At 40.6% G+C, this 72,089-nt stretch overlaps 3 protein-coding genes across 6 annotated transcripts; 1 reads left to right on the forward strand and 2 right to left on the reverse strand.

The window, feature by feature from the left end:
- The first annotated feature begins 1,053 nt into the window (after positions 1-1,053).
- LOC124148479 (atlastin-2-like) lies at positions 1,054-31,884 on the forward strand. Of its 3 annotated transcripts, none has more exons than XM_046519584.2 (13): positions 1,054-1,210; positions 12,909-13,123; positions 17,545-17,679; positions 18,596-18,700; positions 19,171-19,221; positions 20,946-21,008; positions 21,498-21,590; positions 22,069-22,207; positions 22,862-22,989; positions 24,114-24,170; positions 25,313-25,384; positions 26,036-26,467; positions 27,034-31,884. In XM_046519584.2, exons 1-13 carry the CDS (start codon positions 1,162-1,164, stop codon positions 27,118-27,120), a joined length of 1,626 nt encoding a protein of 541 aa, XP_046375540.1. In that variant the 5' UTR covers positions 1,054-1,161; the 3' UTR covers positions 27,121-31,884. The 3 variants fall into 3 exon arrangements, with proteins under 3 accessions (XP_046375540.1, XP_046375541.1, XP_046375542.1); XM_046519585.2 differs by having other exon boundaries at positions 1,068-1,210; positions 12,915-13,123; XM_046519586.2 differs by lacking the exon at positions 1,054-1,210 and adding an exon at positions 6,218-6,351.
- A 1,033-nt stretch (positions 31,885-32,917) lies between these two features.
- LOC124148478 (leucine-rich repeat-containing protein 74A-like) lies at positions 32,918-57,117 on the reverse strand. 2 transcript variants are annotated; one of them, XM_046519582.2, is made up of 13 exons: positions 56,957-57,117; positions 41,604-41,889; positions 41,255-41,446; positions 40,341-40,531; positions 40,116-40,223; positions 39,382-39,475; positions 39,103-39,152; positions 37,907-38,074; positions 37,072-37,266; positions 36,535-36,630; positions 35,416-35,688; positions 35,110-35,195; positions 32,918-34,226 (listed from the first exon to the last, which is right to left on the reverse strand). In XM_046519582.2, exons 2-13 carry the CDS (start codon positions 41,881-41,883, stop codon positions 34,034-34,036), a joined length of 1,926 nt encoding a protein of 641 aa, XP_046375538.1. In that variant the 5' UTR covers positions 41,884-41,889; positions 56,957-57,117; the 3' UTR covers positions 32,918-34,033. The 2 variants fall into 2 exon arrangements, with proteins under 2 accessions (XP_046375538.1, XP_046375539.1); XM_046519583.2 differs by lacking the exon at positions 56,957-57,117 and adding an exon at positions 49,280-49,499.
- A 6,020-nt stretch (positions 57,118-63,137) lies between these two features.
- On the reverse strand, positions 63,138-68,499 carry LOC124148480 (cyclic AMP-dependent transcription factor ATF-3-like). Its single transcript, XM_046519587.2, has 3 exons — positions 68,197-68,499; positions 64,869-64,976; positions 63,138-63,575 (listed from the first exon to the last, which is right to left on the reverse strand). The coding sequence occupies exons 1-3, from the start codon at positions 68,425-68,427 to the stop codon at positions 63,423-63,425; spliced, it is 492 nt and encodes a 163-aa protein (XP_046375543.1). The 5' UTR covers positions 68,428-68,499; the 3' UTR covers positions 63,138-63,422.
- Positions 68,500-72,089: the final 3,590 nt, after the last annotated feature.

The following is a 72,089-nucleotide window of genomic DNA, read 5'->3' on the forward strand; positions in this document are numbered from 1 at the left end:
GTTGCATTTTTACCATTTTATGTTTTTCATTATAATTATATTTCATACGATAGTGAAAACAACAAGTGGCGAGAGAAGATTCCAAATCTCTCTACATCTGCTTTATAATAATAATAGCAACAACAATACTTACACTAATACTATAAAATGTATAAGGGAGCACCCATTTGATTTGAATTTTGGGAGGGGGTGTTACATGAAACCTTTTCAGAAATATGCCAATAATAAATAGTTTGTTGGCAGTGGTAAAAGAAAATAAATAATTTCCTTTCTTGGAAAAAATGAAAACGTCAAAGTTTTTGAGTTAATAAATTTAGCGAAAATTAGATTATCCCCCCCCCCCCCCACACACACACACACACACACACCATACAAATCAAAGTTATTTACCGTCATTATCACCATCATCAAGACAAGGTACAGACTAACTTCAATTTATAAACTTACACAAGTCACCTAATGATGCATTGTCTCAACACCTCATAAAAAAGTTAAGTAATTACACTCTCTGCATAGTGCACGCTCATTCACTGAGCACCCCTGTCCGTTAATTGAAGATAATTGGGTTGCCACAGCAACAGACATCAAGGTAAATCACCAGCTAATCCGAACGGGTTAATCAGTAAATTAATACTGGTGCTCAATTAAATGAGCATTTATTCATTAATTTTAACTTTAACGTGGCTTACCGTTTTATTTATTATCGTTCCATATTTGGAACAGCAGCCGAATTATAGACTCTCTTGTATTATTTATTCTTGACGATCTTCACACTTTGAAGAGAAAAATACAGTTTATATTTGTAATTCAAAGACATCAGCATAAGATCTTCTTGGTGATTTTTACGACATGAAAATATAAGTTAGGAATACATTTGCATGTATCCAAATACATACCTGTAGTCCTGTACCGTGCATAGGGTTTTGCCTTGGTCATAAGAAGACCGTTTAAAGAACAATAATAATGATAATAGGTCGTCTCGAAAATATTATTGAAATAGTGCACAAGTGCCCGAGAAAGCTGACTTGACCTGAAATAGAGAGTGTCAATTTACACGATGTATGTATTGAATAAGGGAAGTAACTGGTAGAACTTCACAATTTTCCCATTTGTTCTTTCGTCATCAGAATATGCGCTTGTGACGTCATATTCAAATCTGCTATGGCGGAAAGCCGTAGAAGCAAAATGCCAACATACGATTCTCCACCTGGTAAGATGTCATTGACCGTTATTTGAGCTGTCTTGATCTTAGATTTTGATTAACCAGTCACATATTTGGCACTTTGGCCAAAGAACGCTGAATAGTCTTTTGTCAACAGTAATTCTGAAGGTGAACTCTGCACATATTTTCATCTACAGACTACACATCCACAATGTGCCAGCATGGAAGATATGATACTGTTGTTTTTTTTAAGCAGTGAGGAGAGTGTGTGGTTCATGTAAACGTCTTCTAGAAGCTAAGTCTTGTATATAAAGTGTCACCGCATCGTGCGTTAACCATTAATTAAGATACAGAATCATACATATGTAAGAATACGACGAACACTTGGAGATTGAGGATTCCAGATTGAGCTACCGACGTCTCGGAACATGAATAGTTTTCACCTGAGCTAGACTTGTGTGTTGGACCTATAGATGTTTTATCAAACAGGGTCGAGTAATCATGAACATTATTGTCATAGATCTAGATAAGGCCAAGAGACACTTTCACCATAAGCGTTACTCTTTTCATGACTGTTCAACATATTCATGCTGTGCAGAATAGGTTTAATTGTTTGTAGTTGGACAAACCAAAATTCAATAACACTCACAGTGTTTTGAACATGTTTATTTAACAAAGAGATCTGGTCATGGTAGACATGCATCATTTAGTAGAGAAAAGGACAACAGCCACATCATTGAAATTTGAATTCAGTGCTGCAGTTTATGAAATCTCTGTTTGTCAACATGGTCAACACAAGCATGACAAGGTTACAGTGAGGTGCATAACAATAGAGCTTTACACATCAAAGTGACCATATTATCGCTAGTTCTCAGTAGGGCTTTGATGACCTGATGTGGAGGATGAATACGCAAATGGAAATAGTTTTTCATGTTCAGGATATTTTCTCATTGAAAGTTTTATTTTATGATGTATGTTTATCTACATGTGTTGTCTCGTCCAGAATGAAACAGATGCAAAATTCACACTCGGAAATTATTTCATGCATTACTAAAAACAGAACCATCGACATACTGCCCCTTTAAGAGTCTTCTATATAATTTTATCACTAATATCAGTTTTGAATAGAAAAATTAATTAATTTTGCAACTGCTAGCCGTGTCCATGAGTCCAAGATGTTGGTAGACATTGCACTAATCATTGCTAATTGATATGTAGTGGAATTTGTCTCGGATATAGAGATTTAGCTTTTAGTCTGAATTTATTTACCAAATATCCCTAGAATCATATACCACTGGTATGTGTCAGGATATAAACTGATCCAATATAATGTCAACACCTTGAAGCAGGTTGAGTGAACCATCAATAAGGGAATATTATAGAAAACAAAGACATGTCAAAGATACACTTGTAATCAGTTGAAAACATTGCCACAACGTCCTTATATTTCTAGGCACGGCCATTACAAATATAAGTAATAAGTACTATTTAGATCTGTTTCCAGTGACATATAAAAAAACCAGATTAGTTTCATCTCCTCTGCTGGCTTTGTATCAGGTTCCATATTTGCTTGTCATCTGGTCCAAACAGCTGTATGATTAGTGTCATCCGTAAACTATTCATGTTTAATATTGCCTCTACAAAGGAGTGTTAGTATTGACTTGGGGGCAGGGGTGGCCCATTCAGCTAAGGGACCGCAATACAATGTGCATAGTTGCATCCTTGGGCACGCCAGAAACCTATATTTGTGGGTTTAAATCCTGTTTCGTCCCGATTATGTTTCTTGATTTGTCAACACCATGCTGTCTATACCCATGCTCATGCATTTTCTCAAAGTGGTAAATGTCTGAGACCTGCATCACATTGGGCTTTGACATGCTGTGATATACCATGTTCGACATAATAAGCGCCCAGGGCGCTCTCAAAATTAGAAATATGGGGGTCTTATAAGAATATTATTTTGGTGAAAAACAACAGATTCGAAAGATCGTAAATTTCGTGGTTTATGCTGACATTATTTCCCATAATTAAGGATGCATATAACTCACGTATTATACAGGAATAAATAAGTCTTGTGTACATTGATCAATCGGAAGGGGTGCTAATTGGGATTGTTCACCAGCCACTATATTGGCATATTGTGCTAATTAGAGTGAGGCGCTTGTTACGTCAAATACGGTAACTTGAATACTGCTCAAAGGGCCATTAATCCCAACACACTCACTAGTAATGAGTTGAAATGTTTATTAGGTGTTTCTGAAATTGAACAATAGCATTAAAGGAGGCTCATGTTTTTTCAAGACCTGCAAATTCAAAATAATGTTTTGTGATTGAAATATAAGATTTTTTTAATAAAATTGTGAGTAGTTTAGGTTTAGTTTATTGTTTAATAATCATGTCATAAATGTGTATTCCTAGAAAGCTGAAACTTTGTCTTGAGTTATGAGGACTTCTCAGAGAGGGACTATGCTTCACAATCTGGTCCCCCCCATCTTCTTTTGTGTTATAACTTTGTGATGAGCTTTATTAGCTGCAGAAATGGAACACCACTACAGTGGTTGACGTTATGGGGTTCCTCCTTGGGACAATTTCATTCTTTCAACTTTAGTGTGAATTATGTGTTATGAAAAGGACCCATTGCCGTTCATGCTTATTTTCAAACACTGCCACTAGCACTAACTACAAAGCATGATCAGTGTTTTTGCAAAATATTAAAAGAATGTATATTTTAGTTGTTAAGTATATGCTAAGGGACACACAGGTTTTTCTACAGTATTCTACAGTATATCAATGATGAATTTTCTGCACAATTTACACTGTTTAAATGGGGATGATGCACCATATTATTGGCATATTTGTACATTAATTAGAACCTACATTGCCCTGACGAGGGTGCATACAGATATGTAGGTCCACTGGACAATTGCAACAAGCATTGATGAGTTATTTTGCTGAGGTCATCTGACAGGCTATTTGTATGAACATACAGGAATTGTTGGAATTATTGAGGTGTGCATGATAAGATAGCAAGACTATTTCCCTAATGTTTTGTACCAGCCCTGTGACTTTTGCTACTAATTGAGGCATTGATCTAGGATTCCAAACAAAGTGCACTTGGCAGCCAAATTGGGAAGAATCATTATTTTGTTCAAAATTGTGATATTTTTGGTTCTTCTTTTCCTAAAATCAGAGGTATTTTAACATTGAACTAAGCACTAAAGGGCAAGTGAACTGAAAAACTGATTGCATTGGTTGCGAATATCAATTTTCCAAGATACATTTAGTTTAGGCCTGGGACAAGTCCAAATTTACTACCCAGGTACCCACACCCCTATTACCCAACCCTACCTGGGTACCTGCTGTAGGTCTCAAGAGATAGGTCCAAATGTCCGGCTGGGAATAGTTTGACCGTTGCCCTGGCAATATGTATTTAGATACACGAATAAAAACGATCTGGTCATGCATAAACTGAAGTTGACTGAAGTTTTATCTTTTTTTAAACATATAAAGTCAGAAGGAATGCAAACATTAGTCACTTATAGTGTAACCATAGAGTTCTAGATAAGCCCTAATTTACTCAATTTTCTTGAGAGAAAAATTCAAAATATTGGTGGAAAGTATGGTTAAGTGAAAGCGCTGAAATCACTTGCTCCATAATTGGCTTCCGAAACAAACCTATTTGGGGGCATGGCCTAAAGCATCAGAGCATGACAAATGTTTTCTTTGGCTAACATGTATAGTCTGGAAGGTAATTCAAGGTACAAACGTTTACTACAATATCTGAAAAACTATTGCACCTACTCCAGTCAAAGTTGGTATGAGATTATTAAACAGTCATACATAACTGCATATTACATTTAAGGACAATCGGTGCTTGAATAAAAAATCTGTCTATTTAGCTATCACTATATTTCATCATCAACCAGACCTGTTCGTCACGGGTGGAACGAGCATTCATTGAAACAGCTATCTGCATAATGCTACCCCTGCGTCACAGGGCCATATGACACAGTTGAACCAATCAACTCAACTTCGAAAGAGTGCGCGGGAATCATGCAGGCAGGAATACGGTGTTAGTGTTGAACGTATCAACGTGAATGATTCCCGTGCACCGTTTCGAACTTCCTGTTTTGGTACAATAGATCGCCTGCTATTCCACGTGATATATGCCTGTCAGAGATTAACGTTTAGTTTAACATATTGCATTGAATGTATTGTTATACATTATGTGAATTTACCTCTGAATTTAAGAAAACAAGAGCATTATGAAGTCAAAATTTTGAACAAAATAATGATATTTTTTTTCAAAATGTGGCTGCTAAGGGCACTTAGTTTGGAGTCCTAGATAAACTGTGTACTAGTGTTGGCAATTGGTTCAATTGATTAATGGTTGGAGAAACAGTCTAAGTGATCCACTTAATCATTGATCATGTAAATATAATGATTGAATGATCGATCGTGAAAAAGAGTGGAAAATTCATAAGCATTGTGTGTCCTACATGTAAATAACTATAAATAAAATAGCAAAACTCATGTGATATTTACTCAACTCTACAGCACAGAAACATCAACATGCCTTGAAAATGATGAAGCCTTACCTGCTTCGAGCCTTATGAGGCTTTTGTGTATTTATACATGTGATTCTCAGCTTGTTGTGTTCTGATTACATAACTCCCACAAATCAGTCATTTGATCATGTTGATATCATGTTTTATTTGATACTGAATTCAAATAATGGTTGTTAGTGTACATTAACACTCCAGTGGGTCATGTCGGCATGTTACGCAGTCATACCTTATGTCATGTCATGATTGATCGCTGAACATGTGTGACAACTATTAGTATATTACTGCCCAGTATGGTGCGAACGACATAACGTAATAAGTCAGATATGTCTCACTGCATTGATCTGCATGTCTATTATGTTAATTTAGTTTGTTGTGATAAGTTGACTTGGCTGAATATAATCTGTGACATGTCCAACATCACCCTGATGTTATCTGTTGACATGTGGGACAAAGTTCATTTAGACTAGCTCCTGTAACCAGCATCCTGTACTCACTGCAAGCACTGACTTGGAGCTCTACTTTGAGCAGTATTTACTGGTAGAATCAGACAGTAGGTTCTTGAAATTCTCCCTGCAGGGAGTTTGTGGGGAAATAATCTAATGGAGGTTGTTCACAGACAAGGTATGGTGTTGTGTTCCCTCTTGTTGAGATAATATCTAAAAGCACCATTTTCAGCTTGAGGCTGTCGTTTTAAAGCGTGGTATTCGCTAGTTGTTTTTTTATAAACATCCTGCATTTTTTTACTTACTGTGTGTTTGTCTTTACCATGTTTAGTCGTTAGAATAGTGCAGACTGGCACATGAAAATAAGGTTACATAATCTTCATTGAACCTTTCGTGGTTAAGTTTTGACTAGGATCAGTCAGTCCTCTGAAATGTTTGTGCTGCCTCATATTGCTGTGTGAAACGTAACTAAAACCAGATGTGTGTTGTGCTGTTTGTGAGTTTCCTGGAACAGTGTTGCAAACACACTTGACCTGAAGTCTGTTGTGCTATACTTCAAGCACACAACACAGCTCTTGGCTAGCTGTCAGAGTAGGATTCAGATAGGAGCATGATCGATAAGGTCAAAGGTGAGTTTAAATATGTCATGCGCATGCATTTAGGCCTAAGGTCAGTTGTATATCAGTCAGCAATGGTCAGTGATACCATTATCTGAGCTGATGTCACTGTAAACACTAAACAGGTTTCTGTAATTGGTATGAACAGGCAATGAAGTCAGTTAAAGAGTATCTAGAATCATGGAATAAACATGGCAGATGAACCTGATTGACCAGATTTAACATGAAAAAGAGAAAGTTTCTAAGGACATTAAAAACAACCTTAGTTACTTTCTCTAATTCATTCGGGTCTTACTCTGTTTAAAACCACGAATTCTGATTCATAAGGATCTTTGTGTATGATATTGTCCATATGTTGCCCCTAGGATATTATTGTTTTATGTATCATCATCAATGGTACATTTATGACCATGATTGATATTATTAAGGCTAGAGTAGATATTTTTGTAATGTATAAGTACTTCTTCATGACTGCCTGGTGTAGAATTCCAGTGAGCAGGCTTGTGTTGTCAGATAGAAATCTAACACTGCTCCAGACAAAGGATATTTTATGAAATTGATTCCGAACATAATGCCATAATATCAGAACAGAATGATTAAGTATGGCCATAATACAAGTTGTTGTCCAATATTCATTGTTATTGATTTAATTTTGATAGATGGATTACTCTTTAATAATAATAACAATAATGATCATCATCATCATTATAATTATAATGTGTAGGGCTCCATATCACATATCAACTAATGTGTCATCAATCTCATCATACACATGATATTTGACATAGGATTCATAAACAGTCCCTATGTGAGCTTATAGTACTTAATAAACCAATGTAAAAATCTACTATACAACATTCAGCTTTGATTGACTCATATGATTGATGAACATCTGTTGGTATTGCTGTAGAAGAAACAAACTCATTTTCTTCATAGATCCGGGGCGGTCGGGTAGCCGAGTGGTTAATGCGTTCGGTAATCACGCCGAAGACCCGGGTTTGTTTCCCAACATGGGTGCAGTGTGAAGCCCATTTCAGGTGTCCTCCCCCCCCCCCCCCCCCCCCCGTCGTGATATTGCTGGAATATTGCTAAAAGCGGCGTAAAACCATAATCACTCACTCACTCACTCTTCATAGATCCACTCATTCCTCGTAGTGTTCCAGGGGCACGGGTGGCCCAGTCGTCTAAGGCGCCGCGATTCGCTGTGCAGAGTTGCGTCCCTTGGGCACGCCAGAAACCTATGATTGTGGGTTCGAATCCCGGTTCGCCCCAATTATGTTTCTAGGTTTGTCAGCACCATACCCGTGCTCGTGGGTTTCACCGAAGTGGTAAACGTCTGAGACCTGCATCACTTCGGGCTTTCCTCCCACATTAAGCTGACACGCCGTGATATAACTGGAATACTGTTAAAAGCGGCGTTAAACCCAACTCACTCACTCACTCGTAGTGTTCCAACTGATTGAAATAATTGAAGATTGTTGGAAAGTCAAACCGACCAAGTAATCGAACACAATTTTACATAATAGAACACAAACAGAACACAAACAATTTCCCCCCTCTCAAATCTTGAGATAGTTGTGTTTAATTCGCTGCTTATTACTTGGAGAAAAGAGTGAGGTCAGACTCCATTATACAAAAGGGGATGAAGTAGGTATTTGTTTATCTTAGGTGTGATTTAGTTTTGCTGAATAATTTCGATGATTTATGGTTTGTGATGATCTAATGATCAATCATGATTTTACAACCAAATCCCAACACCAATCACTCCTTGCCATTCTTACAGAAATAGATTTAGAAAATGTATTAACAGCGATTTAGAGTTTGAGTAATTTCTACTCATCCCATATATTGAAATTGGTTAGGAAGGACTAGCTAGATCCAGTTTTTAACCCTTGTAATGTACACATTGTATTGAAGGTCATGTTGCTTAGCAACTAGATGGGGAGTTTTTCACCTTCCCCATGGGCAAGTGCAGACACCCTCACATGTTTACATAATCCTACACCTAGTTGTTTATTTCCCATTTTCCCTTTCTCTTTCCCCTTCAAACGTTCATGTACATTGGTTCTGTAGTGAGTTCTGAAGGCAGGACTGAGTATCAAAGGCTATTACCTATGGAGGCTGCTCTTAGTGAAATACAGTTATAACTATGATAACATGAATTGGGAATTTTTTATTTCAAATTTGGGATTTATTACTGATATTTGCTGCAGACTTTGGCCTAAATATCGGCCTCTGAGCATGTTGACATTAAACCCTGGCTTCTTTAGGTTCAAGAAGTAAATAGACAATCTCTGTCCAGAATTCTGTGTTTTCGACAGGGATCCATATTGTTGATTATGTAAAGGTTGATTCTTTCCCCACACATCACATAATTCCTGGAATTGTTTATCTTGGCAGGATAATGAAAGCATGCCTTGCTCTCGTGGAAGATGCTTTCTCTTGAGCAAAGTCAGATATACTTGACAAGGTGGTTTTATTTTAAGATCTATGTGATGATTCAGATGATGTGATTGTGAATCGTGTGGGAAGTAACTAAGCCCTTGATCACAATTCTGTTGATGGGAGATGATTATCAGCCAGCCAAGAATGCATCTACATACAAAGATTCACACCGATGGAGCAAGTGACCCATTTACCTGTGAATATGATGGGCCAGAACTACGAAGCATGGAGACCCATATTATATTAAAATCAGTTTATACTAGTCCATACTAATCAGGTGGTCAGGCTCTGTGAATTGGTTGATTTTGTGTCAGCGTGTACTCTGACCGCTCGGAGCTCACAATAACAATTACTGGATTGTCTGGTTCAAACTTGAATATTTTTAGCCTGGAATCCTATGACAGGAATATTGCTGAGTACAGTGTTATACAACAAACAAACCTTCAGGACAACACTGCAGTGGGTGCTTATTATGCTGCTTATGTATATAAAGTGACATGACTCCAGAGCTCCAGATAAGCTTTTGGTGTTGTGGGTATTTTACCCATGCATTTTAAAATCATTGGGTATCAGTAATTCTATCTGCGTATTCGAATTTCTGTTACCCACTAGTTTTTACACATGTGGGTATTTAAGTTAAATATTTCAAAACACTATTCATCTAGTCCCTGCAAACTGGTGTCGTGTGGGTTCGAGAGCTTTATAGGACTCAAAAATACCACGATACTTCCACAAGAAAGTGTGATGGCAAATGATCATGATCTGACTGTCATCGTGGAGTTTGGCAAGGTTGACGGAATGCCAACTTATAATTTCAAAATAAGTTGCTCATTTGCTAATCGAATACGCAGGGTTACTTCACAATATTTTGATGATACGCACAAGTTTTATTTTTGTAGCGTATCTGTAATGTTCGTTGCGTATTTGATGCGCTTGGATTATATTTTACTGCGTATTTCTGCATTTCTGATGCGTATTTCACGCAGATACGCAGCTTATCTGGAGCTCTGTGACTCATTACCTTGATTTGTTAAATTGGGTATTTGTTAGTTTGGATCACAAGTCCAGGCATTTATCTGGGATTCCAAACAAAGTGGACGTGGCAGGCAATTTGGGAGAAAAGTTTGCTCAATGTTATCGAAGTTATTTTCTTAAGATCAGATGTATTTTAACATAGCAATCTAACCTAAACACAATAATGTAAAATTAAGTATTGAAACCTCTTCCTCTTAGTTTTGGTCGACCAGTGAAGATCCCAATGCTTGCCGGGCCTTGAAGATCCGGGGTAGAATAGGTCTTCAGCAACCCATGCTTGCCGGGCCGTGAAGATCCGGGGTAGAATAGGTCTTCAGCAACCCATGCTTTCCCTAAAAGGCGACTGATCGGACAGGATCGGGAGGTCAGGCTCACTGACTTGGTTGATGCATGTCATCATATCCCAATTGCTCTGATAGATGCTCATGATGTAAATCAGTGGATTGTCTGGTCCAGACAAGATTATTTACAACCACCGTCATATAGCTGGAATATTGCTGAGTGCGATGTTAAACACCAGACAAACAAACAAACAAATCTTAGTTTGGGTCAGCGAAAGTCACTTCAACAAAGCATAAGATAAATCATGTAACTGTATGACATGACCTGGGACATTTTTAATTCCAATGTGGGAATATTTACTGACTTTTTGCTTCAGACTAAATGACAGATGTTTGGGAGTGGGGGATGGGTAGGACGGTGCAACTTTGTTTTACAGTTAGGTGAATTTAAAAAAATATCAGATTTCATTGATTTATCAATACCAGTACTAATCTAGAAGTACAAAGGTTTTTTGATATGCCAAATTTGTTTTTGGACCAACTACAAAAAACAATAAAATAGTAATAATATAAACATCATGCTGTGAACATATAGAAATGTCTGAACTCTGAAGTGCATAAGGCTGTCAGAGAAAGGTATTGATTTCAATTGTGTTGAAGATTGTACATGCATAATTGCATAAGAGATTGGAAAGTCATGTTATGGGTTGCTGGAGGTGGTATTGAATGCAGCTGCATAAACAACACTTTCAGGGTGACATACTAAAATCAATACAATATCTGCATACCTGCCTTTCTGCAGGTGGAAACTCACTGCGGAGGCGACGGGTATTGTTCACAGGTAACAAAGTGTGGAAATTATATGTGTTGCTATTTTATGCATTAGCAACTCAATGTCCTTGATGGGACATGCATTAATGCAGCATTATTGATGAAAGAGAGGCAGCCGAGCCAAGGTGATTAATGATGCTTCTTGTGTTATAAATATATATAATTGGTACGTTTTTCGGCAGGATGAAGCTAACGGATGATAACGATGTCCGTTGGGGTCATATGCGGGTAGAGATGCAAATATCAAAGGTCAAGTAGGGACTTCATTCAGTGTTTACAAACAAACATGGCGTTGCCCTTGTCAGCAAAATTAACCATTGGGAATCTGGAGAAACTACTGGGATAATTGCTATCAATATCATAGGATATTCTAATATATCGAAAATCAGTGTCTAACTATGACGTAGCGGCACTTCGTAATGTTGTGACAGGACAGGCAGACTCAACAAATGTGACGTCTCATAGACTAGGGTTAGAGTAGCTTCCCTTTGACAAAGGGCATGTATATATATATATATAAATGCACACATTCCAGAAAAACTGCAATGTTTAGGTAATGTTAGTGAGAGAAGAAATGTGGGAAGAAATTTTTCGACCACAGAATTGAAGAATGACATTATATGATAAAGAGGTTATCAAGTTTGTGTGTTTGGGATGGTAAATATCCTTATTAGGAATAAACACTATGTATTTGGCTCGCCAAGGCTCGCCAAATACAATGGGTTTTTTCTAATACAGGATATTTACCACCCCCAAACACACTCGTGTGATGATAACCTCTATTTATGTAAATGTTTTGGATGCAAATAGAATGTAAATGAGGACATATGATTTGCTCTGGGTGACATTTTAAATTTTACATCTAAAGGTATTCAGAAAATAAGTTTTCAAATCATGGGCACATCATATACAACTTCTAGAAAGAAAATAACTGGATACTAAACTTTAAAGCTTTACTAGCCCTGGTGAAGATAAAATGCCCTTGTAATGTTATAACAACGGACAAATTTGTACTCACCAGCAGGACTTTGAAGTAGCCATTGGCTAGCGGGCTAGTGTTAATTTCTACCACTGGCTTTAAGGTTTTTTTACATGGCGTCGCTCATTGTCAGGTTCTGAGGCATGGTTATGTACAGGCCTGGAAGTTTATGGTTTGGAAGTATTTTTACAAATCCTACCACATCTATCTTTGGTGCGGTCTATCAAAGGTCAAGGTCATCTTTGAGGATATTGTGAAAAAATGTCTTATCATTTATTGCCAGTTACTGTTGCACTTTAGCCTTACAATCCTTGACTTATGAAGTTACCGTCATTAAGTCTGGAAGTTATGTTTTTTGACTGGAAGTGCATGGTGGTACATAAAGACTTAAGCTTTGGTGAAATGGCAGTGACAAGGCTGCTTCTGTTTCTGAAAGTGAATGCAAACAGGTCTACTTGGCTAAGCACCTTGAAGGACAATAGGAAAGGTATGTTGAAGTAAACCATATGGAAGTCTTGTGTGCTGAGACTGTTCTGCACTGTTTCAGTTTCAGCAAATGGGGCTCCTCTGAAGGGCCACCCTGTGCAGATTGTTGTTGCCTCGGACGACCACACGTTCGAGCTTGATGAAGAGAAGCTTGAGAGTATCCTCCTGAATCCTTCCATTCGAGACAAGAAGGCGGTTGTCGTGTCAGTTGCAGGCGCTTTTCGCAAGGGAAAATCTTTTCTCCTCGACTTCTTCCTGCGCTACCTCAGTGCTGATGTGAGTATGGTTAGATTTATGTTATGCCACTGACCTAAAAGGACTGGGGCATTTAGTTATACAGGGCTCGAAGTTGCGCATGATTTGGTCGCATTTGCGAGTGAACTTTGAGAAATGCAACAAAATATTTTAAAACATAAGGAAAAATCTTTCAACACCGTAGGCAACACAGGCCAAGAAGCCTCAAGCCAAGCCGCAATCACATCAAAATAATATATAATTCTATGGACCTACCTGTCATATCATTCATTTATTAAATCTCTAGCATTTCACAATGTATGAAATACGTATTCCATTTCAATTTATCCTTTTCTATCACTAATTAAAAAAATATTCGCCATTTCACACAATGTTACACACTCTTCAAGTTTGACAGCCGGTCCACATCGGCCATGTCAAAGGGCAAAATAAATATGTTTCAAGCAAATCTTTAGTTATACTATACAGAGTACTAAATAAAACCAACAAAAAGATATCTAAAAGTTGTCAAACTTGAATCTAAGTTATTGTATTCATCTTTTCATGTGATCGCGTGTAATGTAAGTCAAATGACATCTCAGCTTTCATCGCCTCGAATTCTCGTTTTGGACATGATGTTTAATGCCAAAATATATGCATGAAAATATTCTTTGTCACAGCTTGTAACCTAGCACAATACATCCATGAAGTTCCATATTTTTAATATGGATCACGATTTCCTGCTTAAAACGTTCAGAATAACACGATTTAACAAAAACATTTCGTCAAGATCTGAAATTCATCATACACAAGGACAGTACCATTGCTGATTTTTGATTGGCTGCCTTAGGTCACATACTCAAATTTGACCAAACACAAACCTTGTAGCAGATTTCGGCAAGAAAGCGTCATTAGAAACCAATTCTTATCCAATATATATTTGTATGTTATAGCAACGAAAATACTCCGGGCGAGGTTACTGTCATGTAGATAAAAAGATAAGCTTTCTAATGGTATGTCACATGGCAGTCTTCGACGTACGAGTTATTCATACGAAGCTTCAAAAACGGAGGTATTTCTTCATGTTACTTAGCAGACAGCTGCTGTTATCGGGAAAAGGATAAGGTATATGCTATTTTTTATTCTTTTTAAAATATTTTAACGATATGTTAACAATGAAAATAAAAAAGAAATAGGTAAGTGTATTTTATGAAATCTTATATTTGCTGCAAATCGTCACTTTTCACAATTTTCACTTCCTTGGTCCATAATCTGGACGTTATGAATGTGTAAGCTTACATTATTATTTTTTATTTCAATGAACTTAATTAAATGCATTATTTAAGTTATGTAATATACATAGCTTCCATATGTTTGAACAGTAGGATAAGACCTTTTAAATGGTGTATAACATGTAGTAGTAAGATGTTTTACAAGCAGATATTTTCCTTGATAATGTTGGCTTGAGCCTACATTTATCACACAAGAAAGAGTCTCTGAGAACTTTCAAATGACATGTATCAGTGACAAGTTAAATAAAGTCAGTTCCACTGGCATTTTGATTTTTTCAATTTTTCAAGACTTTGTTTCAGGTTAAACTCAGGTTGAAATTGATTTATTCATATCTACTCATCAGGCATACACCATTGTGTACAAATTTATGATCGAAGTAAAGTATCTTTTTAAAGTGATTATCCATGATCATGTCATCTTTTCATATTTGACAATTCTCAAAATAAAGATCTATTTGAGAGCCAGCTAATATATAAATGCTCAAAATTTAACACTGTTACAATTGCAACATTGTGTTCAAATTTGATGTCTTTTACTGTAATCAATTATAATAAATTACAAACAACTTCAAATAAGCATTATCTTTTATTTATCACGATTGTAATACTAATAGGTAAAGTTGCTTGGCCACTTGCGATACATTTTGGCTCCTGATTAAAAATATTTACTTAGCTATCAACAAGTAAGTCAAAAAGTGAACTTCGAGCCCTGTTATACCAAGGAATTCTGTCCTTTTTTGTGTGATCTATATAACTTGAAAACTACTACATGGATTCTTTTTATACCTATATTTGGGGGTGCAGTGCAAAGTTTAATTTCAATACTTGTATTTTCTGAAAGTAAATACTTAGAATTAATTTACTTAAACATTTATGTGACCTATTAACTTAAAAATTATAACATGGATTCTTTTTTCAAATTTATAAGTTGATAAGAAAATATTGTTTTTCTTCATGTTTTGAACTAAAAAATGTTGGAGTCACTGCCAGGGGTATTAGTGGGCCCTGCTCACTTTTTGTCTTGCTTCATCATGTGATTCTCTGTTTGTCACCGCCATACACATTATGTAATGGGTGTGGCTTTCATCCCTACAAGGTTTCCTTCCATATTATCCTGATTAAACTGACAAAAAATAACAGAAAGTAGAATTGTTTTCAAAGTAGTGTTAACCCAAGGTCACTTACTCACTTCCTTGTTTCATTCAATACAAATGTTGTGTGCAGAACGTGTGTAACTTGTAAAGGTTACAGATGACAAAGGACCAGGGCCCTTTTCATGAACTAAATATCCGAATGTTTTCATGTGTGTTCATTAACAATGATAAGATTGAGAATTATGATTTGTTCCTTTCAATGTTTGTATCTGTGGGCAAAACAGTGGTAAGGCCATTTAGTGTCAAAAGGGCTGTTTTATGACTTTTAAGTATTATACTAAATTTATCTTTTGCGATAGAACCTTTCCTCCTCAGCTCTTGAATCTGGTTTAGTTTGACCTAGACTTGCTTGGGCTGTAGTTAAAAATAATTTAAAACACATAAATCCCATAGTTGTTGTGAAGGACAGCTATTCACCTTGTATGATTACGTTCATGTTCAAAATTTGAAAAACAACGTTTGTGGGTATTGTATAATTTTATTTTATAAATATTTGGCAGATATCCAGTGTTAATATTTTTCTCTGCATTCTATTACACTGATGGTCCAGTTGTCGTGGCGACATGTTCTTTCATATTTTGATGAAACAGCTATGTGCATGTCCGTGTCACAGCTGTTGTGATCATGTTACACAGCTGTGCTGGAGACTATTACCTATTACTTCTCTATTCACAATATTGATAAACATTATGTTTTTTGTTTTTTTGTGCAGGTGTTATTGTGCATTTAGTGCCTGGGATTGAGTGTGCGAATGTTCTGCATGTTCTGGGAATCAAATGCTCAATAAAGACATTCTTTTTCTAGATGTATTATTAAGAAACAAAAGATAAAAAGTTCGTTGTCATCATGATACTTTATTTCAGATGTTTGTCATTTACAATCATAAATAAATTTGTGAGATATTACCGGTACATTGGTAAATTGAGGTTCATTCTTTCCATGATACATATCACAATATCACTTTTTCGTACTCATGATATCGAGTGATTTCAAATTGGGATTTTTATGTGCTTAATGTTATATACTTGCCAAATGCCTTCACTGTCCAGGAGCGAGCATTCGGGGCCCCAAGATGGCTGTGTTTTTATTGAATGAGTAAACATTATGTTGTACTAGCATCTTGTTTGTTTCATTTATGAATTGCTTCTGAATTAAAAATTTAGAATTATACACTATATCATGATACGTATCGCAATATGGCTTTGTGCATTGCGAAATATTGTGATACACTTTAAGCCTCCAATACCCATCCCTAATCATGAATGTTTCTTTTTGTATGGTTAAAAATTGTGAACAGCGCTGACTGTTTCCATAGTTTTCATATTTGCTTGCATGTAATAGAACTAGATGTGTATTGATACAGCTATGCATAGTTGCTGCAGAGATTGAACTCCAGGCAAAAAGAATTTGGATTGTTTTTATGACAAAAATAAATGTTATGTCTTGAATTTGTTGAAGAATTTGGTGTAGTTGTGTAAATGTTACTGATAATAGAATTCCATCTTATGGCCCAGAAAGTTTAGCTACAGTAGTATTCGATTAATATCATGAGCATCGATCCACGCAATTGGGATCGATGACATGCATCAACCAAGTCAGCGAGCCTGACCACCCGATCCCGTTAGTCACCTTTTACGGCAAGCATGGGTTGCTGAAGACCTATTCTACCCCAGAATCTTCACGGGCCCCACACTATTTGGGGTTCATGGATTTTGAAAGTGCAAAATTTGGTCAGTAGATAAAACATAAAGATAAAATGCCCTATACAGAATTGAATTTTATTCACCTTAAAAGTTAGTGTCGGATCAGGAGATGAACAGTTTTTTGTTTTTTTTTAGATCTTGGTCTTGTTTGGCACTTTTTGAATAATATTAATCTAAAATCAGACGGCAATATTTCATTGTCATTTTTATGATCAAAGTGATCTTTACTGTCAACAGTATAATTTTCAATTTTTGCGGTCAGTGGACCCATTACCAAGCAAAAATAAATGTAAGGCCTGTTCTATGTTATCCAGTGTTCCCCGGACTGGCTGGGGGAAGAGGACTCCCCACTGGAGGGCTTCACGTGGCGGGGAGGATCTGAGCGGGATACCACCGGAATCCTGCTGTGGAGTGAACCTTTCATCTGCCGTATCCCAAATGGAGAAGAAGTGAGTTGCTCATAGCATTATCATACCAATTATTAGCTGTCTAAGATGATGTTGTGGAGCTTGTCCTGATGTCCAAATCAAATATTCAGTTTCTTGATATCTCCAAACAAACAGCCAATTTTGGCCCAAACAAATTCAAGTCAGATTCATACATAGGGGGTCAAGTATAAATCAGAACTCTGTCACTAAGAAGCAGGGCTCCTGAAAGGTGATGCATGAAAGCAGGACTTTAGTGCATGAAAGACAAGGGCATTAATGAATGAAAGCAGAGGGCATAAGTGCATGAAAGAAGAGGGCATAAGTGCATGAAAGCAGAGGGCATAAGTGCATGAAAGCAGAGGACATTAGTGCGTGAAAGAAGAGGGCATTAGTGCATGAAAGAAGAGGGCATTAATGAATGAAAGCAGAGGGCATTAGTGCGTGAAAGCAGAGGGCATTAGTGTGTGAAAGCAGAGGGCATTAGTGCATGAAAGCAGAGGGCATTAGTGTGTGAAAGCAGAGGGCATTAGTACGTGAAAGAAGAGGGCATTAGTGTGTGAAAGAAGAGGGCATTAATGAATGAAAGCAGAGGGCATTAGTGCATGAAAGCAGAGGGCATTAGTGCGTGAAAGAAGAGGGCATTAGTGCATGAAAGCAGAGGGCATTAGTGCGTGAAAGAAGAGGACATTAGTGCGTGAAAGCAGAGGGCATTAGTGCGTGAAAGAAGAGGACATTAGTGCGTGAAAGCAGAGGGCATTAGTGCATGAAAGAAGAGGGCATTAATGCGTGAAAGAACAGGGCATTAATGAATGAAAGCAGAGGGCATTAGTGCGTGAAAGAAGAGGGCATTAGTGCATGAAAGAAGACTTGTTGGTAACACAATGCATTGGTACATATCAAATTGTGGCGGGTACTGATCATATGTTATGATTTACAGGTGGCTGTCATCCTCATGGACACCCAGGGTGCATTTGACAGCGAGTCTACCGTGCGGGACTGTGCAACAGTGTTTGCACTCAGCACAATGATCAGTTCCGTGCAGGTAAGCTGTTTGTCTTTCGACCATGTTGATGGGAGCTCTGATGCTGGATCTCGTGGTTTACAAGATAAGCACTAAAGATGTTTGCCATCTTATTTTTGGTGTAATGTACATGGTCATGTATAGTTAAATATAGAAGCTAGCTATGTAGCTGAATATTACTGAAGTGACGTGAAACATTAACTCCTCACTAGGTGTAGAAAAAATGGGATTGTCATTAAATCCTATGTGTTCTTTATATAGGTCACTGTAACCTACTTTTCATGCTAAATAATAGTTTATAATATGGCCTGAATGTTGCTAAAAGCAGTGTTAAACAGCATTCACTGGCTCATCCAAGAGGAACTTTTCTCAGAATTAAGCATGGATAATTTATTTTATTTGTGAAGTTAGTTGTGTTCTGACAGGTTATGTGATTGTGGCTGGAGTTAGTTTACCTGACACTGTGCTGTTCAGTATGTGTCATGTTCCAGGTGTACAACCTAACACAGAACATACAAGAGGATGACCTTCAGCACCTACAGGTAACTACACACAACTAGCTACATCATGTATGTTAACAACTCATCAACAATGTGCAGGCTTGTGGATGAGACATACAAGAGGTGGATGACCAGTTCTGATCCTAACTGTGATGGACTCCGTGGAGTTGGCTGCTATGTTCAACTAGCTTTATCACCTCCATGGTCCACATACTTCTGCCAATGATCCTAGAGTGCCAGGATCCTACTGGTGTAGAAGGCTTTTTTCTTGGTGGTGTAAAAAGTCTTCCACAGCAGAAAGGGCATCATCATCATTTGTATGTTTGCCAGACAGTTCTTTCTTCAAGCTTGGGAAGAGGTAGAAATCCAATCTCATTAAAATCAGATTTTAGTTCTCGCTACCGCTAAACAAAGATCTGAGGACATCCCATTATGGGTCACGTCAGACCGACCTTGCGCGAACTTTGACCGACCAATGGAATGACCAATCAAAAGGCAGCTTTCTCGTGCTTTACGGCGAAATTTCAAATTGGCGACTACGCTTCGAAACATATTTTGACAAATTCTCGATTACAAATTTGAAACCTGAACAAAAAACATTCTGGAATGGCTAATAGATGGTCTAGATTGTAAGGATTCAGTCATTAAACTATCGTTCGGAATACCCAATGTTAATGTTTTCAAGATTGCATGATTAGAAATCACATTCCTACTGTCACTTTCATAATCTGGTTAGCGACGCACTGATTGGTCGGATGAAAGGTCGTTCTGACGTGACCCCTAATGGGATGTCTTCAGATCTTTGTTAAGCGGTAGCGAGAACTAAGGTCTGATTTTAATGAGATTGGGTAGAAATCTGAAGCTGTCTACCCGTGAACACTGACAAAGGAAGGAGTACCATCTCTAATTGTTGACACCATGTCCCCATGGATGGCTGTTCACTTGGAGATACTTGATGTCAACATGGTAGCCAATTTTGTTCACTTCCTTCAACAGAGAATATATGCTTAGTCACTTTGATGTCTGTCGAGATTTGGTCCGAATGCAGTCTGTTAGCAAGGAAAGTATTACTTAATACATACAAACTGGTTCTGTGCATCCTTCGTCGTCAGGCTCCAAATGTTTCAGCCACCCCATGTACATCTGTTGATACACTACCTGTTTGAGAATTCATTGCTGAGAAAAATTTGAAAAATACATCCAATTTGCTGTGCTGCATTTGAAAACAGAACCTTGAGAGTAATCAGCAACCTCTGATCTTGTTGATCAAATCACTGTTTCTTTACTGCTGTTTACAATGCAGCATGGGTGGAAGTTGGAACAGCTTTGTTTGTGTCTGATGTCTTGTTACCAATGGTGATCATAGAGCAGTATCAGTTGTTATAACATACATGCTCTTATTCATAATGTTGTTGCTATCATTGCTGTGATGAAGTCCCAAACAGTATTTTCGTATGCACCGACGGTAGTGTGTTTTCTAGGTCAGGTTTGACATGATTTAACCACTTGTCATGCACAACATTGAATTTCCATGGCCTTGAATTTTAGGAATCCTGCACTGGATATTGAAATTGACATATGGTCATTCAAGAAGAATATAATTTAGTCATATTTCCTAGTGGACTGCCGCTTTTACCGTTAAGAAGATGGTAGTTCAGTAGCAAATCAGTTTTTGAATGATGTTGAACTTTGTAACTGATGTTCTGTACACACTCTGGTTTATTGGAATCTACAACATTGTTAATATGGTGCTGTGTGTCTTTCAGCTGTTCACAGAATATGGAAGACTGGCTTTGGAAGCAAATGATAATGTTTCCAAACCATTCCAGGTAAGACAACAGCTTCCTTAGATCAGGGCCTCCTTTCTATTTGAACTAAAAGCTTTGAATGGGTTTAATATGAAAGCTTATTGGTAGCATAGTTTCCGCATTGGAACTGAATGCATTTATTATACAGTTTGATAGTGGTCATTAGGGGAATACGTGCACAGCCGCTATGGGAAACTTGGTAAAATGCAGGGGAATAAATTTGTATCCGCCCAAAGCCTATCGTAGTTAATTTTTTCCAGAAAAGCAGTGTGTGTAAACAATTCAGAGACAAGCGAAGTAATTTCTTTTGGGTATGCCGACTCTTAAAGGACCCAAACCTATCATCTACCAATCCAAATCAACTTCAAGATGATTAAAAGAAATTTTGTACAGTGCCTGTTATTTTACTGTCAACATACATACCAAATGTTTTGTTATCAAAATCCGTAACCAACACCCCAAACCCCATGTATACTGACCAAAAAGTATACGGAAAACTCTGTTTGTTAGAATCTGCACTTCCTGGTGAGAGACTGGAGTTTCCCCTATGAAGCTACTTATGGTGAGGCTGGTGGAAAGAAGATCCTGGCCAGAAGACTGCAAGTAAGTCTAGTTTACTGTCTACAGTCACACTTGTACATGACGTTCGCAAAGTTGCCAGTTCGGTTGTTTGGCTGAAAGTTGGGGGAATTTTATACACTGATAAAATATATATGATGCAACTGAGTAAGCGTTGCATCAGCTTTTGCTGTTTCCGTTTGTTGTAACATTAGTTTTAAGATGTGTGTACAGTTATGTCCCTTGGTTGATCAGCTGCAGTGACCATTAGGTAAAATCTGATATGAGTACAATGTTTGGTCAATGTGTGTATCCTGCATCTGCTTTCAGCTTTCCTCCCATGTTATGTGCTGACTGTCTTGATGTGACAAAGTACTGTTAAAACCATTGTCAAGCATTTATATCTCTCTCAATTATTGTTCTGCCAGTGCAGAGAACTCGTGTTGGTAATGTGACTGGAACTGGAAAGTATTCAAACAACAAACATCTTTCTCTCTCTAACTCTTCATCCCCTTGTCATCAGATTTCCAACAAGCAGCATCCTGAACTGCAGCAGCTGCGCCAACACATCAGCTCCTGCTTCGAATACATCTCCTGCTTCCTCATGCCGCACCCAGGCCTCAAGGTGGCCACCAACCCACACTTTGATGGACGACTCAAAGGTACTTGCCACTCTCCTTGAGATAGGTTACCTATTGAAGATCCTGGTTAAAATAGGTCTTCAGCAGCCTATGCTTGCCGTAAAAGGCCACTATGCTTGACGTAAGAGGTGACTAATGGGATCGAGTGGTCAGACTCGCTGACTAGGTTGATGCATGTTATCGCATCCAAATTGCATGGATCGATGCTCACGATATCAATCACTTGATTGTCTGGTCCATTATTTACAAACTGCCGTCATATAGCTGGAATATTGCTGAGTGCGGCGTTAAGAAACAAACAAACAAACAAACAAACCTTAAGATAGGTCATGTATGCAACACAGTTGGAACTCTGGTTAGAAAAAAGCAGTTGGATGAGATGAAATATGTAATAAGGAATAAGATTATTTAAGATACATGTTATACTGTGTGCAGCCTCATGATATAGGAACTACATTTTTTGTTAAGATTCTTATGTAATGACCTCATGATCTTGATGTTTGTCACATATTGAGATTCCATGTTTTGGTTTCTTAACTCTAATAAGTGACCACGCAAGGAAATGTACCTTGATGGATGACCAGCTGGGAAGACTTATTTTCAGTTATTAGTAGGCAAAGCTATTGTATCAGTAGGTGTTTGACTTGCGGTATTATGGACAGCTTTGGGTTGCAGACATCGAGACTGAGTTCAAGGAGCAGCTGCAGATCCTCATCCCTCTCCTCCTGGACAAGGAGAATCTCATCATCAAGGAGATCAATGGCTGTCAGATCACCTGCAGGGACCTTGAGGAGTACTTCAAGGTAACAACTAGAGTCACTCAGTGATTGGATGTTGCAGGGACCTTGAGTGAATGATGGTTAATGAAGAGGGCAACAGTATTCCCGCTATTTCACGACAGCCAGTAAAAATTCCAATCTGTACCAAACAAACGAAAGACTTGAGTTTTCGAAGTGAGCGGTGTTACTTGTATACCGATATGCCACGATATGAAATGCTGATGAATACACATTACAATACATTTGAAAAACACTGGTATGTTGTGTAATTCAAAATCATGTATATTTTCATCTTGTGGGCAAAGTTTACATAAGTGAAAAGTTGAATCAAAATCATAAAATTCAGACATTGGCAACTGATTCATGTGATCAAAGAAGCAAAACTATTCATGACCCCGGTAATGTGTCTATTACACATGCATTGTGACCATATTAACATCCAACAAAATGGCGGACATTTACGAAGCGAGAAAAGTTTTTTTTATTCAGGTTCATTACAAATTATAGATGAAAGAAGGCATGCAATATATTGTAGTACATGTCACAATACATGAATTATTATACATGAAATACATGAAATACATGCAATACACACCATCCCACACCCACACCATCAGCTTACTATGACCCATAAGCAGCACAGTCACAGATGAGTCGACCGCCTCCATGGTCTAGTGGTAGAGCATCCGCCGGTCATACCAAAAGACGTTAAAAGATGGTATTTGTTGTTACCCTGTAACTGCTCGGAATTAAAGGGATAAAACAAGGACTGGTCGGCTCGGAGTCAGTATACTGTGTCTGAGTGGGGTATTCATGGTAAACTGCGGCATGGTAGCTTAGTGGGCTAGTGCGCACACGTACACGTCGCTATATAAGTGCAATAATCTTGAACACGAAGTTAAACCCAACACAGCTGAGTGTCACCACTTGGTCCCTACTTTTACAACAAGCATGAGGTACATGTCACTCTTTCTGCCCCGAGAATATCCACAGGGATGCTAACAGCTTGAGATCGAGAATGGACCTAGTAGATGAAGCATATCACAAGACAATGACAGTAAAGAATCATGTTCATACAAATGACAGAGTGAATGTGATTGGTGTGAAGTAAGGGGCTGATTTCCTACATTGTTCACTTGTTCCGCCAGGCCTACATCAAGATCTACCAAGGAGAGGAGCTGCCAGAGCCCAAGTCAATGTTGCAGGTCAGTGAGTCAAGGGAGGTAACTGTCTCCACACTTGTAGGAATCTGTTTAGACCTGTTGAAGCGGTATAGGCCTTCATGTGGCCCAAGCTCAACTTTAATCTTTACCAATGCGTATTGTAGGAGTCAAAGCATCAAACTTTAAATTCCCTAGTCTGGCCATAAGTAGCCTTTTAAAACATGCAGATTTTATGTAGTCATGAGTCGTGGAGTCATTTATGAGTTTTAGCTTGAGACAATAAGATAAAATAATACAAAAAGAACTTCAAGCAGAAAACTTCCATTTCAGCCTTGATGAATTAGCAATGCAAGTCATAGTCAACATTATGAATATTCTGTTTATTAAGACATTTATTGATGACAAAGTAAACAGTCTCTGTTAGTCCCTTGGATGTGCTTGCAGGAAGTAGTTGTTACATGACGATTCCCAAAATTGAAACAATATGTTAACCCAGAAATCTGTACTTAAAAGAACTTGGTATGAAACTAACAAATGTTATACAATCATCAAATGTATTACAAAATTGACTAGGGGTGAAGAGTGATCTCCACACAAAGCTTGTCTGGATAATGTCCGATAAAATGTGTGACGAAATGTGCAAGAGATCCGAGAGGCACGCTGTTGTCCCCTTGTATACAGTCTAACTGGCTTCTGGAAATTTCCGCACACTGCCTTCACATTACAGAATATTCCACATGTTTCTACAACACTCTATCTCAGTCCACAGTATTCACCACAGAAACATCTAAATATAGTAACTTCCTCACCACTGCTTACATTAAATAGTACCAAATTCCTGACAACTAATCATTGGCCAAATACAATGCAGTAAGCTTCTGCCTAATCTCAATAGAAACATTTTAAGATAGTAACAATCATGGTTAAACAATAAAATTCATGGCCATATAACATAGTACAGACTGATCAGAATATGTTGCATTAAACGGGACTCATACGAAATATGTTGAGTATTTTGGATAAATATCGTGTCAAGTACGCAGGATATGCATGTATGATAATCTGCTTTCTTATCAGCAGGTTATGGTTTGAAATGTGGGTTCACAAAATTGTATGTGTTGGTGGCCAGTTGGACCCTATGTGCTTGTATGATCTTGACTATCACTGGTTCTTGTTGTCTCCAGGCCACCGCAGAGGCTAACAACTTGTCTGCTGTGTCACACGCCAAACTACAATACACCAGGGAAATGGAGGAGGTTAGTGTTGGCATTACACTGTAAAGCTGGTGGAGCAATGCTAATAACAAACAATGTTACTTAAGTTGTGGCATTAATATCAGAAACAAATTTGTTGCCATCAACATTTAGAATTGTTGTACAGAACGATTTTCTTGGCATTTAAGAAAAACAAAATAAAACATCATTTTTTTTGTCTCTTTTGCATTACTACCTTGCTTCCACTGCTGTCGTTTTGATATTATGCATTAAGGTAGTAATGCAGGACAAGTATCCAAATGTAAATAATATTTAGATTTTACTATTATTGAAAAATTAATTGAAGAAATAACTAGTTGTGAAACACAAAGATGAAATGGCTTTTTCTTCATGTCTATGGCAAACTTTCATCAGCAGTTTGTGTGACGAAAGTGGTTATCCTATGTGAGAAATGTACAAGTCTGTCTGAGACCCTTGACTTATCCAGTTGGAAGGCACTACACGGAAACATACACATGCCTATTGCAACTACATCACCCAGAACTGCTTTTAAGTGATGATGATGTCAATCACTGGATTATCTGGTCCAGACTCTATTGGTTGCAGACTGCCATCATGCAGCTGAAATATGGCTGAGTGCGGCGTTATGCAACAAACAAACATCCCCCTGATGAAGAAGTTCTCTGTTTGTAGACCATCGGTGGTGAGAAACCCTACATGAACCCTGACCAACTGGAGAAGGAGCACAGTCAGTGTTTGGAGCGAGCCCTGGACCTGTTCTCCAGCACTAAGAAGATGGGAGGCCCAGAGTTCAGTAAAATGTATGGAGACCAACTGAAGGAGGAATTGGAAGAGTGTTTCGATAACTTCCAAAAACATAACGCAAGCAAGAACATTTTCAGTGCTGCAAGAACACCAGCGGTGTTGTTCACCGTGATGGTGGCTTCCTACCTGCTGGCTGGTATCCTGGGTGTTGTCGGACTTGAGTCACTAGCCAGCTTGTTGAATCTTGTCATGATTGCTTTCCTTGGTATCATGTGTGCGTGGTTGTATGTGCGCTATAGCGGAGAGTACAGGGAAATCGGAGCATACATCGACCAGCTGGCTGATTTTATTTGGGAACATGTGAGTTCAACCATTTTCTCACTTGATTCAAATCATAATGTAAGTTCTCATGGACCTGTTTTTTTTTAATCTGATTTCCTTCTTATCATCTCTTTCAGTCCTTGAAGATCAGCTTATACATATACTGATATATTTTAGGATGATGTGTTAAAATGCCTCTTAAAGACATTGATTCATTATTTTAAGAAAGTGAAAGGTTTTCACACAAATGATTCTTCTCAGAAATTGAGTTTTCTTCAAAGCTCTTCTTATATGACTATTTATTTCTGGCATGGAGCAGGATAATATGGCTATGAAAAGATCTTGAGTTTGGATTAACTTCAGTTAAAAGTGTGATGAGACTGTCAGTGTGACTTTTAGTAGAGAAGAGGTTTTCAACAACCCATGCTTGCCATTAGAGGCGACTATGCTTGTTGTAAGAGGCGACTATCGATATCGGGTTGGTTGAAGCATGTCATTGTATCCCAATTGCGTGGGTCGATGCTTTAAACAACAAACAAACAAACAAACAAAAAGTAGCTTTCCATGAAAAGATAAATTCATGTGTGTTTCTCCCTCTGTTGTAGGCCTTGTCCCAGGTCTATTCCAAAGCCGCAGAGCATGCCGCCCAACAGGCTGCCAAGCAGGCCACGCGGAAACTGAAGAAGAACTAGCAGCGCCATCTACTAGGCATTCTAGATGTAGGCTCCAGATAGGAGCTTGTGCATTACTAGAAGCTCCACAGTGCTAGATGAGGATACAATGGACTGTTTGTATCAGACAATGTGACAGATGTAACCTCGTCAATACAGGTGCCCTCTCAGCTGTTTCTGGGACACACCTCAGTATCTTGACATTAGGGGGTGGCCATGCAAATTTTGAGAAATAACTTCGTAAATTATGAGTTATGCATGAAAATTAAAGGGGAACAGATGTCAAGAGTATGGACACAAATTTCCTTGAATGAACATGTTCCATTAATGTTCCCACTCTAGACAGTAATGGCTGTATTGCGAGCTGCGGTTTAGGTAATCAGGTGTGTGGAAATATCAAAATAGTGAACTTATCCCCAGACAAGTAAAAAGTAAAATTTCATATGTGTAGTTACAAATCCTACTTGTCCAGGTTAGTTTCTAACTTACTGCCTACGTGTTATCATTATGAAGATGATGACTCAGTTTTTTATTCTAAGTGGCTTTACCCACCTGAAAGTGACTGAAAGTGATTTATTTCCCTGTCATTATCAAACAAAAATATTTTTAACAGCCAGTGCAGCTTTTAGAATATGCTACGCAATTGGCTATTGGTCCTCTGAAAGACCAATCGGAGAATGCCGTCAGTTACAATGGTCACACTCGCAATGTTTTCATTTGTTCAAACTACTTTTAGTACATCTTCCAAATACAATTTTAAGGTTGTCCCTGGGCAACTGAAGCTGTTTAGGTTTTTTTTGTCTGGCGATCTCGCGTAACAAATCGGGCATTGATTTTCCACACCCCTGGTAATCCATGCCAAACTTATTAGGACAAGCTCCTTTTTAAATTCGCACCTGACGGGTTAATCTGTTTACATTATACATGTACAGATGGGTTAATTTATTCTTTGTTTACCCCAGACATTTCAAGATATTTTGTAAAACATGGTTGTCATATCTCTCATCAGCCATATCAACGTAGTAACCATGGTAACGTGTCAAACACTAGTCATACAAACAACAAACCAAACGTTCATGAGATCAGAGAATTACAGATGATATGTAATCCAATAGGATTTAGGTAATCGAAGAATGTAACCAGTGCTAGTTTTTGTATCCTGGCATACCTGCTTGTGCCATAATAATGAAACGATGAACAGCCAGTTCTGTTTGTGATGATATTGCCGTTATACTCAGGAAATCCTAGTTACCCTCTCCATAGTTTTCACATTAAGTGTATTAACCTAGAATCAATGATTCCACTGAAGAAAAACCCATAAAGCCAGGATAGTACAAATTTGTAATAGTCCATTAGTTTCACTGTTCATGGTTTAGTTCAGTCAGTTTGATACACAGTACTTGCCCATGAGACTCCACAGCTGTAGAAGTAAGGTGATTGTACTGCATGTACATGCTGAATAGGGCAATAAGGGTAGCCAAGGGTGTACACATCCTGTATGTTACATGATGTATGCCTGTATGAATGCCATGACAAAGGTAGTAGATCTGTGAATTGTTCAGTCTTAGCCATGTTGTGCTGGGCTTGCTTTATGAGCAACTTCATTTAAAAAATGGCACTCAACGGGAATTTGTAGTGGACTTCATTGAGCTGTATTCTGTTTCATAGTTTTGTGTTGACTCCTACAGACAGTAGTACCAATCCCAACTGAGCATATATATCACACTTGGAAAGTTCAGCCCTTTTGTCAACGTCACAGTTCTCGCCATGTTGTTTATGTAAAGATACCATCAGCCAGCATTCAATACTCACACAATATTCTTATGTAATACAGTATACAACTATTACCACCAAAACTAAATTTCTTCTGAATATTTCAAATTGGAGATCTATAAGTCTCCCACATTCATTTTTCGATTACAGAACAGGATGGTATGAAATAAACATGAGTGGATTCATTATTAAAATTTCTAAACTTCTTTAGCATGAAAAACATGTATAACTTTACAAAAACCCTCAAAATAGTATGGGCAGACTTTTGAAAATACCTTTCACTGGATAAATTAGTTAAATATTTTCCTTGTCAGTGTAGCTGCAATAGCCATGTGTGTGTTTCCATATAGTGCCTTCCAACTGGATAAGTCATTGCTCATGTGTGCTGTAGAAGATGCTAGGTTACCTCCCCTTCTCTATCCTGTTCCCAGCCTCCATGTTCAATGTTAATCAAGTATTAAGTGTTCAAATATCAGTGTTTCACTAATGGTGCATATTAATGTGTTGTGTACATAAAATATTTAGTGATATTTGGTCTTTGTAAATACACAAGTTAAAGGGTATGATAGTCTATACATGTACTTTCAATTAGTGCTATTGTTACCTGCCGTCGATATACTCAGAGACTTTGTATGGCCCGTTTCAGTTTGATGGCTTGTTTATGACATCAAGATCTAGTGCTGAAGATCAGTGCATCCTTTGTTTCTTTGCAGAGTAAGTCTTGATATTATCAATCAACACTTATAATTGTTGCTTTCATCAAAAAGGTGGCATGTATTATCAAGTTTCTTTTGAAAAAACCTATTACAAGTTGGCTGTTGATCATATAGGGAAAGTTAGACCCATGTACATACGTGTAAATATTTGATAATCAAAATGTTTTGTACAGTACTAACGACAATTGTCAGGTTATGTGTAAACGTTCCAGCATGTACCTGCTTCAATTGGTGATGGATGTAACGAATCCTTGGTTTGTAGGTTATTTATTGTAGTATGACACCGGTGGGGAATATTCCTTGTAAGTTACAATAATCCTTGATGACATTTTATAAGATCTTTAGTAACCATTTCTGTGGACAGTTTTCTGTTTACTAACTTCGGTCTTTGTGTTCTAACATTCTTCAAGGTCCAACAACCAATGCTTTTGTCAGGTGATGAGTTTGCCAGTGATGAATTCATAGCTTATATTATTTTGATTTGCGCATATGTACATTTTGAGTTGATTGCCTGCTTGCCAAATAATGTTCCTGGAGGAATGGACACGTGAAAAAGATGCATTCCACCTTTTCTAGATTCTACAGTAACAAGCAGCAACATGTGACTGTTGTCTTTCATTTTCATTGAATGTATTTTTATAGAAAGGCAATGTTTTGGGTCCGTGTCATGCTCAGTCATCCCATGTTGCTTGTGAGACTGATTGTGTCAGTTTCTGTTGTTTGTGATGGGATTGTATGTTTATTTTGTGTTCCACATATTTTTATTCTTGTTAATAATCTTGAGTCTGCATTACTGTGTCAGGATGTAGGCTTGGATTGTTTGTGTACCTCAGTAATTAATGGTTCATTGTCGTAGTCGTGACTATCAACACACTAGACACTATCCACAATACACCAATACTTCACATCTGACTTATATTTTACTTTGACATCAGTCAGTCTTGATCATTATCTGTCATCTTTATGAAGTCAAGTTAGATTCTGAATATTCAAATAAAGATACCGTTTGTTAAATAAGACATGCTCCTGAAATAGTTCTGACCATAAAGGCATAATATTTAAAAACGTTTTGTTGAAAAGATTTCTATTGTAAAATATAATTTTCTCCATTTCATTATAATACTTATCAAATGATAATCCTTTATGATGAATGTTTGAATCTATAAATGAAGCACTTGGATTTGGCCACTTCAGGTCATTCAGATGCCACTTTGCTTGAATCGGCTAGCCCAAGATGTAAGATGTTACCCAGCAATAAATAATTACTGAATATAGAAAGACTGTCAATGTCCAACTTGGCATCAGTTTTTACATGTCAACTGTCTACCCCATGACTGGAATTTGGTTCCAGATTGCGTATGATGTCCATCTTTAGCTGCATTCTGTTGATGCTTTCAATTGTTGAGAGATGTGGGTGATTGATGTGAAAGATCGCCCAACAACACACTGTGGGCCCTGTCCAGAAGGTGATGGCATGCATTAGAGGGACATCTTGGCAAGAAGGGCACATCCGGTCATGCCCACTCATCCCTTCTGCCACACGAAGCTATCACCTTTAAGGTTTCAAACATTTTATAAATGTTTAGACCCACTTATTTTCAAGGACTTGATTCTTTCTCGAATTCTGTTGTACAGAAACAACCTGAAAATCATGTACCTCTTAAAAAAACTGCTTCATGATGATCATCTTGTTTGACTCCAGGTTAGACCTGTTTAAATTTTTGACACAAAGAAAGCATCTAAAAATCTTAATTCATTTTGATGTTACCACAAATTATAAATGTTTGTCATATATCGGAGACATCTGAAAACACATTTCTTGATATTTATACTGTGTCCAGTCATGATATTGCCCTGGCATTGCTGCATTAGAAAAGAGGACACCCCAAGGTAATTTGTCCACAAACTACATGTGCCATCATTTCCTTATATTCGGACCAGAAGCTGCAAAACAAATTGAGAACCTTTCCTTCAGCAACGCTAACACCGAAATATATGTAGAGTAGTAGTCTAAAGTTCTCCCACCAACTGATGTCGTCTGGTGCAATGCAAGCATCAGTTATGTGACGTGATCATTCCATCACTCAGGAGGTGATTGGCTGATCTCTGTGTCTGGTCCGAGCTATCGCCCTCGCCTGTTTGTTACACGCACTCGGCAAAAAGGAGCTCACATGTCAAATGTCGTAATGGTATTTTTTAGATTTAACCTATGCAAGATGTTTGTACCTACCTTTTGGATGTGTTCCTTTAACATCTAATTACCATTGTCGAGAATGAATAAAATGTCATCCAATTTCGCGCTGCCTTGTTATGTGAAGTTACTGGTTCTCCAGTGTTGAACTCATGTATTTTGGAATGCTGGGTTGTATTGGAACTGAGTGAATCAATCAGGATATTTCCTTACGTCACTCTCTATAGGTGTGTTTAGGGGGGCAGTGGTCAAGTCGTCTAAGGCGCTGCAGTTCGCTGTCCCTTGAAACAAATGATCGTGAGTTCGCCCCGATTATGCTTCTAGGTTTGTCAGCACCATACCCGTGCTCGCGAGTTTCGCGAAATAATAGCGCTAAACGTCTGTTTCACCTTTCTCCAACATTAAGCTGAGAAGCCGTGATATAACTGGAATAATGTTTAGGTGGGCGTTAAACCAAATAAACATATTTAAAAAGGTACTCGCATAAATGTCGGCAAACGATATCTCATCCTATTTTACCAAGAAAGTAGTACTGCTGTGTTTGGTGTTACGCCATACTCCACACTATTCCGGTTATTTGACGATGGCCTGTAAATAATCGAGTCTGGTTTGATGATGCGACTAACAACGATCCGCCAGGGTTCGATGACACACAATCAGCCGAGCCTGACACACCCCTGATCCATGCAGTGGCCACGATTCAATCAGCCGAGCCTGACACACCCCTGATCCATGCAGTGGCCACGATTCGACTAGCATAGGCTGCCTTGAATCAATTTTTAACTTTTAACCCGGAGTTGTACTACTAGTTGTGTCGTGGCAACTGACCGAGGTGCATTGAATATCAGAGGTGGGGGCTAATGGAGTTTGTATAGCAACGCGTGTGTGTTTGCGTGCGTGCGTGCGAACTAATACCAGCTGTATAGTGCTTGCTGTATAGTGCTTGCCCACAGTTTAACATGGATACCCCTCTCAGACACAATATAGTGACTCCCAGCCGACCAGTCCTTGTTTTCCCCCCCTTAATGCACATCGCCAGGGAGGGTAACAGCAAGTAACATTTTAACGCCATTTGGTATGACGCGACCGCTCGCTATCCACTAAACCACGGCGGTCCTTGAATGTCAGCATCAATCAGTAAAGACGCAGAATATGTTTAATAGGTAAATATACATGTATTTGGTGACAATGGCTCTGCACAGAGCATGCCACGCTATCATAATGGACATATACATAATTATCTTGAATAATTGACATACCATGAGTATACAAAACACACATCGACATAATGTTATATGTACATGCTGTTGAACAAATTTTCGTAGGCATATTCTTACCCGAAGTACGCTAATATTGACATGTTATTGGAAGAACTACGATAGTCCAGGTTATTTGAATGTCATGTTGAGTCGAATTAATGTAATGGGTATCAAAGTAACTCTCTCACCATGACATTTAAATTCTCGAAAAATAAATAGAATGTAATGGCAAAATAAAATACTTCATCGCCTTTTCTTGCTTCTACGAGCATCCCAGTGGAACAGTGCGGCCATGATGAGAGATGGCAAATATGTTCTTAAAAGCATGAGAAATTAAGAAAGTCACAAATCAGTATACACTGCCGTAAGAACGTTCCTACTTCCTGTAAGACAAACACAATGTTAAAAATAACAATAAATAATATCTACACATGAATACAGCGCTTAGCTCCAGTTTAAGCTTGTGAAAAGTCCAGCGAGCTGTAGATACGCTTCTCTGAAGAAATATATTTTTACAATTGATTTAAATGATTCCACGTCTTGGAGGCTTCTTGTGAGTTGGCAGAGAGTTCCATAAAGTTGGTCCAGCTGTTGCAAAGAAGGTCAATAACCAACCAGTTTCTGCATTTGGTTGATCAACGCAATGTACTGTCCTTGAGATGAATATTTAGATTCATCCTTGAATAATCCTAGCTACTGGCCAAGGCTTGTGTCATGCAGTGAATCCAGATATACGACAAAGTACACTATTCCTAATCTTGTCAGATCACACGTCTCGTCTAACGGCTGGCAACGTGATAGGATGGTGCTCGCTGCCTCAAGACATGTTGGTCCTGATCCAATCCTTCCTCAGCTGCAATGTTGGTTCCATCTTGACAACTTCTATAAAGCGACTATGCTGAAACGTCGTTGAGTTAAAATTGGCTTAGGAACAGGAAAGGTACCAGTTGACCCGAGGCGCTCACCTCTTAACCTTCTGCACGATAGTGTTCCTGCTATGACTTGCCTGACTCGGAGCTGCTGGCGCTGTCTCTCTCCGAAATGAGCATCCTGATGACGGAGGGGACACGACTGCTTGCTGAATCATCCCCGTCTTCAGACATGCCCCCCGACTCCACCATCACCTTCTTTTTCGCAGCTGCCGCTCTCAGCGCTTGTCTGTACTCCCTGTCCCCCTCCATCAGCTCCCTATGAACACATGACATGGCTACTCTACACAACGAAGGTACAACATATCAAGTTAATCTTTTATTCAGTTCTTACATTAGTGTCTATAGCTGACAGGTAATACGTTCCAAGCGGCGTAAAACCCAGGTAGTCTCCTTGCACTTACCAACCCCCTCAAATGTTCAACCTGCTTGTGCCACAATTCTACAATTTCCCGTCTCTTCAAATCCACAGATGTTCAACTCGCCCACAGTCCACCCCCTCCCCTCTTCCGTTCTTGTCTCTGTCACATTCGCAGTTGTTTTACTCGCTCACAGCCAACCCCTCTCCCTTCTGTTCTCGCCCCTGTCACATCAGGAGTGGTTTAACCTGCCTACAGTCTACCCCGCCCTCTGTTCTCGTTCCTGTCACATCAGGAGTTGTTTAACCCGCCGACAGTCCACCCCGCCCTCTGTTCTCGTTCCTGTCACGTCAGGAGTTGTTTAACCCGCCGACAGTCCACCCCGCCCTCTGTTCTCGTTCCTGTCACGTCAGGAGTTGTTTAACCCGCCGACAGTCCACCCCGCCCTCTGTTCTCGTTCCTGTCACATCAGGAGTTGTTTAACCCGCCGACAGTCCACCCCGCCCTCTGTTCTCGTTCCTGTCACATCAGGAGTTGTTTAACCCGCCGACAGTCCATCCCTCCCTCTGTTCTCGTTCCTGTCACATCAGGAGTGGTTTAACCTGCCGACAGTCCACCCGCCCTCTGTTCTCGCCCCCGTCACATCAGGAGTTTGTTTTACCCGCCGACAGTCCATCCCTCCCCTCTTCCGTTCTCGTCCCTGTCACATCCACAGTTTAACGCGCCTACAGTCCACCCCGCCCTCCGTTCTCGCCCCTGTCACACCACAGTTGTTTTACTCACCCGTAATCCACCTCCCCGTTCCCGTCTTTGTCCAACTTCTTGACCAGTTCGTCCACCTGCTCCTTGGTCATCACGATGCCAGCAGACTGGAAACACACCAGGAAATGATTAACTCTTACTTTTACCTTGACGCTGCATACCTCACTTTGACGCAATACCACACATATACTAGTACATACACAATGTCCTACATGTTCTACATACATGTATGTCATATATGCAGTGTTTACCACATCTGAAGGATATTTTGTTTTAAAAAATGAAAAAGGTGAAAAGGAACCGTTATTTGTCCTCCATAGGTCGCACCTGTATGCCAATATGAAACTCCTGCTTGGTGATAGACATATTGCCGTCTTTGTCAAAGTCCCGGAAGAGGTCAATAAGACGGTATCCCGTATCTCGGATGTAGTTTTTTATCTTCGTCATTGGGTTGTTGGCGAGCCAGCGTTCCCACTCGACCCCTCTGAGGGCTGTGAGCTTTAACAGCTTCTTCTTGAGGCCGCCATACACCACCATGAGATTCCGGTCCTTCTCCAGCTTCTCCTTCAGCTCAATAAAGCTGTCCATCACCCACACGTTCTGGAAACAATTAGATAACCCGAGGTAAGCTAAATGTAAAGTGCCATGTCATAGGACGTTGATGCAGAGACTAAGACCTACCAACTGTTTCAGTCATGGGACTTCGATACAGAGCCTAAGACCTACTATCAGTTCCAGTCATGGGACTTGGATGCAGAGGCTAAGACCTACCACCAATTCCAGTCATAGGACGTTGATGCAGAGACTAAGACTTACCACCAGTTCCAGTCATGGGACTTGGATGCAGAGGCTAAGACCTACCAACAGTTCCAATCATGGGACTTGGATGCAGAGGCTAAGACTTACCGACAGTTCCAGTCATAGGACGTTGATGCAGAGACTAAGACCTACCAACAGTTCCAATCATGGGACTTGGATGCAGAGGCTAAGACCTACCAACAGTTCCAATCATGGGACTTTGATGCAGAGGCTAAGACCTACCAACAGTTCCAATCATGGGACTTGGATGCAGAGGCTAAGACCTACCACCAGTTCCAATCATGGGACTTGGATGCAGAGGCTAAGACTTACCGACAGTTCCAGTCATAGGACGTTGATGCAGAGACTAAGACCTACCAACTGTTTCAGTCATGGGACTTGGATACAGAGCCTAAGACCTACCAACAGTTCCAATCATGGGACTTGGATACAGAGGCAAAGACCTACCAACAGTTCCAATCATGGGACTTGGATACAGAGGCAAAGACCTACCAACAGTTCCAATCATAGGACTTGGATACAGAGGCAAAGGCCTACCAACAGTTCCAATCATGGGACTTGGATACAGAGGCAAAGACCTACCAACAGTTCCAATCATAGGACTTGCATGCAGAGATTAAGACCTACCAACAGTTCCAGGTACTTCAGGCAGCTGCAGTCGTTCCTGTCCACTGCCACCAGCAGAGCTAATGACCCGTCACTGCCGAGAGGATTGGAGCTTATCTGAAGGACATTTAGTGTTATGATACATACTGGAAAGATAAAGCTGTTTTGATTTTGCTTAATATACAAGTAATTAAAAACAGTGGTATTATGAACGTTTTGACAATGGTAAAAGAATCTCGACAAGTGAGCAGATAACATAGCAATTCGACTTCTTCTAACTTTTCCAGTAGGGACCTCTGTTTACAAATTTCTTTTATTACTGACTTGCAAAAACAGTCGCGATGACAATTATCTGTCAGTTCTTACTTTATACAGTAGAATATAAATTTAAGCCTAATTAAAATAGACATTTTCAAAGGTGTCAAAATGCATCTCGTGAACCATCTTATGTGTTACTCCTTACTGACACACTCAATGTGGTCACTCTCTTCCTTTGCTTGAACCACAGAGTGTGCTGTTTCCAGCTGGTTGGCCTCATACAAATATTAATGTCCCTACCTTCAGTGACTGCAGCACGTCATTGACTTGCAGACCAACTGCCATGTGACCAGCTCCCTCTTCCGGTATTCGGTTGAAACTAATGTCAAGGTCAAGCAATGTTCGATTGACCTTCAAGGCCTTCCCCATCGCCTCTGCCCCAGCAAGTCCCAGTCCGTTCATGGAGAAGTTGAGAATGCGTAGACCATAGTTCTCCTGGGAGAGTAAGAAACACACATTACTTAAAGAAATTATTTGGGATTAAAAATTAATCGTTATTCTTACTACTCAGAAGAACTTATAGGAAACCCGATTTCTTTATATGGCAATGGTTAATCTGTCTTGGCTGGTGATTATTGCAACATACTGCCGTCCAAGTGTGTGTTCTTTACCCTTTTTTAGTAGTATATAAACGTTGACATCAACATAAGATGGCATAAAACCCAACTCGTCTTGAAATGTGTCACAGGGAAGCCGGAAGAGAGGCACGTCGTAGACTCTTACCACTAAAGTAAAATCCGATATGTTTTTTCACTTCGAATCTAGGATTCGAACTCACAGTGACATGATATTGTACGCCTAGCTGGCGCAACTCTGTACTGGAAAATTCAGTAGCTTCCACACACACGCACGCATATACAAGTGCGCGCACGCACGCACGCACGCACGCACGCACGCACGCACGCACAGACAAAACAAAACACAAAATAAAAAAAATATTTAAAAAATAAAAAAAAACAATGGGAAGGTCACATTTATTGCGTGCCTCCTTCTTTCTATACATCGTAGGTGACCAACCTGTAAAGTACCTGAGGGTTTCATATTCCATTATGTTTTTTGAAAGGTTTGACCGTACCTGAACCCCCTCGGCGATGTAGATGGCCCCTCGGGTCCTGAACCTGTTCCAGCTGAGGTCCAGAGTCTCCAGGGATTCGTTGTAGGACAGCGCCTCCTTGAAGTGAAGAGCACCCTCCTCCTCGAAGTGGTTGTGGCTCAGGTACAGGTGCCGGAGGGATGTGTTTTTCTGTACAACAATCACAAGCTTGACAAGTCAACTCTCGTTCCGGAAAGATAAGGCGTGATAAATGTCTTGTTTCTAATACATGTAATCTTATACTGTATGCGGGCTTTGTAACAAGGCGATATGCTATCTTATGTCTCTATTGACCTTATCGTAATGAAATTAGTAATGTATCCTGTTCCTTGAAAGATCAGGTAACACGATGATCATCAGGCAAAGGTGAAGTATCCTGTTTCTTAAAGGATAATGTCATACTTTAGTGTAATGTTTCATAGGAACCAATGTTATACTTTAGTGACATGCGACGGGCAATGCTATACATTAGTGTCATGTTTCATAATAGGCATATAATTTACTGTCATGTAACGGCAATGTTATACTTTAGTGTTATGTAACGGCAATGTTAAATATTTAGTGTTAGGTAAAGGCAATGTTACACTCTAGTGTCATGCAACGGGCAATGTTAAAATTTTGTATCATGTAACGGCAATGCTATACTTTAGTGTCATGTAACGGGCAATGTTAAAATTGAGTGTCATGTAACGGCAATGTTATGCTTTAGTGTCATGTAACGGGCAATGTTAAAATTTAGTGTTATGTAACGGCAATGTTATACTTTAGAGTCAATCAACGGGCAATGTTAAAATTTAGTGTCACGGAACGGCAATGTTAAAATTTAGTGTCATGTAAAGGGCAATGTTAAAATTTAGTGTCATTTAACGGCAATGTTATACTTTAGTGTCATGCAACGGGCAATGTTAAAATTGAGTGTTATGTAACGGACATGGTATACTGTAGAGTCATGCAATGGGCAATGGTTAAATTTAGTGTTATGTAATGGCAATGTTATAGTTTAGTATCATGTAACAAGCAATGTTAAAATTTAGTGTTATGTATCGGCTATGTTATACTTTAGTGCCATGCAACGGACAATGCAAACCGCCCTTACAGTCACGTTTTGTATAAGGACGTAGTAGTATTGTGTAGGTGTATCTCACGTTCTTTGTTTAATAGAACGTTAAATAACTTACTTTCAGCATCTGGCATATGTTCTCTGCCGCGGAATCTTTGATGTCGTTGCCTGTAAACGAAGATTAATTATTGTGAGTGGAACTAGAGTGAGTGAGTGAGTGAGTTGGGTTTAACGCCGCTTTTAACAGTATTCAAGTTATATCACGGCGTGTCAGCTTAATGTGGGAGGAAAGCCCGAAGTGATGAGTGGAACTAGAGTATACCATATTATACCATAACTGTCACGTACGGGGTGAGGTAGGGGCAAGCCAGGGACTACAGTGGAGCTCATGGCGTACCTGAGAGGTCGAGTTTGACGACGGTATCATTCTTCATTAGAATCTCACACATAGACAGAGCACCTGCACAGCCGATCTTGTTCTCGGATAGAATCTGCAACACCATTGTCATCTCAGTCTTTTACTACAGAACACAATGCTACTGTGACTATACTTGATTGCCACACAACCCATATTCTGAATGCCCTGCAACCCTGATATCTTCGGGAAGCCCCAAGCATTTAGTGAATGCCCCACAATCCCAGATACGATCAAGATGCCTCAAACTTATTGTGAATGCCCCACAATCCCAGGTACGATCAAGATGCCTCAAACTTATTGTGAATGCCCCACAATCCCAGATACGATCAAGATGCCTCAAACTTATTGTGAATGTCCCACAATCCCAGATACGATCAAGATGCCTCAAACTTATTGTGAATGTCCCACAATCCCAGATACGATCAAGATGCCTCAAACTTATTGTGAATGTGACACAATCTCAGATACGATCAAGATGCCTCAAACTTATTGTGAATGTGACACAATCCCAGATACGATCAAGATGCCTCAAACTTATTGTGAATGTCCCACGATGCCATATACGATAAAGTGGCCTCTGATATACTGTGAATGCGTCACAACCCTGTATAAAACCAGGAAGTACCATGCATGTAGCAATTTGTTTAAAACAACGTGAATGACCCTTGAAAACCTTGATACCTAAAGATGCCCCACTTTGTGATTGCACTTACCAGCTCGGTTATGTAAATGTTGTCTCTCAGCATCTCAGCGAGACTCCCACAGCCTGCCTCATCTATCCAGTTACCCTCCAGATCCAGTTTCTCGATCTTACTGTTGGTCTAACACAGAGATAAGGACTCATATCAATGCCTCACGTCAACATAACGTCACCGAAATGATAACCGTACAATGATGCGCACCTATCCATAATGGACTTCTATACTGCCTCGGCTTACCTTGAGTGGAACGCACATAGCCTTGGCTCCCTGGGGGCCTAGCCCATGGAACCTCATGCCCACTTCGTGGTCGGCGATGTGTTTGACGAAGTAAGTGGCGGGCGTGACTCCAATGGCGTCACATGCTGCCACGTAACGTCTCTCACCGGAGAGGTCATCCTTGAGACGAAGCTGCTCAGCGTTCAGCCACTCTGGTAGGACACGAATCAGTGCGGTATTTGTAAACTGTGTTGCATGAAAATGAATGAAACAAAGGAACTGGTTGTCCTTAAGGAAGAGAATATATGGATGTCAACTTCTTTATTATGAGGAACACAACACAACACAACAAAGAGCTGGTTGTCCTTAAATTCAACTTGTTTGGTTGATTTATCTCATATGGACAAGGCACCCTAAATATGATGATGCAAAACAACAAATGAACTGGTTGTCCTTAAATTCAGCTTGTTTGGTTGAGATATCTCTTATGGACAAGGCACCCTAAATATGATGATGCAAAACAACAAATGAACTGGTTGTCCTTAAATTCAACTTGTTTGGTTGAGATATCTCTTATGGACAAGGCACCCTAAATATGATGATGCAAAACAACAAATGAACTGGTTGTCCTTAAATTCAACTTGTTTGGTTGAGATATCTCTTATGGACAAGGCACCCTAAATATGATGATGCAAAACAACAAATGAACTGGTTGTCCTTAAATTCAACTTGTTTGGTTGAGATATCTCTTATGGACAAGGCACCCTAAATATGATGCTAGGTTTGTTAACATCATCCTCGCGGATGTCACTAACGTCAAAGAGTTGCGTCACTTCGGGCTTTCCACCAACATTCTGCGGACAAGCCGTGATATAAATACAATGTTGTTCAAGGTGGCGTTTCATTCACGCCCTAGGAGGACACGAAACACTCACTGTCCATGTCCATGTCGAGGTCGGTGTCGTAGTCCACCTCACGCCCTTCGTCTGATTCCGACTCGGACTCGCTAACGTCACATTCGACGTCATCTGAGATGTCCAGACCATACTGTGTGATGAGGATATTGCGCATTTCATCTGCCTCGCGTTCTATGTCAGTCAGGCTCCGCCTGGACAGACGAGCACTGCCTTAAATAAGAATAAATCAATATTTTTTTTCAAAACGAAAACGAGGTCTTAAAGATTAATACCATACAAAAACATCACCACTTAGATTAAAACAATCTAATAACATTTCGACGCTACCACACTGAAATGAAACATATGATTCCATATTGAATTTGACCTTTTTGTGATGGTGTTCTTTTCGACTTTGCACTGGTCAGTGAGGGGGTAGGGTCCCCTGCCTCGCCAAAGTCAGGGTCGTCTGCTGCCAGATCAAGGTCAGGGTCGTCTTCTGTCATACCAAGGTCAGGGTCGTCTCCCCATGACATTTCAGAGGTGGAATCTGGACCACGGGTAGATTTACTCCTATGTTCCGACCTTGACCCAATGTCAGACGCTACTGGTGTTGGAGATGTTTCTACCGACTCCAGTGTCGGCTGGCTATCTGTGTCGTCCTCCATGACTTCCTGTAAGAACCAGAATAGTTTTACATCAAACTAAACAATGAAGACATTGTGCATTCGCGGGGGAAAGTACACACAGAGACATGCAGACCTGGGCCTACTTGCACAAAGCGATCTTAGCGCTAAGACTGTTGTAAGCCTATGTTAAAGTATGGGAGTAAGGATCATCTTAGCGCTAAGATCGCTTTGTGCAAGTGGGCCCTGATTAACAGTTTACTCACGGGAAATACCAAAAACTGTCAGTCCTTGAGAACGTGTGTAATCACCAAACGTTAACAGAATGCCCAAGGGACACAACTACTGGCTTGCACAACAAAATATGTCAGTGCAATACCCATGTCATAGACTGGTGCTTCTTATACGATCGTCATGTCCATCTGGTCATATCTGAAGCCGTTTTACCACATACACACGACACTATAAATACGACATATAACACAATGCTGTTAAATTACCTCAGTTAAACCAACGTGAGTTGAACATATGACAGAGGCGCCACGTTCAATATGTCAGCAGTACAAGATACAGCAATTAGAATGAGTTTCGTAATTCCTAAAGGGCTTGATCTGGCCATATATTAACGCGAAGGCTAATCCTGTGGCAAGTCGTAGCTCACAGTAATTGCCCCTCCACCTGCACAGGTTGCGGAGAACACGGCAGAACGCTACAAAGGATGTGCACGCTTCGTTGACTGGTATTATGTGCACGTTACAATCCCCTCGTGCCTGTAATTCCTGCTACTCGAGCGGGTATGTAACAGGGGTATTGAAGGGCCCAACTAGGTTCAGTCTTGCGGTAAAATAACCTTGTATTATGCTAACACATTATAGTTGTTATGCAATGACCTTTCCTGTGTAAGAATGGAATTAAAATGGTTTGAAATGGTTATAAGATCTACAATGAAATCTAATTAACTCATAAGAACGATCGACGTCGACTGTCGCACGTTTTAAAACTGGTAACGTTTTGATAACATTTCTAATGTTCTGGTAAAATCCAATTTTCAAATGTTTAATTTCTTTTGCCCGGCAGTTATAACGTTAATGACTAAGCTAATTACCTTCTGGGCACGGCTTCTGACTAACATATCAACTGAAGGGGCAAAAGAAAGCACACAGAAATTGTTTTTGTGTAATTGAAAACTGAAAGAATTGTTGTTAAATTTGATTGTCAACTTAACCATCACTCATTCCTGCAACTGTTTTTAAAAAGTAATCTGTGGATGACTGGTTCAATGAAGACTGTGGTAAGAAATACATTTGCATCCACATGACCCCTACTATGTTTGAAATATTGTAAATGTGTTGCAAAAAAAGAAACTTTATTGATTTACAAAAATAATAGTGTTATATATTTCAAAACATCTATAGGAAAATTGTTTAATGTAGAAATGCTACAGTTACTTGAATCCAGACATGTAATTGTTCTGACAAAAATGGGATATTACTTTGTGAACAGGACATGCTTACCCTTTTCGCGAATACCTGGTGTCAGTGATTTTCACTGATCCATTCATATAAGTTTCACCACTAGTTTGCCTTTTCCGCCCAGTGGAATCTGTTTCGGTGGATATTCGGGACTGATTATTCTCTGGCGTCGACAATATATAGTTTAAAACAAGGTATTTAACCTAACTCTTTTATAACCTCAAGATGCTATTTGTAACAGCCTTGAATGTTAACACGTTCTGTTCTGACACACCGAGATAATGAACTTCAATTTAACATTGAATAATTTTTTAATTTGAAGTTTACACGATATACGGCTTTTCCGAGAGGTCGGTCACATGACCGCGAAATTGACGTTCATTTAAGAATTGACCTTCACTTTGTGTGAGTTCATTGGAGTATGAACATTCATAGGGTGAGGGCCAAACTGTATGAACGTCGGAGCTTGCGACTTTCATACAGTTTAGCACTCACTCTATGAAGGTGCATACTCCAATGAACTCACACAAAGTGAAGGTCAATTCTTAATTTTAATAGTTCTGAATTATCTTTATTTGTAAACATATATGTTTCTAGAAAAAGCGACAAAGCCCTTTCCATAACTATACTCATAAAAGCGACACAGCCTTTTCGATATTCATAAGAAATCTCTACTAAATGCAGAATCTACTGTACAATTCAGTCTATGTAATGAGCTTGTGTTTATGAATTACTGTCAAACAGTGATCGTTCGTCACCACTCGCCCCTTTCCGTAACCTGCAAGAAGACTCGTCCCCCTATCGATGAATGTTATGTGCGAAAATACGACAAACCAGTCAGAGTGCGCGTATGATTTCAAGTTTCTTTGTCAAAGAATCCCTCAGAAATCATATTTGATTTTACATATGTCTTGTATCTAAAAATATACCCAAGACACAGTTAAATGTGTTCAGACATACTGTATAATTCCGCATGCCCAGATGTGCTTTAAATTCCATCTGAAATATATATAATATACGGGGAAATATGTGTAAACCATTACGCAACGAGTTGACAATTGGTTTAGGTATGCCCGTTTGCGCTAAGACGGAACCCGGTCGCAAAAATAGCCACGAGAGGGGCACGAGTCGCTATTCGGCTTGTCCCGGAATAACACGAGTTGGTCACGAAGGAAAAAGTGATAGATACCAGATGTTCGCGAACAGGTGGGTGTATCCTGCCCGGTGGCACCCGTCACAAACACATGCAAAGGTAAGTCAGATGTTCACCTTAACAAACACGGGAGTATATAGTACAAGTCAAAATACGGAATTGCATCAGACATCACTTTCACTGATGCGTCATATTGAAAGATTTTCAGCACATGTCAACCATAAAACGTTTTGAATGTTTTACTAAAGCCTTGAATGTAATCCTGACAAACAACTTAGTCGTGACGCTATTTTAAATCTACGTAGGAAATAGCATTTTCGATTGTGCCTCAAAAGTTGTGACATGTACACACCAAAGGTTGGACCAGTTGGACTATTGCTCGACATAAAGGGAAAATTGTCATCCCTTGCGCAAACAATGACTGCATCCAAGCTTGCCTCCAAGATGGATCCATAAACGATGACGGGAGAGCATCTCCATACGTGATGGCGCCGCACAAGTCATCCCTCTTGTAATGAGTCTGGTTGTTAGTCACTCTGAATCTTTATGCACAGATAAAAAAAAACTGACGGCCAAAGGAAACTTTACCATTTTCAAAATGAAATTGCGAAAAAACAACAACCTCCAAACACAACAATGCTCTATGCAGAAAGTGATACACATCCACGTTTTTTTGTGTGTGTGTGTTTTTTTTGTTGTTGGTTGTTGTTGTAGAAAATGCGAAAATTGAAAAACACGTGCCGCTTGAACAACCGAAACTACATGTGCAATAAGGGAATTATACGGACGGCATGTCAGACACCCACACTGACACCCGAACAACGCGAGAAGGCCCTGGGTATGAAACAGATGGAAGCCACCCATATCTACATTTGCTAGAGTGAGTGATTATGGCTTTACGCCGCTTTTAACAATATCCCAGCAATATCTGGCGGGGAAAACCAGAAATGGGCTTCACGCATTGTACCCATGTTTGGAAATCGAACCCAGTCTTCGGCGTGACGAGCGAACGCTTTAACCACTGCATTTAGAACAACGGTATTTTGTCATAAAGATGAATGACATCAGAGCCATGTCGTGTAAACGCTGAAGTGTCAAATGTCCACTGTAATATCGTCTACACCCATTCCTTGTAAGCTTTGCACTAGGCAACCCGACCGCACCACATTTGCAAGAACGTTTGGTTGTTCCCGTGTTGCCATAACTTGATGTAACGTTGCAGACAGACCGGACAGACACCAGACAGGCCAAGAACAGGCAGACCCAGCGTAACTACACCTAATGAAGACCGGTACTTGCATCTTGCATCTCCAGAATCGATTCCTGGCATTGACGTCATCATCAAAAAAGCATTAGGGCATATGGTTTGTCGACAGACAGTGGCCAGGAGACTCGGGGCTCAGGGAATTAGGGCCTACAGACCTTACAGAGGGCAGTTATTGACAGCGCTACATCGTCGTTAGAGATTGAGATGGGACCGGACTGTACGTCGTTGGCAGGGCACGTGACAGGCAAAGTGTTGTCTTCACTGATGAAAGCCGTTTCTGTCTGTTCACAGCTGATGGAAGTCAGTGTCTTTACCGCCGAAGGGTAGAACGAACGGCGGCATGTTGCGTTCAGGAGGTCGTATCGTACGACATGCTTGTCGTAAGAGGCGACTAACGGGATAGGGTGGTCAGGTTCGCTGACTTGGTTGATGCGTGTCATCGTATCTTAATTGCGTGGATCGATGCTCATGATGTTAATCACTGGGTTGTCTGGTCCAGACTTTATTATTCACAAACCACCGTCATATAGCTGGAATATTGCTGAGTGCGACGTTAAACAACAAACAAACACTGCGCGTACACACGCGTTGTAAACTGTGGGGTTGTCATCTGGTATTCTTTCATTCATGAAAAAAATGCAAGAGACAGTACTTGGATACTTCGTTAATGCCACCAGCTTCTACAGTTTATACAAATACATGTGCGCTTCCACCAACGCGACGTTTCATTAAAAAAACCCAACATAAATCCATTCGAACATAAAATAACTACAAAGGAGGAGAGGGGATGCTGCATGCTGCAAAAAATTAATTTGCGGAAAACTTGAAAATTGGGATTTGAAAATTATCAGACAGGTTCAAATGACTGACAACTAGTCTTTTTTTCTTTCTTACACTTGAAAGGATTGGACTTCTGGCATGGCCAATTACACAAATATGGCTACAATGAGTGATTTTGGGAACTCCACTGAAAATTTAAGTCCGATACCCAAAATGATGTTTTCACCATATGTTTGTAATGTTTTCATGAAATTTAGCTTTGGTCAAAGACGTGCTTATGTTCAAATATTAGAAAATAAAAGCTTAAAAAACCCTCTAAAATTTACCCATGCATTTAGTGTTTATGATATGAAGGTGAACTAAACTGTTTATTTCAACAATTGCATGTTTGGGACTTAACTTATCACAACACTAAATGCATATATATATAGACTATATATATATATATATATATATATATATATATATATATATATATATATATATATATATATAGACTATATATATATATATATATATATATATATATATATATAGACTTGTGTAGGAAATAATTATCAGCATCATATACCCTTACTTGGAACAAAAATACAAACAAAAAGTATAAACATATATATGAATAAAAGAAGTTAATTGCAACAACCTTAACTGACCAGCAAAAGGAATGTTACCTATGAACATTGTTTGTTTCTAAAAGCAGTACAGGAAGATACTTGTATGGTCAAAAGACATGAATTAACATCATCCTTACAAGTTACGCCATGAGAATCAAGTTAGCCTAAAATGTACCCTGTTGCAGTTTCAGATGCATCAGTTGTGAGGATGGGTTTGTTTTTGTCCGAATAAGCAAGGATAGCGGCTGTTATAAGGGCTTGCTTTAGCTTTTCGATTGCCTGTTGGAAATTGTCGGACCATTCGAAAGCCGCATCTTTTTTCAGAAAAAAAGGGTAGTATAAAGGGGAGGCGATGCCAGATAAGTTTGCTACACATTTGCGGTAATACGAGACCAAACCTAAGAAATGACGCATATCATTGACATTTTTAGGGGGTGGGGTCTGTGTGTCTGAATCTATTTTTAAAGGATCGAAATAGATGCCATCTTTACTGATGATAAGCCTTATGCAGGTGACTTGTTTTGTCGCGAATTTACATTTGCTTGGTTTTAGAGTGAGCCCAGCATTTATCTTTTGGAATACTGCCTTGAGGTGATTCAGATGTTCTGAAAAGGTTTTAGAAAATAGTATGATGTCTTCTACATGTATCAATAAGTCAGTTACTTTCTTTTAGTGTCTGAAATGGTTTGCTAAAATGCCACAGGAGCATTTAGGAGGCCGAAAGGGAGGCGATTCCATTCAAAAACACCATGGCAATGAAGACCGACTTGTGTTTTGTATCTGGATGGTGTGGTATTTGCCAAAAGCCACTAGCACAATCAAGGACACTAAAAATTTTGGAACGGCTGTCGACTATATATGGCATCAACGACATCTTCAATACGAGACAAAGGGGGGAAATATATAAGTTTGGTTACTTTGAGGCGTCTATAATGTACGGCAAAGCGATATGAGCTATACCGTTTTTTAACCATGACAACGGGAGAGTGCCAATAAGAACTCGGCTGAATGATATTGGCTTCAAACATTTTTGTTGGCACCTGTCTGGAACATTCGTCCCTAATTGCTGCGTTTTGCTTATACAAAAGGAATCTAATTGGTCTGGCGTCACCTGTTTCCAATCTGAGGCAAATTTGATTTTTGTGATTGGAGAAATGCATTATTATTTATACTTGTAATTTCAATATTGTCGCTATTTATAAAACGCTTTTGAGGACAAAAGCTCCATACGTTCAGGGGTATTGTTACAGTGCAACCCACTTCAATAGGTTTCTTTAAAATTTCATTTATCCAAAATACCTAATTGTTTCAATATGTTTCCAAAGTGCACAGAAATTCTATCTCCTTTTTCTGTTTAATGTACACAGCAAACAGTCAGCGTATCCCCTCTTATCATAAGCCCCTAAGGATCCCTAATCCGCAGCGTTATCTATAAATGGCAAATAACACCTCCTTACGTCGCTGGATCTTACGTATGGTCTTTTATTATATAAAAAATATTTATTAAAGTGCTATTATCATGCCCCCTCCCCTCCCCCCTACCCCACCCCCACCCCCACCCCCTCTTAATATCAAATGGCCCGCCCCTTAGTCCCTTCTCCTACCTTGTCTGGTTTTGAGGTTCTACTACACCAAATCAGAACCAGTTGGGACAGTGCGGGTTTTCGTAGGGAGCCTTCAGTGCAGATCGAGAGATATCTGCTCATTGTGATTGGATTGTACATCCATCCAGGTATTAAAACTGTCCATGTTTTTCTATATTTAGTACTGTCTTTTTCAACATGATGACTTATGCTGAATGTGACCACAGCTATTTTCAAGTAGGTGACATTTGGTGCGAAACTGGGGGTGGTGTGTTTAGCTTCCTGTACTCGGAAAAGGAGCTGGCTATGTTTTTATTGCTGTTCTAGGGCCAAACTGTGCACACACGTACAAGTAATAGCTGTTGAATGCTTAATTATTTTTATAAAAAATATAACGTTACTATAGAAGTCTACCGGGAAAATATTTGGTTGTGTGTAACCTTGATACATAAGTACTGGCTGTAGTTGTACAGTACCTTGCTACAGAACTAGTATATTCTTACAGCTGTCAAACACCTAATGTAACGGTTTATAACATAATCACTCATGGCCTAATCGACACCACTAACCTGTCATTCACATCGCGATGTTGACATACGAAGCACAGTGATGCGGAGCGTCATTGCAGAGATCTGGTAACCAAGGCTACGTCTGTCAGTACTCCCATTTTCACCGGCCACATGCTCGCGTCCACTCGGGGCCAGTGGAACAGGTCAACTCTCAGTAATCACATTAGCAATGTGTCATAATGGCCCTAGATTATGATTTGTGACCAATATCCTGTGTCCTGGATTAGCTTAGACGGTATTATCTGGCATTTCTGCCGATAAGCGGACTACGTGACGAGCGAGAGGCTACCTGACTCCCCGTGTCCCCGGGGATGCTTTGTCAGGTTGACACGGGGACCTTGGACCTTGACACATTTACAGCAGAAGAAACTCTTAAACGCCTGATCTGACAAGCGTACGTCAGTATGACGTGAGTGAGTTGGGTTTAACGCCGCTTTAAACATTATTCCAGTTATATCACGGCGTGTCAGCTTAATGTGGGAGGAAAGCCCGAAGTGATGCAGGTCTCAGACGTTTACCACTTCGGTGAAACCCACGAGCACGGGTATGGTGCTGACAAACCTAGAAACATAATCGGGGTGAATCGGGATTCGAACCCACAATCATAGGTTTCTGGCGTGCCCAAGGGACGCAACTCTGCACAGCGAATCGCGGCGCCTCTGACGACTGGGCCCCCCGTGCCCCCCGTACGTCAGTATTACGTGAGTGAGTGAATGAGTGCATGAGTGATTTGGGATTAACGCCCCTTTAACGCCGACAGTATTCCAGTTATATCAGCTTAATGTGGGACGAAAGCCCGAAGTCATGCAGATCTCAGATGTTTACCAATTTGATGAAACCCACGAGCACGGATATGGTGCTGACAAACCTAGAAACATATTAGAATCGAACCGGGATTCGAACCCACAATCATAGGTTTCTGGCGTGCCCGAGGGACGCAACTCTGCACAGGGAATTGCGGCGTCTTAGACGACTGGGTCTCCTGTGTCCCCTCGTTAGTATTAACCGCACCTGCGTGGAACGTGGGAGAATGAGTGATAGGGTTACACGCGGCTTTGAACGGTATTCAGTTAAATCAAAGGACGTTACGGTCGTAGACAAAAGGGGCGGTCGGGTAGCCTAGTGGTTAAAGCGTTCGCTCGTCACGCCGAAGACCCGGGTTCGATTCCCGACATGGGTACAATGTGTGAAGCCCATTTCTGGTGTCCCCCGCCGTGATATTGCTGTAATATTGCTAAAAGCGGCGTAAAACCATACTCACTCACTCACTCGTAGACAAAAACCCGCGAGCACGAATATGGTGCTGACAAACCAAGGTTCATAATCGGGCGAACAGGGATTCGAACCAACAACTGTGCCCCCACAAGCTGGCAGATCATTATATATTTGAAATACTCTTTAAAGTTTAAGGCGCTCACTTGAACTACCAACAAGCAGATCATATGATGGCTAAGTGACGCAACTCTGAAGAACTCTCAAGAAATAGTCGTGGACGATATCACAGTGGACTCCTGTGACATATGACTCTTCAGCGTTTACACGACATGGCTCTGACGTCATTCATTTTTTTGACAAAATACCTATGTTCCAAATGCAGTGGTTAAAGGGTTCGCTCGTCACACCGAAGACACTGGTTCGATTCCTACCATTGGTACAACGTGTGGAGCCCCAATCCGGTATCCCCCGCTGTCATGTTGCTGGAATATCGCTAAAAGCGGTTTAAAACCATACATGCAAAATGGGTGTCCCATCGTCGTCAGCATCAGCATCACATCTGTCAACGTGTATGCATTCGAACTAACCCAGGAAACAAGTGGTTCACCCTGTGGAGAGTTGTGTCCTATTAGTTTCCAACATCCCAATTTTCCTCCAAGGGCGTGGCATCTTCGTGACCGATATCATCGCTTTCGCCAGTGCAGAAGGGGACATTAGAAGACTTATTATAGGCATGAAAGTGTAATACATATTTAGATAATTAAAGGGAAGTTAAATCAATAAGTCATAGAAATAAGAGGGAATGTATACCAGATATTATAACAAGAATTGGTACCATCTCAGAGTGTGGTAAAGTAAAGTAATTAACAATTCATTAAGACACCTACGTGATTGTATAAAAAGGTCACGAAAAGGAGTTGAAACCAGTAAGAAAATTACACATTGATATATATATATATATATCAAATATCAAATTCAAATCAAAAACTCAAATCAAAACTCAAATATGTATTACACTTTCATGCCTATAATAGACTCCCTCAAACCTAAATGTTGGTTGTTGGTTGGTTTGTTGTTTTACGCCGCACTCAGCAATAATCCAGCTATATGACGGAGGTCTGTAAATAATCGAGTCTGGACCAGACAATCCAGTAATTAATATCATGAGCATCGATCCGCGCAATTGGGATCGATGACATGCATCAACCAAGTCAGCGAGCCTGACCACCCGATCCCGTTAGTCGCCTTTTACGACAAGCATAGTCGCCTTTTACGGCAAGCATGGGTTGCTGAAGACCTATTCTACCCCGGATCTTCACGGGTCTAAACCCAAATGTAATCACTTTAATAGTTTTATGAATGTCTTTGGGGGAAAAGGTCTCTGGCTCTACGAATTTTTGTTTATTTTGGTAAAATCGAGACTGCAGACTAACCTCCCAGATGAATTTACGTTTGTTTGTTAAATCAGATTCGTTCGAGACTGCAGACAGACAGACAGCCAGAAGACAATTGTTTATTTGAGTCTCACCCAAGTAATACAGTATAAAATTTACAAACATAAATAAAACAACGTAAAAGTATTACTTAGGCCACTCAATACAGACTTATCAGAGACTAAAACGTTTAAAATTATGTACAGCAAACATGTATAAACATAGTAAAGAAATATCACACTTTGTTATAAATAACCGATTAACGGTTTTTGTTAAATAGCATGGCAGATATTGGCAATAAGATTACACATAACATTATTTGATAAAACAAAAGACAATTTTTCAACCTCGCTAAGAATTTTAAAGCCAGGATACATATCACAGCATTGTGATAAAGGAGGTTAACCTCCCAGATGAATTTACGTTTGTTGTTAAATCAGATTGGTTTCCAGACTGCAGACTAACAGAAAAAACACCAAACTTCCTCCTTCAATTCAAATTGACAAACCAAATAATTTAGTTGTGTGGAAAGTTTTCGGTTCGGTTATTAACATAACGGTCAAACGGCTGCGAGTTTAATACGGTGCTGGCAGACAAAGAACCACAAGCGGGGCGATTCTAATATTCGAATCCACGACTAGCGGATCCTGGCATTGCCAAGGGACGCAAAGCCATGTACACTGCCTTTGCATAGGGACACTTCTAAATCTTGAACATGTAAATTAGGTGGTCTATCTACCGCCATCTGTTTGTTTGTTGTTTAACACTGCACTCTGCAATATTCCAGCTATATGACGGCGGTCTGTAAATAATCGAGTCTAGGCCAGACAATCCAGTGATTGACATCATGAGCATCGATCTACGCAATTGGGACACGATGACATGCATCAACAAAGTCAGCGAGCCTGACCACCTGATACCGTTAGCAGCCTCTTACGACAAGCAAAGTCGCCTCTTACAACAAGCATGAGTGCTGAAGGCCAATTCATTAGTCTGGATCTTCAAGGGTAATCAGTAATCACCAATTGCTTAGCTCTTAACAAAGAACAACATAAACGACCCTTGATTAATTGCGATGCACTTTTAACTTGCTTAAAAAGTTGACTCTAAAAATTTAAAACACCCCCATTGTGTTTTTTTTATTAATTTCGGTAAATGTTCGTTTTTAATGACAAATGATATAATCCGTCAGTAATTGTGACATGCACGCTACAATATAGCCTTAAAATTAAATCCGGCATTATCCCATATCGGATCAAAGTCCCCAAAGTAAATAGGCTGTTGAAGATTAGGGTATTCAAGCAGATTATGTAATTAACCCTGTTGTAGTGATTATCGTGTTGGATATGGAATTATTCTGTGTTTACGCACGTATGTCGCATTCAAACTGAAACAATAGTCTAACAATACGTAACCTGAATACTCGAGTAAGTGAGTGAGTGAATATTGTCCCATCAGCAATTTTAACGCTTGTGCGTGTATGCGTTAATCCTATCTCTATGGTACAATCAGCTCTTTCTTGTCAATCAGGTTGTAGGCACATTTTTGTTTCTTAACTTTCAGTTCAAACTATATTTTAATGTATCGTGTTTCATTAGAAGTTCTACGTTCGAAAAAAGGTTGAATTTTACGACTTTGTATTCCTACAATTAATAGCAAGTAAGTCCGACTATTATGAACTTAATTATTACCAGATTTAGTTTTTCATAATATAAACCGACGGCCAAAAGCAACTTTACCACTTTAAAAATGAATTTGCAAAAATTTGAAAACACAAGTTCAGACTAAATGCAAAACACATCGTCCAAACGGAACAATGCTCTATGCAGAAAGTGATACGCGTCCACGGTATGTTTTTTTGTTGTTGTTAGAAAATGCGAAAAAGTTAAAAACACGTGCCGCTTTAGCAGCCGAAATTACACGTGCAATAAGGGTATATGAATTATATGGATGGCATGTTAGACACTCACATTGATTAAGAAAAAAGGTACAGAAATGCCACGACTGAAACCAGGGCCGAAATCAGACAGGACAAGAACAGGCAGACCCAGGGTAACTACGCCCAATGAGGACCGGCACTTGCGTACTTTGCATCTCCAGAATCGATTACTGACAGTGGCGTCACTAGCGACGAATGCCTTAGCGCATATAAGTTAGTCGATAAACAATGGCCGGGGGACTGAAGGCTCAAGGAATTGGTTCCTACAGACCCAGAGTATAGTTATTAACAGCGCTACATCGTCGTCAGGACCGCCTCCGTGGTCTAGTAGTAGAGCGTCCGCCCGGAGTTTGATCCCAGGCCGCGTCATACCAAAAGACGTTAAAAGATGGTACTTGTTGTTACCCTGTCTGGCGCTCGGCATTAAGGGGCTAAAACAAGGACTGGTCGGCTCGGAGTCAGTATACTGTGTCTGAGTGGGGTATTCATGTTAAACTGCGGCATGGTATCTCAGTGAGCTAGCACTATAAATCGACATCAGTCCGGACTAGTACAAGCAGCCACACAAACACACACACGTACATGCACGTCGCTATATAAGTGCAATAATCTTGGACGCGACGTTAAACCCCATTTCACCTCACCACCTCACCTCACATCGTCGTCAGGGATTGAGATGGGCCTGGACTGTACGTCGTTGGCAGCGACGTGACTGGCAGAGGGTCGTCTTCACTGATGAAAGTCGGTTCTGTCTACTCATAGCTTATGGAAGACAGTGTTTACGAGATCAGAACGAACGGCGGTTTGTTGCGTTCAGGTCGTGCCGTATGGTGTTATACTGTGTGGGGAGGAATTTGAACACCACTGGTCATCATTAATGGACATTTGACAGCTTAGAGTTACATGGATGGGCCACGTGGTGTCCTTCATCAGCATGATAACGCCAGACCCCATACAGCCCGAATCACACCGAACTTCCTTGCAGCCAACAACGTCAACGTGTTTGCCGTGACCTGTGCTCCCCATTCATGTCCCCACAGAACACCTCTGGGATGTCTTGTATCACCGTGGTCGACGGCGTCGACATCGTCTAAGAAGAACTGATCCAGGCCCTCGGAGAAGAATTGCAACGCGTGACGTCACCAGACGGAGAGTTTTTGTATGTCTTTAATCAGGGGGCGGTCATACACGCTATTATTGTGACGTCGTCTTTGAACTTGAGTGATTTTAGATGTGTGTGTGTGTGTGTGTGTGTGTGTGTGTGTGTGTGTGTGTGTGTGTGTGTGTGTGCACTTCGTCCATTACGTTGAACGTTTTTACTCATCTTCCCGAGCCAAGGGCGTGAACTGTCCAGTTTCCACCCTTGTCACCACTAGTCTGGAATTTACAGGCTTGATCGCAGCGCCACCTATGGCTATTACGAGTTATGTTCCTTCGATGTCCTTCCTATTGGTCAATCAGATTTCACCTCTGATATCACTCGCATTTGCTTGAAACAAAACGGCAATGCCCCGTCAAGACGATCTTATCGATAATCAAGATCTAAATTGTAATAAAACGGGCCTTCCCTCGCGAAGTGCATCAAATAACTTGAACGCCTTGATTTAAAACATGAAAAGATTTGAAAAATATCCGTGGACTCCCAGTCGCCCGAAATTTGCACTTGAAATCCATATTGTTTATGAACCGGATGTCTAGTTCGTTACGCTATTTTGATGGGACTATGAATGGACTCGTTAGTCCAGCCAAAATATAAATCCGGATTTCCAGCCTAATTCGGCAAGGTTGGAAACTGGACTTTCAATGTCAATTAACTCCCTTGCCTCGGGAAGATGTTTTTTTGCTACCACAAAACAGCTCGGCCAACTGACATTCCATTATCATTTTAATTGTTTTTAACTAGAGTGATTTACAACTAAGGTAAATTTTCTTTTGGCCGTCACTTTAGTATTATCTTTAAGAGAGTCCTAGATGGCAACAATGATCTCACGCCGAGCTATGAAATCAATCACTCAACACCTTAATATCAACTGAGTCAGGCAATAGATAAGTACAACACAATGTGTTTGCATGAGACATCAAGCAGTGTGAAGTTACCGCAAACACAAGACATGTAACAGCACTGTGATACGTATTCATTGTCATGCAATAAAACAGGTATGAATTAATTTCGCAGGCGTGGTGTGTCAACTTCAGTGTGCTCTAAGATCCGTATTGGGACACCCGACGCTACGCTAGCGTCTCGACACACCTGACACCCCTCCAGGTAAGTAGACCAGGTGAGTCTCGTATTCCTCCATTGTCTTACCTGGGGAGGTGGCATTCATCGTCTCAGCGGGGGATATAGGAATATTGCTTTTCTACATCTTATCAAGCCATGAGCTCGAGCCATCACGATGGTAGACCTAAATAGCTTTGTTTGGCGGTTTTGTTTGATGAAAATATATGACTGTTTGTTCAAAAAAGGGTGATTACTGATAATCTCACATGTCCATATTTTTTCGAGTAACTGAATATAGGGCGAATCTATTGCAGCGCCAGTCTTTCCTGATGGTTTAATGCATCTATATAGCTGTTAAGTAATACATATCTATTTATATGTTATAACTATTTTCTGTTAAAGTATTTCAATTTTGGTACTGTTGTTATTGAAATTCAATATATAATTTATCAAAAAATAAAATAAAATAACAACATCCTTTGTCCAATACTTTTAAAAAATCCTGTTCTCTATCTTATAAACCTATCGCTGTTTCTACTCCTAACTGAACTAATATTAAAATAAGAAATTTGTTTTCAAAAGCCTAACAACTATCGTATGACAGTGACCCGTGAAGACCCGGGTTAGAATAGGTCTTCAGCAACCCGTGCTTGCCTAAACAGGCGTTTATGCTTGACGTAAAAGGCGACTAACGGGATCGGGTGGTCAGACTCGCTGACTTGGTTGATGCATGTCATCGTATACCATGCTCATGATGTCAACCACTGGATTGTCTGGTCTTGAATATTTACAGACCACCGTGATATAGCAGGAATATTAGTGAGTGCGGCGTTAAACAACAACATTTTAACTTAACACAGCACACTCACCTCACAATATGGTTCAAATGTCGAGAAGTGTTGACTTATATCCACATGCCGGGTGTGTACTCTGTACGTGTAGGTTGCCGGGAGTGTACAGTGTTCCTATTCTCTGTACGATGTGAGGCCACTCTGACCGGCGGTACGTGTGTTGTGAACGGCCCAGTGTTGACTGACGCTGGCTACCAACACGGGGGAGAGGGAGAAGTCAAGCGGCAAATCCCACCCCGACTCAAGTCCCCGGAGTATAAAGGGCTTACTTTGTTCTACCAACTCCGAGTGGGAGGAAGGGTTAATTGCTGCCGTGACGATATTAATTTATTTTATAATAACACGAACATTTGGCATTCCACAGTGCAGTCCTATTTCACATTGGATGTGCGAATGTGTGTATGTTATCATAGATATTAAAACTGTCTCTTGTGAGCTCCTTAAATAGTTTTTATCTCTAATGAATCTGAACATACGATTTTGCGTCCTTTTCATTAGAGTAATGCATCGATGAGTGATGTTCTAAAGCCACGCCCCTCTCATTCGGGTTATGCGTTGGTGGTTTTCTATAGCCACGCCCCTCTCGTTAGTGCTTCATGAATGTATCGATGGTGGTGTTCTAGAGCCACGCCCCTCTCATAAGAGATGTGAATTGAAGGTGCATTAAAGAGACACGCCCCTCTCAAGAAGTATGTATCGATGGTGGTATTTTGGAGCCACGCCCGTCTCATAAGAGGTATGCGTTGGTGGTTTTCCATAGCCACGCCCCTCTCATTAGTGCTTTATGAATGTATCGATGGTGGTGTTCTAGAGCCACGCCCCTCTCATAAGAGATGTGAATTGAAGGTGCATTGAAGAGACACGCCCCTCTCAAGAAGTATGTATCGATGGTGATGTTCTGGAGCCACGCCTCTCTCAATAGAGCTATGTGTCGATGGTGGAGTTCTGGAGACTAGCCCTTCTCACAGAATTATGTATTGATGGTGGTATTCTAGAGCCACTCCCCTTTCATTAGAGCTATGTACTCATGGTGTTCTAGAACCACGCTCATCTCATTACAGCTATGCGTGGATGGTCGTATTATGGAGCCACGCCCCTTTCATTAGCGATAATCATCGATGGTCGTGTTCTGGAGCCACGCCTCTCTCAATAGAGCTATGCGTCGATGGTGGTGTTGTAGAGCAACGCCTCTTTAATTGGAGGTATGCGTTGATGGTGGTGTTCTGGAGCCACGCCCTTTTCATTTGCGATATGCATCGATGGTCGTGTTCTGGAGATAAGGCTTCTCATAGAATTATGTATTGATGGTGGTGTTCTGGAGCCACGCCTCTCTCAATAGAGCTTTGTCACCCCCTTCCTCAGAACTATGTATCCATGGTGTTGTTCTAGAACCACGACAACCTCATTAGAGCTATGCGTCTATGGTGGTGTTCTGGAGCCACGCCTCTCTCAATAGAGCTGTGCATTGATGGTGTTCTAGATTTACGCCCCTCTCGTAAGAGCTATGTACTGATATTAGAACCATGTATCGATGATGGTGTTCGTGTCCGATAATGATGTTCGTGGACCATGTATCGATGGTAATTATCGTGGACCATGTATCGAGAATGATGTTCGCGGACCATATATCGATGATGGTGTTCGTGGACCATTTAGCGATGATGGTGTTCGTGGATCATGTATCGATGATGGTGTTTGTGGATCATGTATCGATGATGGTGTTTGTGGATCATGTATCGATGGTGGTGTTCGTGGATCATGTTTCGATGATGGTGTTTGTGGACCATATATCGATGATGATGTCCGTGAATCATGTATCGATGAAGGTGTACGTGGACCATGTATCGATAATGATGTTCGCGGACCATGTATCGATGATGGTGTTCGTGGACCATGAATCGATGATGGTGTACGTGGATCATGTATCGATGATGATGTTCGCGGACCATGTATCGATAATGCTTTTCGTGGACCATGTATCGATGATGGTGTACGTGGTCCATGTATCGATGGTGATGTTCGTAGACCATGTATCGATAATGCTTTTCGTGGACCATGTATCGATGATGATGTTCGTGGACCATTTATCGATGATGATGTTCGTGGATCATGTAATCGATGATGGTGTTCGTGGACCATTTATCGATGATGATGTTCGTGGATCATGTATCGATGATGGTGTACGTGGATCATGTATCGTGTACGTGGATCATGTATCGATGATGATGTTCGTGGACCATTTATCGATGATGATGTTCGTGGATCATGTTTTGATGATGGTGTTGCAGAAATGTATCGATGATGGTATTCCTGTTCGATGATGATGTTCGTAGGCCATGTATCGATGATGATGTTCGTAGGCCATGTATCGATGATTATGTTCGTAGGCCATGTATCGATGATGATGTTCGCGGACCAGTTTAGATAATGATGTTCGCGGGCCATGTATCGATGATGGTGTACGTGGACCATGTATCGATAATGATGTTCGTGGACCTTGTATCAATGATGGTGTTCTTTGGTCATGTATAGATGATGGTGTTCTAGAGCAGATGTATCGATGATACACGTGTTAATGACGTAGTTCACGATGACGTTTTAATTTACATGGATCTTCTAAAGGAGATGATGTACCAGAATCACAGAAGGTCGATGGGGTCATCAACACATTAGGGGGCACGGGTGGCCCAGTCATCTAAGGCGACGCGATTCGCTGTGCAGAGTTGCGTCCCTTGGACACGCCAGAAACCTATGATTGTGGGTTCGAATCCCGGTTCGCCGAAGTGGTAAACGTCTGTGACCTGCATCACTTCGGGCTTTCCTCCCACATTAATATATAACTGGAATACTGTTAAAAGCGGCGATAAACACAACTCACTCACTCATCAACACATCGATGATTTTTGTTTAGGGTCTTCACCCCATACAAAACACCCCACTATGGAAAAGGTGTCGTGTGAGGCACCAGCCCCATGAACCCACCCACATGTAAATGCTCTACTTCGACATCCACAACACCTGTTCGACGACCAGACATGACAGGCATCGTGTCAACATTATCCCCATGGTATAACCCGACCCAAACACAGCACTACATTACATGCTAATACAACCTGCGTTATGATAGGCAGTAAGTTTCCTGAAGGTATTATCCTAAGTATATTTAAACCCTTAAGCTAATTCCTTCTGTGTAGCGATGTAACGACACCTCACACACGGGAACAATATGCCCCTCGGGCTGCGCTCGGAGAGCAAGGAGGCCAATGAACTGATACAAATGGCCTAATGTCCACCGGGCCGTGTTCTCCACGCTAACTGCTGGTCGATCTACATCAAGATATAAAGCTCGACAGGGGATAATGGCTAATTGATTCCTTACATATGATTGAGTAGTTCGAGGTATCATTTACTCGGATCTGTGAACTCGGCTTAGCCGTGACTGACATCCACACGTTCACGCACACTGTCAACCGGAAATAACCGTCACCAGTGAGCCTGATAAATGTAACTACACTTCGGCAATATCACAGATGAGTGAGTGAGTATGAAATTATGCCGCTTGTAAAGATCCAATACTGCGGCTGACTCGAAAATGGGCTTCGTAACGCCGTATATTGAACATATATCATATATCACTTCTTGGCTATCTCGGGGCACCGGTCACATAAGGCACCGCAATTAACTGTGCACAGTTGCGTCCCTTGAGTACACCAGAATCCTATGATTGTAGGTTCGAATCCACAATCGATTATGTTTCTAGGTTTGTCAGCACCATACCCGTACTCGTGGGTTTCACCAAAGTGCAAACGTCTGAGACCTGCATCATTTCGGACTTTCCTCACACATCGAGCTGACACACCGTGATGTGACTGGAATACTGTTCAAAGCGGCGTTAAAGCCACCTCACTCACTCACATGGCTATCCCATGGAGAACGAACATAGTATTAAGGGGACTCGAACATGGACTTGTCTACTGGGCCCCCTTACCGTTGCGAATGAAAAAATAATCTGCACACCATGTTACCCCCGTTTAGTTACAGGTTTAGTGCCAGTAAATACAGATGTTGCTCCCAGGAATGTAAATGATGCACACTTACTTGACCGGCAATTCCCTGCCTTGACCCTGACGCCGAAAATCTTCTTTCAGTAAGCAATAACCCGGTTCCGTGAAGATCCGGAATAGAATGGGTCTTCAGCAACCCATGCTTGCCTCCCCGTGAAGATCCGGGGTAGAATAGGTCTTCAGCAACCCATGCTTGCCGGCCCGTGAAGATCCGGAGTAGAATAGGTCTTCAGCAACCCATGCTTGCCGGCCCGTTAAGAGCCGAAGTAGAATAAGTCTTCAGCAACCGTGCTTGTCGTAAGAGGCGTCTATGCTTGTCGTAAGAGGCGACTAACGGGATCGGGTGGTCAGGCTCGCTGACTTGGTTGATGCGCGTCGACGTATCCCAATTGAGTAGATCGATGCTCATGATATCAGTCACTGGATTGTCTGGTCAAGACTCGATTATTTACAGACCGTCGTCATTTAGCTGGAATATTTCTGTGTACGGCGTAAAACACAAACCAAACAAGCAAACAATCGTTACGTAAAATACTTACATTTTCGTTTTTGTGAGTGAGTGAGTTGGGTTTAACGCAACTTTGAACAGTATTCCAGTTATATCACGGAAACATTATCGGCGCGAACCGGGATCGAAACCACGACCATAGGTTTCTGCCAGAATACCTCGCAATCAAATACATAGGTTACATAAGAAAATAGGGGGCACGGGTGGCCCAGTCGTCTAAGGCGCCACAATTCGCTGTGCAGAGTTTCGTCCCTTGGACACGCCAGAAACCTATGATTGTGGATTCGGTTCGCCCCGATTATGTTTCTAGGTTTGTCAGCACCATACCCGTGCTCGTGGGTTTCACCGAAGTGGTAAACGTCTGAGACCTGCATCACTTCGGGCTTTCCTCCCACATCAAGCTGACACGCCGTGATATAACTGGAATACTGTTAAAGCGGCGTTAAACCAAACTCACTCACTCACATAAGATAACATAAGTTTATTCACACAACGAAAATAATCATGGTCAAAGCAGTGCCAACCCAGTTTTCGTCATGTTGTTCACCTTCATGCGCTATGTCTCTATTATATATGATTGCATACGCACGGTATTCACGCACGAGTCGCTATCGCGTGTCTGGACGTTTAACACTGAAGGTACAGTTTTAGGTATTGCGGTTTAAGGCAGTGATTACTTCGATCATGTATATATAAAGCTTCCGTAAGGCCAAAGATACATATACAACTTTACTGAAACGTAAAAGACATCGTGAAATAAATTACACACACACATCTCGCGTTATGCAACAGAGGAAAATTCACGTCGAACGTTTCTTCAAAGACGTTAACAATCGTCTCTCTTTATCACAAAGACGTGTGTATATGTAAATAACGCCTCGTTTTAAAATAAACATCTTGGAACAGACACAATAGATTATAGATACAAGATTTTACACACGTCTCAAATAACGTCAAATACGTATACACACGTCGCCTTTTCGACGAAGGCATACTACCACGTACTAGATTGGGGCGTCACCAAACGACTGCTTTTTACGTATACATACGTACAACTTCGTATCAAAGCGACATCCTTTACGCCGAAGACGTAATGGCTCACGTCCTGTAACGTCAACGGTAATGACGTCTCTCACCGACAAACTATTTACGTGTACAATAAACGCGTCTCATTACGTCGGAGACATGTACAGACGTCACCGTTTACAATGAGAACGTACAAGCATGCATTAAGCTGAGTTAACTATTTGGCGTTACAGGCGTGAGTTAGTGAGTGAGTTAGGTATAACGCCGCTTTGAACAGTATTCTAGTTCTATCACGGCTAAATGTTGGAGGAAAGCCCTAAGTGATGTAGGTCTTAGGCGTTTACCACCTTCATGAAACCCAGAGCATGGATATGGTGCTGAGAAACCTAAAAACATAGTCGGGCGGACCCACGATTACAGCTTTCTGGCGTGCCCAAGGGACGCAACTCTACATAACGAATTGCGGCGCCTTAGACGACTGGGTCATCCGTGATAGGGTGGTAGTTACATGGACTTTAACGACTAGCGTTAAGTAGTTTCTCTAAATAAATTAATTACATTAATAGCTTATTTATTATAATTAAAACAAAAGGCATTTTTCATGTTTTGTAAATAATCGTTTAATTCTATATTTGCTGCCATTTTGAGCACATTTGTGCATAAATTATTTGATAACAGAACTGATAGAAACAGCGGAAGCTTGTATCGTCCAGCGGTCTGCAGCAAACATTGGTCCTCTTGAGCAACGGAAACAAGCAATGGAAATGATCACAAATGACTAGATGAACAAGATGCAACATGAGAGAACGCGGAGGTTAGGATCTCCTCGGACGTTTCCGGGAACTCCCGAGTCTGAGCGGAAACCACCGAGGAGATCCGAGCGTGCTCAGGGAGGTTCGTGGAATATGACAGTGGCGAGTCCAAGGCTACACCTTGGCTGGTGAGCACTGAGAACCTCCGTGAGGTGGTTGCGCTCTCTCACTAGTCGGTCTATCTCGTCACGAAGAGTTGTGTTGGCATTTTGTAGTTTCTGCGTCTCCTGAAGATAGAAAACAACGTTAGTGTTAAATGGTGCATTGCAAAAAATCACCGATGTTAAACAACTTAAACTGCATGACTGCGCACTGAGGTCGATCTTGATACTTAAAGTCTCAGGATATGTCTTTTGATCTGATTTCAATATCTCATGACACTATAACATAGAGATGTGGCTTTAGTTCGTATTGGTAGAATAATATCAAGTCTCTGAAATGAATTTTAGATTTCAAAACAGTTGTAGAATTATAATTATGAAATAAAACAAAAAGGAGCACAGACTCTCTCCCTCTGCCATGCAGTAATCTAGACTTGCCAAATATTATAGACTTGCATAGGCTGTATAAATAATATTTGTTTCGGAGACTGTATGACAGACAATAGGTATGGTGAGTGAGTGAGTATGGTTTTACGCCTCTTTTAGCAATATTCCAGCAATATCACGGCGGGGGACACCAGAAATTGACTTCACACATTGTACCCATGCCGGGAATCGAACCCGGGTCTTCGGTGTGACGAGTGAACGCTTTAACCACTAGGCTACCCGACCGCCCCCCAATAGGTATGGACTCAACTTAATACTCATTGTCAGTGAGTGAATGTTGCATAACGCCGCACTCCAGTAACTATCACGACGGCCTGTCAATAATCGAGTCTGCAACCAGAAAACCAGTGACTGACAGCATGAGCAACGAGTCATACCATCGGGTCACGATGACATGTTGTCACCCTGGCAACACAATACCCATATGCTACCCATATTAGACGGCTCTTCTGACAAACATGTGGTAATGTGGACCTAATCGGAGCCAGAATGCCAAAAAGGGTGTGTTCTTGTCGTCTGTGAGGCCGTGTCGCGTTATCGTTATTATCCGCCCTCATTTCTGAAATATGGGGACCCCAGCCGCCCACAAGGTCGTATAAACCGTTTGCAATGGATTAAGTGGTTACAATGCGTCACATGACCGACTGTTTGACGTGGATCAATGCTCATACTTTCAACCACTAGTTTGACTCGAGTAATTAAAAGCAGTGGATGAACAGCCGTCATAGTGCATTCACTCACTAACTCAAAATGATAAATGTGTTTAGTCTGTGAACGCAGAGCTTAGACACGTTTCGCCCTTCGACTGTATCGCTTTTATAATATTCGCTATAGACGAGACATGATACTGTCATCCTAATAATAAAAATGATAATAATAATAATAATACAAGCGATAGCTACTGGCGATGTACTGGCCACGCTGTCCACTATGTTTTACTTAAAGATCAAATATATGTTTATCTTTAGTCACCCGTAAAAGGATTTCTGTTCGGTCCTTTTTCTTTTGGCGGAATTTCATGGCTGCGCGTCGGTTCTGCTCCCTCCGCCGATGTTGGCGCTCTACTTCCTCAGGACGTAACTGAAGAAACCAACAAACAGCAGTCGTTTATTGCAAAAGTCTTTGTAAAACAGACATCGTTAATAAAAGGTCGCATGCCAGTATATGCTTATATATTCATTGCAGATGAGAAAATTACATACATGTACATGTAGCGCTTCCACAGGAATCCATCAACAAATATTTTACTACAAGAGTTCTGTTCCGGAAATGTCTCCGTATTTCGCTTTATTTAGATTAACATAAAACATATTACAACACTAGGTCTATTTAGGAAGCTTAAGAGATAGCAATTAAAAGTCGTAGTATCTGTATTACGAAGGACTAAAGAACAAACAGTAAACTTCCTTTAGCATAAGGTTACGTTTACCTAGAGTTACCTGACTCTTTCTGCCCGACCGGTGAAGAGGCAGTTCGGGCCAGTCTGAAACTAAGTAACGCTGCTAAGTAGACACACTAACGACAAGTTCATACTGTGGAGTGTGCAAGACTGACACCTACAGACACTACAGGACACAACTTCATATTAAAAAAGACACATGGCACAAGCCAGGCTAATGTGTTGACAGCCATTGCCGTCCAAGTAACTGAAGTTTGTGTTCAACAATATCGAGTCTGATGTAATTTGTTACCATGGTACCACGATACATAATTATGTTTCACAGTTGTGTGTATGTTTAAAATAATATAAAAAGAAATGTTTTTTCAATTACAACTGAAAACCCCTTGTTTATGTTGTATTCATTAAATTGTATAATAGATTTAAATTGATATGTATGTGAGTATATATTAGCATCAGTTGTGTTTTGAAGTTTGTAGAATCTACTAATGTGTGTGACTACCGCCTACCCCCTTTTTAAAACATAAATAAATAGAATAGATAAAACAAAACAAGTGAAATAAAAAACAATCCCCTCTAGAAGACTAATTGTTCTTTTCAACGTGAATGTTTTCGGAACATACCTCTGTGGTGTGACTTCATCTCTTTGACGCCATGTTCTACACGTTATGTTTTCTACAAAACACTGACTATAATATTTTATGTGCCTCGGGATCAACCGACCCCGACACCCACCCACACCCACCCACACCCACCCACACCCAACCCCATCAAACCCCCCCACCATACTCCCACCCCATCAAACCCTTCCCACCACACTCCCACCCCGTCAAACCCTCGCCACCATACTCCCACCCCATCAAACCCTTCCCACCCACCCCCGACCCCCGTCAAACCCTCCCCACCCCCCCTCCCACTCATCAAACCCTCTCCCAAGGTGACAATCAGTTGATGTGACGTCACTCCTCGTGCTCCCGCTCATTTCAGTTGAATTTGACATTGGCATTTAGTAGAAATGAATGTCATCATATATCGTAGCACACAGATAAACAGCATATATATACAGAGAGCGACATCAACAAGTCAGAGTAAAGGCAGACTTGTATAAGCGCCAGGGGGGCTTTCATGTGTATACGTCTGTCGGCTGTGAAACATCCACCATATAGGCAGTTAGGAACGGGGGGGGGGGGGGGGGGGGCGTGACGTTGAAAACCGGGTACACCACTATTTATCGTATCAGATAAAGGGATGGCGTAAAAAAATATCCCACTAAAAAGTAATATTAGCATAGGAAACTCGCTCTGAACATTCACACAACAGTGCATACATTTCGTCCACATTCGCCATAACAATCTAATCACAGTGACCACCTTCAACCAGTTTCACCAAGTACAGAGCAAATATGTGAACACACACATGGGGATTTATTTTCTTTCCGTGTTGCAATATTTCAAATTCGTCTTTATTTCCCGTATTTTGTCCGTACGTCAGTGTTCGCGTGCTCAGATTTAACTTAATTTACATCACGGCACGCGCAAATCAACAAAATGGTCTTTACATGCAACGGCTGCCTTACCATGTGTTAACATTGCAGCAGCGCATCGCCACTGAATTGTCACACACGTGCTGGCGGGGCGGCGTGAGCGCGCGGGCGGGGAGACAATGCACGCCGTGGACAATCTTCATTCTATGATAATTACATTAAACCTGATTGTACTTCATTGAAAATACGAAATATAATAGCAGACAATGCAGAATGTCAACTTTTTTCACTTGTGACAACTGCACATGTTTCCCCAGTTAAAGACACAATAATTGTTTTCGTTTAACAAAGTTAAATGAAACCTGGTAAAAAGCTAATTGCATTTCAGTTTATGTGGATGATATGGTATGAGTAGCGATGTGAAAGGTCACAATGAGACCAGATAGTTAGTCCTAATGAGACGGATACAACAGGTTTAGACCGGTCTTGTTATTAGCATGCTGCCAACTGACGAGAAACCCATTGGCATCAATGGACGCTGTCATGATGGTCATGTACGACCAAATGCGCACAGAAAACTCCCATCCTTCGGTCATGTTGTATATAAATGTGGTTATTTGGCATCACAGAAATATAACATGTTGGCCATATCATGGTGGCAGCAAATCTTTGCACAACCAAAACACGCCCGAAGAACTGGTTTGGACCAGTCTCTACCACTTGAAGGCAATGCTAATTGCAACGTGTTTCCAGCGAGGAGACTTGTACTTCTCTGGTTGTTTCTGGTCGCAAGACTCACATGTTCCAATACACTGCTATTAACTGACATGTATATTAACGTTTTCCATTAATGACACGGCTGTCCGTCTGTCTGTAGGTATCCGACACGGGTCTGGCTGAGATGCTGGCCGCGTGTATTGATCAATTGTACGTGTAACTCCCCACAACCGACGCCAACTCGCGTGCAGTCCCGCCACACTAGCTCACGCTGCCCTCGCCCGCCTTGCCGTCTTTTCTGCCTAACCATTGATTTTCAGCTCGTGCATCGTGCAGGTAGACCCCCCTCCCCACGAGTGTCTATATCAGCTGATTTCAGACACAGACTCAAGCTGATCGGCAGGAACTTAAAATCAATAAAGTTAGCGCGACCAAAACCACGCGTGTATGCTACTAATGGCGTCTAGTGCACATGGACGTGCATGCACCACACACACGTGTAATCGTCTGGACGCTGAGGCTAAAAACATGCTTGACCTCAGACAAACAGCTGATCGCTGCAAACAGACACGCCGCAACCACATGCATGTTTCATTCAAATTCACACTTAAGAATTTTAAAAACTGTAAAATTTAAAATGCAAAATGTATGTTAATGTTTATCGTATCAAATAAGTATGAGTGAAATGATTTTGAACTTACAGATGTTTTTTCGGGGCTATTGAATTCCACCTGTAACTCGTCCTTCCCTTCGGATAGTCGCCTGGTTTGGATGGTACATTTTAGTTCTTCCTTAATGAGAGGCGTTAGGCGGCCAGTCTTCAATACTTCCACTGTCGCCTGCACCAGCCCCTCATCGTTCACATTACAAAAAGTCTCATTCAAAAACTCAGGCATAAACAAATCGTCTGTTTGGCTGTCGGAGCTGTCCATGCTTAGCACGGTTGTAGGTAAGCAACGCTACCGCAACTGATGAGAAAAAATATGAACCAATGTTATGTTTTACGATAATCTCGAACCGAAGTGCTTTTCACGTAATCAAAGAAAAATAAGCAAAATCATATTTAGTTTCAATACCACATTTTAGTCTCACCTAACATTTAAATAACCCCAACGCAACTAATATCTAAAAGGAATTATTTTTCATGAATGTAAACATTGCATGATTCTCGTGGATTTATAATAAATGCTGACGTAATGGCGGCCAACCGAATGTAATCATTGGCTATCAAGTTGATTTAATCAATTTCAATATTATAAAATACTCTCAATGAAACTAACGCTGAATTTAGTTTTTAAATCCAGAAAATATACCCAGAAAGAAAAATTATATTAAAACATTACATAAATTGAGTAACGTGTTGGAGCAAGTTATTTCATTGACCCAATGTTGCGGCATAGCGGTGGCATCCGACAGCATTGTGCAGCGAGTATCGATCCACGGCTGCCGTCAAGTGTCTTGAGACTGATACAAGGGAGGTAACTCGTTCTGACATAACTTACGCACTATGACGCATAAATTGCGCTGGGCAGTAGCAGTTTCCCCCTGTTCCGCGGTGACTCACGCCGCTTAGCTGCACGAGCTATTGACCAACAGGACTACGGCAGAGTGAATCACCACTAGCCAACTACAGTGAAAAGTCACCAGAATAGCCCACTGGCCATACCAGGGGAGTAGATTTCGACAGGGGCGGGAAACTTCGCTCAACGTTATACAGCGTTCTGTATATATCTACATACAAAGCTGTTGTGATGAGACGGAATTTCTGACAATTTCTCCTGGTATTCAACTGGGACCACTTATAGTTAAACATCTAATCAATTGATCGGCATTCGGCATTAATCGGTCGCTGGATTCAAAACACGAAGCCTTATTCTGTATATGTCGGACATTGAGTATTCAAGTACACATGCACTTGACGTTGAAGAGGATCATTGCAGGGGATATGATAATATCTAATGCTCAACAAAGTTTATTGAATACATGAAGGAATCAATAATAAATACGGTCGAAATGTCTTGATGAAAATAAGATGTTCATATTTGTAAAATTATATTCATTGTAACGTAAGTATTGATGGTGGATTTAATTTCAAACTCATCTTCTCAACTAATAGTGCGTAAGCTTGCGTTGTTACATGTTTTAACAATGGGACTATTATGTGGAGTGCAGCTGACAGGGATACGTTCTAACATTTCAACAAATCGTCACTTGCGGTTTCGTCTTATACATGTTTGCCCGTGTTTGAGATTCATCGCTTTCATTGGGGACGGTGTAAGTTGCCGTGCAGAGTTGCAACCCCGTTTTGCGCCAGGATCCGCTTCCAGTTGGTTCGAATTCATGAATCACACAAATGTTTATCCTTGCTCTTTTAGCACCATACCATGGTACGTTGGTTTTACCAATGTGGTTCGTCGCTATATGGCTGAAATAATGCCGATACGACGCTAAATTTTAACTCACTCACTCATGTGGTCAACTCACTCACTCAGATACTACACTAATTAAACAGTGGACAAAACATTTTCACCTGTTAAACTGGGTTTGTCGTGACATCTAAATAGTTTCTGTTCATCAGGCTGTCAACGGCGAGTAAAGAAATGTATCATGTTGTTCAAATGAGCGAATTGTTAATAACATCCATACGAAGCGCACTATAAATGAGGGCTTGACACGTGTTATACGCATTGTTGAGCTCAGCACGTCGGGGTAGATGATGATGTCACAATTTATTACTACTGCTGTGGGTCATATCACAGCAGTGATGTTGGGCATGAGAAATAGATGAAGTGAGGTCCATTACATGTGCTGTGTTCCCCCTGAAAATCGGGGTACGAATTGGTCTTCAGCAACACATGCTTGTAAGAGACGACTAACAAGATCAGGCTCGGTGAGTTGAGTGATGCATGTCATCGTATTCCGATTAAATCAATATCCATGTCAGTCACTGGATTGTCTGGTCCAGGCTCGATTATTCACAGACCGCCGTCAAATAGCTGGAATATTGTGTTAAACAACAAACAAAACTATATGCCGTGTGGATTGGTTTTCACCCACTAATGTTGAACAGTATTGATATTAAGCTCGTGTCAGAATTCATGATGCGCTCTTGGAATCGCTCAGGAATTACAAAAATTCACACTCTGGATTCGTAAAATTTGCATGACAGTACGAAACGCATGTGACACAGTCTATGTTTCATGTATTATTCACACCGTTCAACATAAGCGGATGAAAAGGAAACCACACGAAACATTTTTAATACCAATTCACGGCTGTGTAAGGGTCAACTAGAAACAAATGTAATGCAGGCAATTGATTGGAAATGTAGACATCACTTAGACACGGTTGTAGACGTATAGCTGGAATATTGCTGAGTGCGGCGTTAAACAACAAACCTACCGTTGTAGACGTTATGTGTATTTACGTTCGAAGACTGATGGCGTCTCTGTCTATCTTTTGGACGTCATTTGAACATATGTCGGACACGGGTGGCCAACTTGTCTAAGGCGCCGCAGTTCGCCGTGCAGAGTTACGTCCCTTGGACACGCCAGAAGCCTATGATCGTGGGTTCAAATTCCGATTATGTTCCTAGATTAGTCAGCACCATACCCGTGCTCGTGGGTTTCACCAAAGTGGTAAACGTCTGAGACCAGCCTCACTTCGGGCTTTCCTCCCACATCAAGCCGAACTTGAATACTGTTAAAAGCGTCGTTAAACCAAACTCACTCACTGTCTTTCCATCACATCACGTACTATTGTCTTGGCCAAGGCAACCCGTAGCTCTAGCAAGGTCTATTGTTACTTGTAAATAAGGGAGTAAGGTTTAACTTTCACCTTTTGTCCAATATCAGTAAGCTTGAGTTTGGTATAACGCCGGTGCAAAAGTCTACAACACGGGGCGTCATCTTCCTGTAGGAGAAAAGCCGGAAGTGCTGCAGGTTGCAGGCAGTTTCCACTTTTGGAAAAACCACGAACGCGGATTCGAACCAGACAGGCCATGATACATAGTCAATTCAAATGTTGGATTCAAACTCACGGCAATACCTTAGCATGAATAAGACGCGCAACAACGAATTTCGGAACACTTTCATAGTAATATCCTGTAAGCTACGACCCCCGACTAACCGGGTCGGACTTTTAGGACACCCAATCGCCCGTATGTTAAAAGAGTCTGTCCATAGGATGCGATGAAAGTAGATGAGGTATCAGATTGTCAGACGATAGTACAGCTTCATCACGGCGGTAGAGTCTGGACCAAACAAACCAGGGTTAACGCTATGAGCAGAAAGCACCTGAACCTCATTTAAAAAGTCGAGGAATGTTCCACATTTACGACGTGGCTTAAAAATTGTACCTGGGTACCTGGTATTCAAAGCGTTCTCTTGTTCCAACATGGTTACAATGTGTGAAGATATTTGTGGTGTCAATCGTCCTGTTAAAAAGTATTAAAAGCGGCGTTAAACCATAAAAGCATCCAACAATTGAGAATACAACTGTAGCCAGTTCGTATTTTCACATTATGTGCTTTAAAATGAGCAATTTCATCCTGATTCGTTTACATTTGGATCCAATGATCTAGCGGTTTAACACA

Source organism: Haliotis rufescens, unplaced genomic scaffold (assembly GCF_023055435.1).
Source record: "Haliotis rufescens isolate VD_foot unplaced genomic scaffold, xgHalRufe1.0.p SCAF_3, whole genome shotgun sequence".
NCBI lineage: Eukaryota > Metazoa > Mollusca > Gastropoda > Lepetellida > Haliotidae > Haliotis > Haliotis rufescens.

Excerpts from the sequence above, each read along its gene's own strand:
- LOC124148479 (XM_046519584.2), top strand. The coding sequence starts at position 1,162 with ATGGCGGAAAGCCGTAGAAGCAAAATGCCAACATACGATTCTCCACCT. Across the intron at positions 19,222-20,945 it reads ATGACCTTCAGCACCTACAG|CTGTTCACAGAATATGGAAG; the intron begins GTAACTACACAC and ends TGTGTCTTTCAG. Across the intron at positions 26,468-27,033 it reads CTGATTTTATTTGGGAACAT|GCCTTGTCCCAGGTCTATTC; the intron begins GTGAGTTCAACC and ends CCTCTGTTGTAG.
- LOC124148478 (XM_046519582.2), bottom strand. The coding sequence starts at position 41,883 with ATGGAGGACGACACAGATAGCCAGCCGACACTGGAGTCGGTAGAAACA. Across the intron at positions 40,532-41,254 it reads CCTCGACATGGACATGGACA|AGTGGCTGAACGCTGAGCAG; the intron begins GTGAGTGTTTCG and ends GTGTCCTACCAG. Across the intron at positions 39,153-39,381 it reads CGTCAAACTCGACCTCTCAG|GCAACGACATCAAAGATTCC; the intron begins GTACGCCATGAG and ends CTTCGTTTACAG.
- LOC124148480 (XM_046519587.2), bottom strand. The coding sequence starts at position 68,427 with ATGGACAGCTCCGACAGCCAAACAGACGATTTGTTTATGCCTGAGTTT. Across the intron at positions 64,977-68,196 it reads ATAGCCCCGAAAAAACATCT|TTACGTCCTGAGGAAGTAGA; the intron begins GTAAGTTCAAAA and ends TGGTTTCTTCAG. Across the intron at positions 63,576-64,868 it reads GAACAGAAATCCTTTTACGG|GAGACGCAGAAACTACAAAA; the intron begins GTGACTAAAGAT and ends TTCTATCTTCAG.